The following is a 67,881-nucleotide window of genomic DNA, read 5'->3' as shown; positions in this document are numbered from 1 at the left end:
CCATAATAACCAAAATAACATCAGAGATAAAGTGCAAATCATAAAACTAGAGCGTATAGTTCATAAAAAGAATGAACAGCTCGAAGAATTAAATAGGAAAACCCAAGTATGTGAAGCCAATCTGTCAGAGAAGGAAAATCACATAACCCAGCTAGAGTCGAAAATCAAAAACCATGAAGAGAAGATAAACGAATTGAATGAAAAATTATCTGAGATCACCCTATATAACGAAACATGTCAAATCCAAAGTGAATCGCGTATATTTCTCAGCTGCACTAAAATTCCATCAGTAAAAATGGTAACGCTTCCTGATTTTGAGCCCTTCCTAGCAGATTATGAAGATATTCCCTGTGCTGGTTCTGGCTGGATGGTTATACAGCGCCGTATCGATGGAAAACTCTCGTTTAAACAATATGAAAACCACTATCAAAACGGTTTTGGTGATCTAGGAGGAGAATTATGGCTAGGCCTCGAAAAAATGCACAGGTTGACTGCAAATCGTAGGTATGAACTATGCATCGAACTAGTCGATTTTGACGATGCTAGTGCCTTTGCACGATATGATCACTTTGTTGTTGGAAGCAAGGAAGAGAAGTATGCTCTGAAGTCCCTGGGTGAATACTCTGGAAATGCAGGCGATGCTTTGCGGAGTCATACAAATAAAGCTTTTTTATATTCAAGTGAATATTATTCATGGTGGTACGATACAGATTGGTAAGAAAAATATTTAAAAGGGTGTATCAAAAATCTTTAACCTTTTAGTGTGTTAGCTTATTCTTTAAGGATTTTTTGGATACGCTGGAATACCATTCTTACCTTATATACTAAAAAATGTTTACTTTTTCAGTAATTTGAATGGACAATACCGCAAGTCCCAAGTTATGGTGGGTATCGCCAGTGGAATATGGTGGGGTCGTTGGAATATGGGCAAACATATTTCGCTCAAATCGTGCAAAATGCTAATTAGGCCAAAATTCTGAAAGCGAGGAGAAGTGGCTGTGCTAACACGTGTTTTACTTTAACTTATTAGTTTTAAGTGCTACCAACGTAAGTTCTTGTGTTCCGTTAAAAATCTTGAAAACATTTTGTAATGGATTAAAGCTGTTTAGCCATAAGATTATATTTTTAAGATCGCCATGAATTAATATTCAAATAAAAATAAGGAATAAAGTGATTTCAAAGTAAACATCAATAGTCTGGCAGCACTGTGGGCTTGATAGTTTTCCCATCTGGCAACGCCTACACAAACAGCTGTTTATTACTTCATCGGCGAGTTTTGTGTGGAATTTTTTTGAAAATGACTTCCCAGTTCTTAAGCCAACTGCATACGGCCGACAAACTGGCCGCCGAGCCGTGGCCCGAAGATGCCACCCTCTACCAGGTGAGAACGGTCACCAAGAAGTCCAGCTCCCTCAGTTTCAGTACTCCATTTCCAATTCCATCCCATCTCGATCCCAAAGCCCTATGAAGCGGAGCAAATCCTGCTGCCGGAGAACGCCAGTTGCCTGGCGGTGAAGGCTTACCTGAAGATGTGCAACCTGCCCTTTGGGATCCGTTCCTGCGCCAATGCGGAGCACATGTCTCCGGGCGGCAGGATGACCAAGTTGCCCTTCATCCGTGCTGGGGCATTCATCTTTGCGGAATTCGAACCGATTGTGAACTTTGTGGAGCAGAAGGACCTGGCCATTGGCAGCTGGCAGGATGAGGACGAGAAGGCCGATATGCGCACCTATGTGTCCCTGGTGGAGAACATCTTCACCATGGCGGAGCTGTACATCAGCTTCAAGAATGAGCGCGTGTACAAGGAGGTGACCGCTCCCAGGAACGGCGTCGTCTTTCCCTGGCCCCTCAACCACATGCAGAACTATGGAAAGCGGCGGAACGCTCTGCGTTTGCTTAAGGTCTACCAGTGGGACGACTTGGACATCGACAGCGTCATCGAGAAGGTGGCCAAGTGCTGCGAGACCCTCGAGTACAAGCTGAAAGAGTCGCCCGAAACGCCCTTCTTCTACGGCGATCAGCCCTGCGAACTGGATGCCATCGCCTTTGGACACCTCTTCAGCATCCTCACCACCACGCTGCCCAACATGGCGCTGGCACAGACGGTGCAAAAGTTCAAGCACCTGGTCGAGTTCTGTCGCTTCGTCGATGAGAAATACTTTCAGACCAGGTTCCTCTAAGCTTAGTTATTTATAGCTCTCGCACTAAAATGCTGGCATATTAAATCCCAAATTATAGTCGTAGTTCATCTTTTGTTTTGATGTGCTTAAAGAATTCTGTTAAAGCTGTTAATCAACCTGCTTTTATAAACAGCTACACGCATTTATGAATCGCCTTCGCTTAGGCTGAGAAAGCCGCAGCAATTTATTTTTGATTTTTAAAACATTGTTTTTTAAGCTAAACATGTATGTAGAAGGAGTAAAAATTAGACTCCCGGTCGAGCTGTCTTTTTTTTATTACGATTTTACGTTCAGATTTGGTGCCTGTAAAAATATTTATAATTATGCTGCCTTCAATGACAAATTGTACATGTCGCATTAGTGCTTAGATATGCTTTAATTTCTTTAATTTTTAGCTATGACTAACAATGACATTTTTCATAATTTACTTTCAGCAAATAATTTGAGGTCTCAAATTTCATTCTTGAAGGAATTGTGTAAATTAGTAATTATTATGTTAAATTCATCAAAATAAATTGTTTGTTGACGCTTGGTAAAATGTTGTACACATGTATCTTCGGTCTGGCCAAAAATATGTAATTTTTAAATGCCCTTTAAGTTAAATAAATTCTTCAATTGGGTCAGCTAAGTCCAGAGCTTGCTTATACCGAGCCTTATTTTACAAATGTAGGTTCTAACATTTTGTCAACTAAAGGTAATTCAATAGAACTAATTTGAGGGGTTTAATTAGATAGCTAGAAAGTAAAAAAATTTAGCAACTCATATTTTTGAAATAGGCAATAAAATAAAAATGCAAGATCAATTTAATAATTTTTTTGAAACTTTATTTTTTTTTGAACTATATTTTTAACGGTGCACGTGGAAAACTCAGGTCATTTATTTCTGAGAATGCATTTTTCGGTCTCATAACTCTGGTCACACTAGCGCTTGTTTACTTTTTGACGCAAAAATGTTGCAAAGATTCCCGACGCAGCCGACGGTGGAGAATCCCCGCTACGGCCAGCTGATCATTGGACCTCCTGGCTCCGGAAAGACCACCTATTGCGCCGAAGCCTTGAAGTTCTACCGCGAACTGGGCCGCCAGGTGGGCGTTGTGAATCTGGACCCGGCCAACGAAAACATGTCCTACGAGCCGGTGCTCAGTGTGATGGAGCTAATCACCGTGGAGGATTGCATGGAGCACCTGAAGCTGGGTCCCAACGGAGCTCTGATGCACTGCGCCGAATATCTGGCCGATCACCTGGAGGATTGGCTGCTGCCGGCACTGCGCAAGCTGGGCGCCACCCACAACTACTTCCTGTTCGACTGCCCCGGGCAAATTGAGCTCTATACTCATCACACCGCCATGGCCCGGGTTTTCGAACGTTTGGAGCGGGAGCGATACAGCCTGGTCACCGTCAACCTTATCGATTCGCACTACTGCTCGGAGCCTGCCAAATTCATAGCCACCCTGCTGATGGCGTTAAATACCATGCTACGAATGAGTCTGCCCCACGTGAATGTCCTGTCCAAGGCCGATCTACTAAGGAAGCACGAGGCCAAGCTGCACTTCAACGTGGACTACTACACGGACGTCCTGGACCTCAAGTATCTGCTGGATAAGCTGGACGATGATCCCACCATGCGCAAACACCGCAAGCTGAATGCAGCCATCTGCTCCATGGTGGAGGACTACGCCCTCGTTTCGTTCCAACTGCTGGATGTCTTCAGTACGGACAGCATGCTGCGCCTCCGCAATCACATCGACAAGGCCAACGGTTACGTCTACAAGGCGGGGGAGGAGCAGACGGTCAACTCACTGCTGGCCTGCGCCGTGGGGGCAGAAACGGAGGCTGCTCGCCAGCAGCGCGACATCCAGCCGTATGTGGAGTAGAAATACTGGAATTGGTTGAAAATAGCCTGTGATAACACTCCTTGTATTTGAAAGAAAAGACATTCGAGCGAAAGTACATGTGTCCAACATATTAAATCTGAAATTTTTAAACCAGTTTCGGGTAGAATTTATGTTGATGGAAGGACTAAGCCCGCAACCCCGCAGAAGTAAAACTATACTTTTCATTAAACAATTATGAAGATTTGAAAATCAATATAAGGATATGTTTTTAAAGGTTCTAGCACCCAGAGCCACCTGTTGATGAAATTCAAAGGTTATAAAACCACCAATAGATGTCGCTTAAGATATTTAATTGTGGTGTGTAAAATACATGTAAAATTGTAAAGAGGTGGACGGTGGAAACGCAGAGGAAGTGAAATATTTTTGGGCTTAAGTGGGGAGAAATAGAGAAATTTAATACAACTTCTGACAGGGATTAGAAAAATGTATTCTAATTTAAAATAAAATTTAGTTTGTCAAATTTTTTTAACTTATCCTAATTTGCCAGGTCTTGAACATTCAAGTTTTCTACTTTTAGCTTTATAGTAACAAACACTTAAGCACTGAAATTAATATTTAAGAGATCGGTTGGTTATGTTTTTATTTTAAGTGCTGAAAAGTAACTACACATGTATTTTGAAAATTAAGAAGTCCTGACTACATTTTTTTCTATGAAGCAAATAGGCATTTAACACGTTGATTAAACAGATGGCGAATATTCATTTGGACACCTTTCCACAAGTGCAGATCAATCCCTTAATGTCGTTTTGCAAACAAATGGGTCGACCTGCTTCAGGTTCAGCTTAAGTAGGGAAGAATATACATAGCTGTGGACCCTTTACTTTGATTTAACTAAAAGCCAAAGCCTCGTTAATATAAATAAAAATTAATTAAGTCCAAGGCGCGTTGTTTGGCGAGATAAGAGCTCGATCGACCGGTGAACATCTCGTGGCAAGCTGCAAAATGTGGCACGTGCACCGCAAAACGGGATCGATATAGAGTCCTATCCAGACCAGGTCGTGAGCACTCGGGGGGCAGTTTTACAGGCGAGTAGGGGTATAAAAAAAAACAGCACAGGTTGGTAAAATTAAAAACCAATTCATGAAATACCCTTTCAATCCCTTGAAATCATTTGATTGGACTTATAATAATTTGGTTATTGTAATTTAGTGAAGAAAAAAACGTTTTAGAGTTGAGGGAAATTATTTCCACCTTTATTTTTGGCACAAAGGAAAAATAGAACATTTTGAAAACTGTTCAGATTAAAAGCAGTTTGCTTGGGTTTCAGTAGGCCTAGCTTAGTACAAGTAGTATTGACGCCATTCTTTTAGACGAGAAAGTCTTTCTACGACCAATTTTAAGTCGGGAGTCGAGTTATAAAAATATTCAAAAATACCTGCTTCACTGGGCTTAGCTAAAGATGGTAGCTCGGCTCAAAACAAAGAGTATATGGAAACGGCGGCAAAAACGAAAACAGTTATTAAATGCAGCAGGCTCTTTTCAGATTGCAGCAGGCTGGCTGCCAATTCCCCAGTCCCCGAGTCCCCAAAAGCCCCGATTCCCTGACCGCAAGCCAAATTAAAATAAACGAAAGTGGTTTGGGCCCAGGACGAAGTGAGCCGAGCTTGGATTCGTTTTGGCTTTGGGATTTGTGTAAAGCAGCGGGTTGCGGTTTCGTATTTGGCACACGCTCTGCAGGATAATTCGTCCCGTTCACAAAAAAAAGCCATAAGTGCGATCCCCTGCGATGTAAGCGCGCCAAGCTTAACAGTTAAGCGACCTGGCCTGTAAGAGCGCTATTTTTGTTTGGTTTTGCTTTTCTGGCGGGCCCTGTCCTGGCAACGATTGCGGTCAAAAGAAGCGCGTCCTGAGCCCAAAAAGCAGGTGCACACCAGCAGCGGCAGTCGGGAAAAAATTCCAGCTAAGAGGAAAAAACAAAGGAGTCGCGGTACTGGACGGAGAAGACTGGGAGATGACCTGGACTAAAGTGGCGAAATAAATAAATAAATATATTTTTAAGCATTAAAAAGATTTGGAGTCTATGTAAATATAATATAGAATTCTTAAAAGACATTAAAAAGAGATTTTTGAAGAAAAAAAAAAATCTTGAATCCTTGAAGTATTTTTACTGAAGCACTTACGGACTTCTGAAAATCCATCAAAGGTTAATATGATTATGATATGATAAGGCAAAATGTTGAGGAATGCCATAAAGAAACTTTAGGATCGAAATATATAATTATTATTTTAGGTTCCTTTATAAAAAACACTTCCTCTTACAAAATACCCTCAACCATCATACCCCATTTACACCCTGGGATCCCCAATCCCTATTATTACACGGTATAAATGCCTAAAAAACAGCCAGAGTCAAGTGGGCATCTAGATACGAGCAGAATTCCTTCTAGGGAGAGTTGAACTCGGCGAAGGTAGCTCAATATTTGATTGATCTTTTTACATATTCCAGAGAGAGGGGGGGGGGATTGCCAGGCCCATGTGAAGGATAGGAAGTGAGCGGACCCATAACTCCGATCGTAGGTAGGCCGGCATTGCGATCCCGAGTATCCTGCGTATCCTGCGTCAGTTGTGCTGAAGCCACAGCAAGAGGAGTAAAAATGCCATATGCTGCACTTGAAGCGCAGGCAGCAACCAAATCATCAACTTAAGGTTAACGGTTGCCCCGCCGCATTGTCTTCATCCCCGAAACAAAAGCGGAACCAAATGCTCAATCTTGACCGGAACTGTAATTTGATCGAGCCCCGCGCACAGATATTAGAGACGATAAGATCTTCCATCTCGCAGCAGCAGCTTTTTCCTGTCGAAAATTATAAATTGACGTCCCGATTTTCCAATTCTATACGAACTAATGGTTTAACTAATATCCGGGATATAGCACAGAACTGTAGGAGTAATCTTAAAAATATAACGAATTTTTCTCTTTTAAAAACTCAATAAAAATCCCAGATAAGAATCCCACCTATGTCTCTAGGTATTAAGAAACAATGTATAGATAAGACATTATTAAATGAAATACAGAACCTTTAGTGCAACACCTTGTGACAACATGTTTGTAGCACCTTAAAAACTTAATAATAATACTAAAAAAAAAACTCTACTAGAACCAGATTCTTTGAAAAACGTCTCCGGGTTATTCACCCGATTCGAAAGATCTCCCAACAGTTGCACAACTTTGGGTCCTTTTTCGTTTTTTCCCTTGCTGTTGCTCTTTTTTTGCCATCCTGTACCTGAGTTCCCCCGAGTCGTCTTTAGGTTTTTGGATTTGGGATCGGGCGCGTGCCTGCTGTCGTCGTCGTCTTCGGCGGGTTTTGAGACCTGACTTTCAATGTATCTGTATCTGAATCGAGCACATGACGCTGCTCAGCTCTGTTTTCGCCTTTTGCTCTCTGTTTTTTGAGGTTTCTGGTTTAAACTGTAATTCAGGCCTCTGCTTATGCAAATATTTTGATCAGAAGCCGAGACGAGGACATTTGGAAATCAAAAGGATTGAAAACAAAGAGTAAACAAAGCTCAGTAGACGATCAGAAGAGGGACTACCGTTCTGAATTGTTAGAATATTTGTAGTAAATATTATATAAATCATACGGTTAGACGATATTAGGACAATATTTCTCTACAGGTCCTATGAAACAACAGACATGATCTTCACACATTATAAGTTTTCTTACAATTATGTTTTTTTGGAACTTAACAATACAATTTTTCCTAGCTTTTTAAGATTTTGAGTAAATTATTTTAGCCTGGGTTCTTAAACCTTTTCTAATTGTTGCTCAGCTGATTCGAGAAGCCAAACAAACTCATAAATCTCCTCCAACATAGCTGCTTTCCTGAAGTCTGCTACCACTTTTCATGTAAGACGCGTTGACACTTATGAATTGCTTGGCAATTTACGCGACAGAAACCGCCAAGACACCCACTACCAAAGCAACAACAACAGCAGAAAAAACATCTGCACTGAGAATAAAATCTGAGCACCAGCGGTTTGGTAAGAAATATTACCAAGAGATGACTGGATCTCTATTAATAACTGTAATTAGGATAATATGGAGATTACTAGCCATAAAATAAATATTTTATACATTTTAAAACCTACATATTAACCTTATAACTTTAAAACCCACTTTTAAGTTAACATGCGGATGAGAAAGTGGCCACAAAATAAATCTTTTTTAGCCATCTGTAAAGTTGCCAAGGTAGGGTGTTAGGATATGTGAGGAAGTTCAGAAACATCTTTATTTTGTTGTACAGGTAGCTTTACTCATTTTACTACTGTTTAATTTTCTTCAGTGTAAAACTAGCTCCACACGTAGCATTCGCGGACGACAATTTACACCAAGAAAGAACCCGAGAGCGATGATACTGGGATGCGGTTGGCGCCGACTTTTCGCCTTGAATGGATCGCTAAATCAAGCAATTATGAGGGCCTTTGTCGCAGGCACGAAAGTACCAAAGTACCACAGAGCAGTACCAAAACATATGCAAATCAGCCGACCAGTCAAGACGAACAGGCTAGAGGCTGCCGGAGATAAAGGGAAATCTGTTCAGGCCAGGGAATTGATTTTTCCAGCGCCCATAGCCATTCGACTGCCTGACTTACGCGACTGACTTGGACCTGGTCGAGATCGGGATTGGGAACGGGACCGGGACCGGGGCTAGTTTATCGGCCAACTGCCACGCCCCCCGCCGCGCCGCGCCCCCTTTGAGCCCTGCTACACTGCATATATGCAAAGCAACCGCCAAAGTCAAAGGAGAGTTTCGGGAGCTCGTTTTGGTGCCGCAAAGCATCCTCGGCTGCCGCAGTTGCTGCGACTGCGTAGAAACCGCACGCCACATTTCAATGATAAATGTTGCCCAGAGTCCAGTAACAGCGGCGGACTCACACTGGAAAAAATAATAGTGCAAGTTAAAAATCTGTTATTCTTGGAAATATCGGTTATACCAAAGAGAAATATGTACCTATTTATTCAAAACTGTGCACACACTAGAAAAAATATGAATATGAATACAAGGGTGGTCAAAAGTATTTTCACAAAAAAAAAGTTAAATATACTCATAATTTGAACTTACATCTTGTTAACTTTGGCATCAATGGAAAGGTAATTTAAATGCCGTTTGAATGATACAATACATTTCTTAACCCATTCAGTACTTATTGAAAAGGACGAATTTGTGTGAAAATGTCCTTTTTGAACTTTTTTCCTCGACTTAAAAACTTAAATTTTTTGATGCAAAAAGTTTCTTCAAACAAAAATAGTAATAACTGCAAAAAAAAATTTTCAAAAATCATTTTGCTTATATTTTTTAAGATTTTTTGAAAATGCTTAGAAACATGCATTTTAGCCATATTTTTCTCTTTTTCATACAAATTTTTTCCGACATTGTCACCTTTAAAAATTCATAAAAAATATAAGCAAAATGATTTTTGAAAAATTCTTTTTGCAGTTACTATTATTTTTGTTTGAAGAAACTTTTTGCATCAAAAAATTTAAGTTTTCAAGTCGAGGAAAAAAGTTCAAAAAGGACATTTTCACACAAATTCGTCCTTTTCAATAAGTACTGAATGGGTTAAGAAATGTATAGTATCATTCAAACGGCATTTAAATTACCTTTCCATTGATACCAAAATTAACAAGATGTAAGTTCAAATTATGAGTATATTTAACTTTTTTTTTGTGAAAATACTTTTGACCACCCTTGTATATTGTTCTTGTAAATATCATTAAAGAGATAGAAAATTATAAAAAAAATGGCATTACTTAAGAATGTTTTATAGCTCTATCTCTTAAAATATACTATTTTGCAAGCTGACGAAGGTAAGAATAATTAGGTGCAGATTTTCAAATAGAAGATAAATTATTATAAAAAAAATTTAATTCCTAAATGCAAATTATTACAACCAAAAATCTTAATCTTAATGCTTAGTCTTTAAAATTAAATGTATAGTTATAGTTATAGTTTTGCACAACAATCAATTTTTTCTGCTTTTCAACTTAAAGCCCTAAATAGATTTCTAAAACATTTTAGTGATCTGCATTCAACTTCAACATTACCTCAAGCTTTTCATGTGTATCTGATGTTGTTTTTTCAAAAACTTTTATATCCTAAATTTTTTTCAGTGCGAATGCAGTCTGATGCCAGGTTAACCAGCAGATTGCTGTTGGGCCGAGCGCTATTTTGGGTAAATTGTTTTATTGCAGTTCAATTGTTGGCCGGGCCTCAGCTCCTTTGGGTTGGTTTGCTGCCTGGGATCTTGTCAAGCGGCGCTCGTTGGAGGTCCCCGAAGCGAAACAGTAGCCGCAGTTAGCAGCAGTAAATTACCGTCTACCCGAAGGGCATTACAGCTTTATAAAGTCAGGTGACCAGAGCAATAAATTCAAGTTTAAATTTGCAAATAGCTAATCACTTAAATACATAAGAATCTAATTTAAGAGTTTGATTTATAATAGTCTGTGAAACAGTCATTGAATTGGCTTTCAATAACTCTCAATAGTTAACCTCTGGTTAAATTCGAACTCCATATAATCAGCTAGTACCGATTTCAGGGCATCCCGCCTTCTTCAGGAAACCAACCGATTCTCCTTCCGTTCTATCTGTTTGCATCTTTCGGCGCTGCAGATAGCCGTGGCTTCTCTCCCATATGTCTAACCGTAAGCGGAGATTATGGCATCATTTGGAGGTCTTGTGAAAAGTTAATAAATGGCTTATCTCCGCCGGAGACGACATGTGTTTGGCTTAATTGTGTCAGCGTGTGGGTTGCCGCTTGCATTTCGAAAGTCAGAGTCGGCTAACGCCAACCGATTCCTGAACTTTCGCACAGCCCGGCCCGAAATGGTCAAAATAGCCCAGTACCAATCCCAATCCCGATCCGAGGGGTAGGGAATTACATGCAGAGGTATCGTAAGTTAACCATTTGGCTGCTAATTACGACAAACGACAAACGGCGTTCAGCTGTCAGAGATTTGTGCGGGCGAGACCCCGGGTCGGTGCCTTATTTGTAGCCCGAAATCGTTGTTCGTGGCGCCAGCCCCTCGAAGGGGGTCGGGTTTTCCCAATCCTAACACAATCCTAACAAGCCACCGACATAGTCAGCGAGTGAGAACTCCCTGGCCCGATTTGTTTGGCCTCCTCCACTGCGTCACCAAATAAGGCAGCCCATTGGAATTCAATCTTAAGGCCATTAGCAATTAATATCAAATGAAATTGAAATAAATTTCATTTAGCCACCTAGCAGGCGGAACGAGGTCTCGGTCTCGGTCTGGGTCTGGATCTGGACCCATCCGCACATTACCATAGATTCGCAGTGGCTTTTCCAGCGGCACTCGCTGATTTTCATCATGCGAAAGGGGTCGGGTCTGCCCCCACTGCCATCCCATGTTGGTCAGTTGGGGCCAATGCAACGGCAACCTTTTGGCTCCGGGCTAATCGCCCATCGAGGCTCCTTTGGCCAGCGGCAGCAGCAACAATAATTTTATCAATTTTGTTTTATAATTGTGCGCAGACGCAGTGGAGGGACCAAAGTTGGCCAAAACAAAGGAAAACTAAGCAAAGCAAAGCAGAGCGGTGCTGTTAAATGGGACCAAGTTTTGTTTAAAAGGGATGTAAATAGTTTGAAAATTCGAGAACCTTACTAACTATGTAAAACCAATAATTCATAAAGTTAGATGTGGAATAAAACCGAACATAAGAACAAATACAAAAAAATAAAGGACAAAGGGACTGATTTATTTTTGGAAATTGAATTTAAATAGAGTTTTTTCTAGCTATATACTAAAAAAAAATAATAGGTCTGTCCCGAAAAAAGTCTAGATATAACAGCCCTGGGTAGAAACATTCATGATTATTAAAAATGTATAACTTTTAAAACGTTTGAAAGATTTTCAAACACACAAGCAAATTTAAGAAATAAGGGAATAAAAACATATTTTGAAGCTCTAAGACTTTTCCCAACATTTATAATCAATAATTTATAAGTACCATTAAAAACATCTAGATATGGTATATTCGGAATCTAGTTTTGAGTGTTTTTAAGAATTTAAAATAAGTAATTCTCACAATATTAAAAAACCATTGAAATCAAATTTTTCAATCAGTGAATAACAAATATTTAAATTACCCTAAAACTCATAACACTATTTTATAGAATAGATATTTTCAAAATATTTAAAGTTCCCAGCTCTGGTCACATCTGAGGTCTGACTAAGCTGGCCCGTTCCGACCCCTCCTTCTGTGGGCCAAAACAAACTACGCAGATTTCATTGTTAGCCTCGTTGGCAGCATGTAAATGTCCGTCTTTTGTTTTGCTGACTGTGGCCCAAGTGGCCAACAACTGTCTGGGCCCGGTCGGCTGTTGTGCCCGCCGCTGTTGTCTTAAATTAATACCAAATTGTCAACGCTGGCGAAAAGCAGCACAGCGCGCCAACGCCGCATGATAAGAGCCAGGAGCCAGAAGAGACCAGGCCAAGAGGAACTACTGGAGATCTGGGCATAGGGAACTGGCAACTGGTAGCTGGCCACTGAGAAACTGGGAAATGGGAGCCCGTTGACTGCACTGCATCTGCGCATGCGTCTGCGCTGTGGATTTCGCCTCTGTGCGCGGCGCGGCTTTCGCTCGTTTTGGCCGTTTGCTTGGCGGCTGGTCTAAGGTCTTCGATGGTCGTCAATTGATAGCCAGATTTGTGCAATTATCATTTTAATAATTGCCAACAATCTGCACGATATGAACCGGCGACAGCGACTCCTCCTGGTCGTGCTCATAACCAGTAGCCGGTCGGTCGGTGGCCACGGCCACTGTCGCCTCGCTGTGGGCATCGTTCCGGCCTCCATTTGTTGCCAAGACAATTATAATCCACATGGCCCGGCCAAATAATAATAAATTTATTACAGATTTCCGCCTGATTTGTTGTAAGGAATTTCCCTGGCCAGCAGCACCCACTGTGAGACAAATAGAGAATACTTAAATGGTCTCTTAGTGCTTTAAACGATGTCGGCAGATAGTACGATAAATCAGTAGAGATCGGCCAGCTGGAGCAGATGAGCTAAGGAATCTCAGTAGTTAAACAGCTCGGGAACTATTGGTATGTTAAGGAAATCAGTAATATTTTGTATGGCTTCTAATAATTTTGATTTAAGAAAACCCTAAGCAATCAAATTGATATAGAAAGAATATTAAGTCCATTAAGTAGTTCAAAGTATTCAAGCATTTTATTCTTATTTACAAATAAGAAAGAGTGGAAAACAAAATTAATTACATTTACAGGAATATTTAAGTTTAAATTATAAACCTTAACACAACGAAAACTACTTTCTTTTTAGAAACATTTAGTTAAGATCTTTATCTTTTTCTTAAAAGTTGATGATATTTTATGGTTAAAATAAAACATTATTTTTGAAAAAATATTTTTAAAAATATCATTAAAAAAATGTATTTAAAATTTAAGAAGTAGTACATGGATAGCTTAAAAATAGATTCAGAATAGGAGGATGACAAATTGTCAAGCAGAGATCAATCTTACAAACGAAAAATCATTCAGTCTGTTTAGCTTATGAAATATCCGTTGAAATTGCACTTTATCTAACCATTCACTAAGTCAACCCGACCATTCATCATGGGGGTTTTCATTCAGCCAATCCAACATCTATCTAACGGTCCGCACAACCCACACACCTCCGAAGTTGGCCAGAAGCAGAAACTCACCTCAGCTCACCTGGCTCACGCACACAGACGCGAACCCGTTCCGTGTAGGTGTTACCCGCCCTCTCGGCTTTCTTTTGGCCAATCAGCGGGCCGAGAGCCACGAGCCACGAGCCAAGTGCAAAGGTATTTCCGAGGCTCAGACTGTGGGATTTGCTCAAACACAGGGGCTCTCAGAGGGTGTCGTAAATAAAATGTCGCCCGAAACGAAAAACAGAGAATGGAAATTATTTACGACTCACGGGCTGCTTTACCTGTGATGCGTTGCACTCCAAAAAAATTCTGATCAGTACCCATGCTAAGAAAATCGCTCTTCAAATCCTAAACTGAAATTAAAATGTTGACCAACAAACAAGTTTTTAAGTTTTAGCCGATATTGAAGATTAAATTATTGGCATTAAAATTATAAAGGTTCTATAATGGGAAATTGTATATCCTAAAAATGTGTTTGAAAAATATTAAAAGGTCTGTCAAGTTTAAAGGAGGAGTTGAGCTTGTTTAAAAGTATTATATTATTATGTTTATGAATTCATATTCTTAATATAACAGCTTTTTTATGTAAGAGGAAGTTCAAAAAACGGCACCGTTATACCATTTTTACATAGGAATCTTCAGATTCTCTAGATCTCGAAACAATTACGAAATTAATTGAAATAATTGGTTATGCTACAAAAGTTTTAAAAAGAAAACACATTTTTTCTACTTAATAAAACATAAATAAACCTTTAACTTATTTACTTTCCAATAGGTGATACGATTTGCTTGAAAATATATATTTAGTGTTCAATTTTTGTTTTTCCCAGTGTATTGCATATCAAACTTTGATAGATGTGAGCGGCATACGGTGAATCCGTTACAAAGCGGCAGGGGATGAGCACGCGCCCTCAGTTCGCCGGGGAAAAAGAGAAAACGCCGCCAAGCGCAACGATGCCACCAACTTGACTTGGCCAGCCCTCATCGCGGTCGAAATTCCCCCATTTTGGCCCGCTTTGAGGCCGCGTGCCTCGTACCGCTTCGCTAGATGGGACAGGCAGAACCCGTGGCGGACTCGTGTCCTCTGGAATTTCGGTGTCGCCTCAACTCTGCACATGTCCTGTTCCCGGCAAGGAAATTGCGCCAAAAAATAGGGGAAGGGCAAGAATTGCTGACAAGCCCGAAGGAAGAGGATCGTTAAATGTGGAAGTGTGCGCCCGCCACTTATTCTTAGCCCGTTTTCTAGCCACTAGGCAGGTGTGGCCCGCGCCAAGGATAGACAAACTGGAATTGAGGCGGCCAAGACGAGGTGGCCAAGCGTGGCGAAGGACCAACTGGGGAGGAGGACCTCGAGCTGCCAAAGGATAAGCTCGGGAAAAGGTGCAGCGATCGGGAGTGGGAGAAAGTGGCAGGTGCTCGTCCTATCCGAGTGGTTTAATATGCACAATCAAACGATCCTTAATGCTTATGGTTTTGTAATTGCTTTTATGGGAAAATAAACCATTGGCCGACAAAAACGACTGAGTTCTGAATCGCATACACACATTTTTGTTCAGAAAATCTTTTTAATGGGTTTTGATATTTTTTAGAATGGTAATAAAAAACAATTTTGCCTTAAAAACACTTAACTAGGTCAAACATTTTTTGGAATAATAAATTCGTTTATAAAAAGTTTAGATAAGTAAAGATTAGGGCTTACCCATTTGAAAACACAAGAAACTATTATGATTGGGTACAAAATCTAACTTATGTGTAAAGCGCCAAGACCATTATGGAATTTAGTTTAGGAATCCATGAACTTATAAGCCATTTAAAGTTTTAAATTAGTTAAGTGATTTCATTTATGATGATATTATTTTATATATGAATTTTAAAGACAAGTATAACTGTTTGCTACAATTTGGTAAAAGTCGTTATCTTTATTTCGTTTGCCAACCAAATATATATTTATCGACCAAATTTAGGTGATTTATTTTTAACATTTTACACTTTTTTGGCAAAGGGAATTATGCTACGGAACTTAGGAAATAATTGTAAAAAGAACTCTATAATTTTGACAAATTAGGCAACTTGGGGTCAAGATATATCTGGGGATTTTGGTTTTTGTTATCTTGTGTATTTCTAAACGTCTAAAAAATTTGGCTAAAAGTTTAATAGATCTTGAATGAACTACCAATCCATTAAATAATATTAGGTTTCTATGTCTAATAGGCATTTCAATACGATTCCAATAAGCTAAGACTGACTATTATAACACATGAAATATAATTTACGTAATTCTGCGTTGTTTATTATTTATTAATAACCGTACTGTGTGAAATAAAATTTTAATTTTTAATCATAGTAAAATCTAAAAGCAATCTAAACATAATCTACGAACATTTTCTAGTCAAATGTTGGGCTGCCTCGACAGATGTTAGTTCTGTGGATTCATCCACCTAAATATTTGTGGGCTACCCCGCCCAGATCCCGCCCTCGTCCCTTCCTCTATCGGCGATCAGCAGTGAAATCCTCCGTCGATCCTCCGCTCTTCCTCGCTGCCCCTGCCCCAACCAAGTATTCCCAATATTTCCAAGCCAACAACAGTTGGTGGCAGCAACGGCAACGGCAAGAGCAATTGTAACAGTTACAGGGAAGCGGGAAAAGGACAACAAACGGCAGCCCGCCAAACTTTAACTGCATACCAATTAGTAGGGAAACGCGTGCTGCCGAGAGGAAAACCAGTAGTACTCGTGATCGAGGGGGGGGGGGGGGGGGGGGGAGAGAGAGGAGGGAGCGATCATATAGGGTTCCTAACTGTGCGTCTTGACCCCAGCAACTGCAACAGCCGCCAACTGCTGCCAAAGGTGAAAAACCAGTGTTGGTGGCAACACGGACACAAATACACCGAAGGGCTCTCGAGAGCCACCACCAAAGAGGCAACACCACTACCACCGAGGGACCGTTTTGATTCGACTTGGCTTGCTGCCGCACTCACACAGAGCCGCGGGAACCAACAACAAAAAAGAGAGCCCGATTCGTACCTTTTTTTCGGGCCAAGTCAAGTCGCTTCACCGTTGGCTCAATTTAGAACCGAGCCATCGACCAAAGATTCAGTCAGGTGCGAAGCACCGAGCGATACGGACGTGTTCGTCTCCAGAGAGCCAAGAATACCGCACGAGATTAGTATTACCCATCGAAGATCCGTTCGAATCGAAGATCAGTCCGCCCAAGAAAGTGAGATTTGTGCAGTGAAATACTGAAAATACTGATAGAAATCAGCCAAAGACTGTAAAATCAGCCCAGTGAGCAACCCAAAGTTAAGACCCGATTTCAAAATGAATCACCTATCGCCGCCGCCATCGCCGCACTCCCAGCAGCCGAGTCCCGCGGGATTGGGCTGCCATGGAGCGGCTCTGGACAAACAGTGGATGCAGCGGGCGTCCGCCTTCAACACTGTGATAGCGTCGGCCGCGGCCCAGAAACTCAATGGGAGAGGTGAGTTCCACGTCCTGAGATTTATCTGGACTTGCAGAAAAATAGATGGGGAAGTCAGGAGCCCAATAAAGGTTTAGTTGTCTTCTGAAAAATAAGCTATCAAGCCATAAAAATTAAATGTTTTGAAGTGATCTTGGACTCTCTATTCTATATGGATTTGTAGAAATATATTTGAGGAAGTCAGAAGGCTCAAAAAGTTCGGGTCTTTGGTCTAAAAAGCTTACGTGTAATCAAACTAAATGCTTTGAAGTGATCTTCCAATCTTAACTTATAAGTTATCACAATGATCTGTTGGTAAAGATATGGTTTGAATGTGACTCTTTGGAACATTATACATAGGATATCATTCAATTCCTAAAAAATACAATTGGTATCTTGTATTAATATTATAGTTTATTTCCTAAATCTTATGTTCAATTTAAAATAACTTGATATCAGGGCTTAGGAATTCGTTCTCTTGCCTTAAAAACACTGCTTTTGATCCCGATATAATAAAATCATTAGGAATAGCTCAAGTACTGATCAGTATACCAGAAATACTTTCCATTCCTAGCATCTAGTAACCAACTAACCTGGTTTCTTTACAATTCCCCCCGTAGATCTGCCCTTTTTGTACAATCCACTGCTCTACTCGAGTGCCCTGCTGTGGCCCCAGTTCCTTCTGTCCTCGGCCACCGCACTGGGCACGCCCCTGACCCCCATGACCCCAAAGTCACCCGCCTCCGTGGTGCTGGGTCAGCGGGATCGTGACTTTGCCCTGACACCCGAGAAGGAGCACGAGCTGCAGCTGAACAACAACAATGAGGTGGCCCAGCCGGAGGATCAGGAGCAGGACGAGGACATGCCCCTCAACCTGAGCACCAAGGAGCGCATCACAGCGGACCACGCCAGGCAGGATCAGTACCACAGCAGCAGCAACAACAGCAGCAGGAGCAGTTCGAGCAGCGAGGTGGAGCCACTGCATCCGCTGACCTCGCTGAATGTGACTCCGCCTCCCCTGAGGGCGGTGAACCTGAAGAGTTCGGGCACGCCACAGCAACAGCGCCAGCGATCGCAGGGTAACATCATCTGGTCACCGGCCTCCATGTGCGAGAGATCTGCGCGGCGGGAGCAGTTTGGCCTGAAGATGGAGGAGCAGGGCTACGAGGATGAGCATCAGGTGGACCCCATAGTGCGGAAGTTCAAGTACGAGCGCAGGACGGCTTCCATACAATCGCTCCAATCGCCCATCTCCTCGTTGTCCGCCCCGCCCTCCTCGAACTCCGTCCAGGATTTGGAATTCGAGGTGGCCCAGCAGCAGTTGTACGCCCATCGCAGCGCCTTCATGGCAGGATTGACGGGGAACAACTTGGAGCTACTCACCCAGCATCTCAAGCAGAAGAGCAGCGAGCAACCACAGCAGCAGCAACATCGCATCAAGGACGAGCAGCAGGACAGCCGATCGGCAGCCGCTCTCATGAATTTGGTGGCAGCCGCCGAATTTGGCTATATGCGTAATCAACACCAACAGCCGCAGCAGCAGCAACAGTTGCATCACCAGCAGCAACATCAGCAACATCAGCAGCAGCAGCAGCAACATCCTGACTCGACGGCCACAGATGTTGCGCGTCGCTCGTCCTCCTCGTCCTCTTACCAAGGTGAAAACGAGGAGAAGCGCAGCGGCAGGAATTTCCAGGTAAGCAGACTCAAAACAGGATATGCTCAGGGGGAAATGTTTAAAAAAAAAAGGAAAGGAAATCGAGGGCAAATCTCTGGATCCTGGTCTCCCCCACTCTAATGTTTTTATTACGTGTCCTTCAGGACCCCTTGATCTATAAACCCCAAGGCAAACCTTCTAAACTATAATACTTTCATTGCATAAGGTTGCGTGTCCTCGGCAATTCCCCCGTGTTAATTGTTTCATATTTTGTCCTCGAGTGTTTTAATTGTCACCGAGCCAAAACGAAACCCCCTTTCAATTTGGAAAAGTGGCACAGCAAATACTGTAATAAAATTGGTAATACAAACCCGTAGCGATAGAGCTCTATGGAAATTCAATTAAGTCCCATCGAAATCACGCAATTAGTTAATCAAATAATTTTGATTAGCGGCAGTGGGGGGGGGGTAGCAGGGACACCACGAAGATTTATGTACAAATTACAATCATAATTGTCATTTCGATATTGGTTTGCGCGGAGCAAAGAGGGCACACGACCCCGAGGAATTCGATACGACTTACCCTTATGCCTAACCCGATGTCATATTGCGTTTATATCCATCAACACCCGCCGCGAGTCCTTTTCTTCAACCTTTTTTTCACACATCCAAGGGTCAGTGAAATGCGATAGGTTCGCAGGACGGTCTGCAGGACTGCCATATGGCCAAAAGCCTGGAGAAGACAGTTGCCCGAGTCTTTGGCGCAGGCGCAGGCCTGTTGTTTTTTCCGCTGTTTTATGGATAAATTCGAATTTTTTCTGTAATTCGTGCCTTACATCTGTTCGCCGTAGGAGGCCCACCCGGCTGACTCAGACTTTGGGGTTTCTCCTGAGCTCTTTTCCCCCGACTTTTGCTTTTTTTTTCGAGCTTTGCCAACTTCCGTTCCGTTGTCGGAGCTAAGCAAATTGACATTATGGCTCAGGCTGGCGAAGGCAGCTTAACAATAGAGCAACTAATTGGGTCTGAGTCTAGCCAATATGTGTGGATATTGGTCCACTCGAATGCAATGCGCAAATAGAAAATCCCAAAAACAAGGTATCTCAAAAAAATAAATAAAAATCAATAAAAAACAGAGGGAGAAAGAAATTTTTAAAACCGACACTTGTGTCAATTTACAATTACGCGTAGACCAGGCTGGTTTTTATTTTTTCGAAAAAATTGTCTCACATTTTTTCCCCATTTTTGTGCTTAATAAATGTCGCCCACGTAGGCCGACGACGATTTGAGTTGTGTTATGTCAATGTTTGGTTACTTGCATGTTGCTGCAACTGGCAAACTGTTCAAACATTTAATCTGACAACCGAAGATGTTACAGCCAACGGATCCCCGGTCCCCATCCATCCAATCCGCGATCGATCCACTCCGCCCAGCTGTGTTTGGCCCACAAATATGGAGTAGAGCTGGCTAGAAAATGTGTTTCACTTGAGATTTAGCATTGGGCCGCGACAGACCGCCCCTTGCCCTGTTTACCAAGCTGTTTTCGATCCGAGAAATGCAAAAAAAAAATGGTATCTTATGTGGGCTAACCAAGTTTGGCTCTGGGTTTTCCATGGTTTGTCGTCACCTGTCTGACAAATATTTGAGCACTCACAAATCTAGTTTAATTCATGTTGCCACTGCGAATTTGGCTCAGATACACACAGCAGGCGAATGTGCTTAAATATAGAGTGTGGCAATTGTATTCAGATTTTTTTTTGGGGGTACTTTGCACAGGCTGTTCAAATATGGGGCATTCTGGATAGTCAAAAACCGTGACTCGTTCCGTTTGAATGTGGTGCTAATACCGTTTGTTCTATTTGTTTTTTTCCAGTGCAAACAGTGTGGCAAGAGCTTCAAGCGTTCATCCACCCTGTCCACGCATCTGCTAATCCACAGCGATACCCGGCCATATCCCTGCCAATATTGCGGCAAGAGGTTCCACCAAAAGTCGGACATGAAGAAGCACACCTATATACACACGGGTAAGTTGAATTCCGGGGAAATCAGAACTTTCCCCGGGGGAACTAGCCAAGTGTGTCAGTGCCACTGACTGACAAACAATCTAACCCCCTCGCAGGCAGATCCCTATCGCCTTTCAATTTGTCTAATTGCTGCAAAGCTGCCGCTTCTCGGCCACAATTAATAAACTTTGAACCGGCATTTGACTAATTGTGTTTATCGATTTCCCTGCGATTCCAGGCGAGAAGCCCCACAAGTGCACCGTCTGCCTGAAGGCCTTCAGCCAGAGCTCCAACCTGATCACGCACATGAGGAAGCACACGGGCTACAAGCCCTTCGGCTGCCTGCTCTGCGACCAGTCCTTCCAGCGGAAGGTGGATCTGCGCCGGCACCGGGAGAGTCGCCACGAGGAGGCGCCCCCTCTGGAGGACCTCAAGCCTTTGAAGATGGAGGTCAGTAGCAGCAGCTGCTGACCTCGGCTAGGACATCCCTGACATCCCGGTGATCCCAGTATTAGTCGATCAGGATCGATGCAACCGCAGCCGGAGGAGCAGATCACAGTTGGCCCTAAGTCTAAGTCGTTGCTATGAAGCCAAAGTTTGTTTTGTTTAGGCCTTCGCAAAGATTTACCTAATCATAAGTACTATTGTTAGATCCCCTTGACAACCCCCCTAGCTAAGATACTGCCGTAAGCCTGTACATAGTTATCCGAAAACAAGACTCTTCTTATAGCCGCTAAGCCCTAGCTTAATAACTAATTAAATTATTGCATTAACCCTTATTGATTTGGTTTAAACTTAACCCAAAATTGGCAGCTAAACGTACCAAAGAACAACCTCAAACAATTGAACTACCACTTGGCGACCATTTGTCTAAATTTAGTTTCCTAATTTATTTAAGTTTTTCGATGGCATGCCCAATTTATTTATACGATTTATGCGAATTTTTAGTTTATTCTTATTTTGTAATCTACCCAATGACTTTAATTGTAATTATATTTATTAAGACCCTATATGATTTTTTGGAAAATAAAGTTGAAAGCAAAAAGAGAACAAGAAAAAGTTACGTTTTCGTTAATGGATGGATGGTTGTAGAGGGATATTACAGAATGCTGTCTACAAAATATTATGGAAGAAAGAATGCTTGCTAAGGAATATCCTTAAATTAAAATAATAAAAGTGCAGCGTAACGTATGTACTTCAGATAAAGAAAGTCGGCGCATTTTGGTTTAGCTTTTTTGAAAAAAAAATGTTTTAAAGACCGATTTCTCAATGTCGTGTTAACTTTTGTCATTGAGTTCAATGTCTATTTTGTAAAATTAAAATTTCTCAATATCATATTGACCAAAAAATCTTAACTAGGGACAATGTTCAAGTTATAAAACGAATTTTAAAAAGAACATTTCGCTTAATCGTCTTTTTTAGTTTTGGCAGACCGAATTTCTCAATGAATCGTATGATAACAGAATATCTAAAGGTTACCGTTCGTAAGACTAACATTACATTGGGAACTCAAATTGTCTTTCCATGCAAGAAAGCTTCTTGTTAACTTTTTCTGACAGCAAACTAACTAGAACCTTAACATTACATTGAGAAATCGGCTCCAAGTGAAAATGTTAATGTGGGGTAAATATCTCATTACATCGATCATCCCCTCGAACGGCTGAGAAATTCCGCAACATCAAGGACACAGCCTCCTCCTTTGAAGTACCACATTTCGATACAAATTGTCCAAAGCGCTCCGGATATTTTTTGGGGGTTTGGTCGTAAACCTGATTTTATAGATGAATTCCTGCACGTACTCAATTGATGGGGAATAAGTTGCTCCTGTTTCGGGTGACGCGGTGATCTTTGATCTGTGCTCCATGCGGAATTCGGGGAATGCTCTTTGTAAGTCGCCGCGTTACAGCAGGTACTTCCCCTTGGTCACCCACCTCCCCTCCTTGGGGAAAACGCCAATAAGTGTTCGAAGTTCGAGCTAATTGCTGACGGAACAAAGTGAGAAATGGGGCTGGAGGGGATCGAGGACGGGGAGACGGGCTGCAATGGTCATTGAGGACTGCTGATCGCAATTTTCGGTAATCGAAATGTCCGAATGCATTTTGCGGCACTTTAAAACGCCCGAAATGAAGTTTGGCAGTTTACAAATCACCGACTTCCCTCATTATCGCCATTCATCGGGAGTCGCAATCAGAAATCGACGAAATCAGCGAACTGGGGCCACTTTCTGCGGCCAAACTTGATCGTCGCGCTGTTCTTTCGGCTTTGGCACGCCACAAATTGATCGAAATTGACAAAATATTGAACAAAAAACAAGGAAGGAGAGAGAGAAATATGCAGTTCAATTGTTGACGAAGAAAAATGCAGTTCAAGGACTTTTCGCCAAGTGCCGACAAAGCGAGGATCAAAAGCCAGAAGAATGTAGATGCAACTGGGGCTGATCATCGTACTATTAAAACAAGGAAGAACGCTATAGTCGAGTACCTCGACTATCAGATACCCGTTACTCAGCCAAAGGGACCAAAGGGAAATGGAGATATGCAAGCAGCAAAGCGAGATTTAAATGCGCCACCTACCGGCGGAAGACAGATTTAAGCATTGTGGGCGTTAGGGTAGGCGTGGCAAATTTTTTTTTGGATCAATCGATAGGTATTGACGAGACCAATACATTTCAGTTAAAATTTTTTATCTAGCATAAAAATTTTGAGCGCCACAGGCTTGGGCGGTTTGTGGGCGGTAGAGTGGGCGTGGCATATTCGCATAACAAACCTGCGCTGCGTACAAAGCTACGGAATCTAAATCTGAAATCCCAATACTCTATCTTTGATAGTTTCCGAGATGTCCGCGTTCATATTTACGATTTTTTGAAGTTTGTGGGCGGTTTGTGGGCGTCCAAGTGGGCGTGGCAAACTTTTTTTTGGGTCAATCGATAGGTATTGCTAAGAACAATTTATTTCAGTTTAAATTTTTACTCTAGCATCAAAACTGTAGAAGCCACAGTTTTGGGCGGTTTGTGGGCGTTAGAGTGGGCGTGGCACTCTACTGAAACAAACTTGCGCTGCGTAAGAAGCTCAGGAATCTGCTCGCCAAATCTCAATAGCCTAGCTCTCATAGTTTCCAAGATCTCAGCGTTCATCCGGACAGACAGACGGACAGACGGACAGACGGACAGACGGACAGACGGACAGACGGACAGACGGACATGGCTAGATCGACTCGGCTAGTGATCCTGATCAAGAATATATATACTTTATGGGGTCGGAAACGCTTCCTTCTGCCTGTTACATACTTTCCGACGAATCTAGTATACCCTTTTACTCTACGAGTAACGGGTATAATTACTTTTGCATAAGCTTGGCAGGTGGACTAAGGATAAGTTAAGGAATTGATCAAGGTCGAAAGTTATTTGAAATTCTTGGTGGACTTTTTGTTAAATACAAAATTTTTTAACCACTTTTGAAAAAACGCTAAAAATATGATATGTTTATTATCAGTTATAATAATACCATATATGGCTTTAGATCTATAGATCTATGGAATACATTTTACCGTAGATTTTAGGTTTAATCGCCTAGTAGCGTTAGGAATCCCAGGTTATAATAAGCCTTAGAGATTAGAAAGCTAAGACAGTTCTACAAATCTAAGTTAGACTCCAAAAAGAATAGTTTGCACTCTATAGTGCGCACCCGATAAGATCTAGATATAAGTTGAAAACAGATCTTGTTTATCCATTACAATAATGTTACAGATCTATATAAAGGATTTCAAGGTATGTCGAAGCGTTGGGAATTCTGGTTATTATTACTCTAAGAACTCTACAAATGTAAGTTAGACTCCAGAAAGTATAGCTTGCACTTTATAATACATACTCGATAAGATCCAGAGAGACGAGTCGCATGCGCTGGCTGGCATATGCTGGAGTTTCTCCGCAGTGCTGACTCTCGGTTTATTAACCCCTTTTTCCGCATAACACCTGAGCCCACATAATTTGTCATGCCGTTTGGAATTTATTCAACAGTCAGGCCAAGCCCCCATGGAAACAACGGAGTGCTACGAAAAAAGTGTGTGGCTATCGAAAAAGACTGGAAAGCTGCAACCCCAAAACGCAGACAATGGAAAACCCATGAGTGGGGGGAAAATGTGAAGAGGAAATTGATCTTAGAAGTGGCCCAAAGAGGCTATGGGACCCGAACCCGCAACATACCTAGGTCCTTACCCTTCCCCTCGCAGCCCATTTGGTTCCGTTTTCCGGCTACCCTTAGCTCTTTGGGTCTTTTGGTGCCGGGCAGGTGACTTTTGACTTTGGCTATTAATAAAAATAATAGTTGCGGCTAAAAAAAAAAAAAACACAAAATGAAAAAGGTGAAGAGCCCGGCCAAGAGCAAGGGCAAAAAAGATGTCTTAGGTCAGTTGCGTTGCAGGTGAAGTCGAGACCGAGAGCCAGGCTCACAATTAAAATTCGGAGGGGATGCAGTCGAAAAGGCACCTGTAACACACAGATAGAGGGAGACGGCAGGACTCGAGGATCGAGGATCGAGGATCGAGGATCGAGGAGGAGGAGCAGGAGCTGGGGCAGCGGCTCAACATTACATCGGCTCATTTATGTTTATGTCCTTTCGTTGTAAGCAGCCTGGCGCTGATTCCCGACTCCCTCCAGCGGCATTGAGCACCTGCTGCCGTTCCTGATGCTCATTCTCCTGCTCCTGCCCTGCTGGTCCTGCTGGTCCTGCTGCTGTTGCCGCTGGAATCGGAATCCTGGAACCTGTCGCACAATTATTGAGCCAGGACGAGACGAGACGCGTGCTCAAAGCCGGTTTGCGGCAAAAAGCCATATGCCAGGAGGCAAATTACAACGGCGACCTGCAACCAGTTGACATGGGCCACACGACACCGGCAACATTGGCAGCACTACAAGAAAAATCAGGCCGACAATCATTGTAATCGTATTATATAAATGGGACCTACAAAGGTTGTAACCTAATGACAAATGTTCGAAGAAATTCCAGCTGAAATTTAAATTGTATAGTTCCAAAAACTTTCCTAGCTTTGAGAACAGAATTTAGAACCAACTTTGGAGTAGACTTGGCAGCACTTGGAATACCTAAGAAAATAAAAAATAACTATCAAGAACAGCTTTATAAAACCAATTATATCATCTTATAATCTCTACAATATAAGATGCCCGTAGTGAAGTTATTTCTATGGTGCAAAAGTAGTGATCTATAATATGTTATTACATGATATTACAGGTTATAATTATAAATTTGTATAATTTTTAAAGAGTTTTAATAGCTCGATGAATAATAAAATCTACATCATGTAATTGTATATAAAGAAAAATGTTATTTATTTGTATTATGTTTAAATGTTTCCCTCATTTTGTAGTGATTTGAGTATTCTATTATTTTATTTCCAGTGCAGAACCATCAGCAGCACCTACAGCAGAAGCCAAAAGACACGGCAGTCGTAAAAATCTCTCCCCCAGACGGACAGACCGCAAAAAAAACATCCGAGATGCGAGACGTAGAGTCGGAGAGATCTGCATCTAATCTTGGCCCTCAGGGGAGTCACTACCGAGTGCGTTTTGGGCCACAAGCTGTCGCTTAAAATCCACAAGCGAAGGTGCAACAACAGTCGTAAGTGCGCCGCTGCACCTGTCACGTCCGATCGATATTACAAGATCGACTTGTCGGCCAGGCCAAAAGTGACCCAATTTCAGCAGGCCGTCTTCTTTGCCTTTGTCCCTTCCATTTTTCCCCTCTTAAAACTGATAAGTTATGATTGCTTCACGTTTGTTTGATTGAGCATTGTCACCTGGCTGGAAAGGCTGCTCAAAATTGATTGTTAGACGAACCAAGTCCTCAGGTTGGGGTGTTTGGGAATGGGCCTATACGATTTTAATGGACTCTCAAGGACAGGTGACTGCTGCATATGCTGTCATAAAAATATAGAATGTCCTCTCAATTGTAAAGTCATTTCGGGAGTCATATTTTGATTAGTTCTAGAGAGAGAGATATTGGTCTAAGGAAGGATGTGTTATTTTTAAAGTATTTCTATATCTCGAAGAGCAGGTGTCATTTAAGATTGGCTATAAGGAAGAACATAATATCATACTTCTGGGTACTTAATAACTGTGAAAATAATTATAAACTTTGTAGTACAATTTTTTTTTGTTAAATACAAAACTGTTCCAACCCTTTAAGGCTAAGCAAAGTAAGTAAAGTAAATAGGGTTAAGATACTGCTTATAAAGTATGGTGATATAAATTGTAAGGAGGACACACTTTACTTATCACACCCATAGAAAGTAAGATCTTAAATCCTTGTGTTCCCCAAGTTGAGATAGCATTGACCGGTCTTTAATAAGGTTAAGATACCGCTCATAAAGTATGTTTATATCTAGTATACGAAGGACTTTTTGTACCGCACCCATAGAAAATGCGATCCCAAATCCTTGTCCGCACCAAGTTGAGATTGCATTGGCCGGTCTTTAATCAGACTTGGCCAAGAGGCCGCATAGTGCTGCAGTTTGGCCAAGTTCGCTGGCCAAATCGGAAGCCAACAGAGTGCCGTGTCAACGACTACAGTCTGCAGGTTGCAGATTAGTCTCCAACCCCCCGGCAAAATCTTAAGCTGTTTCGATTTGAGTGCAGAGGACAAATCCAAGTCAGATATGCAAATCAACCCCTGGCCCAGAAGGCGAATTCTGAAATCTATTCGCCGAGCTTAATTGGCAAAAAGAGAAGGTAGGAAGACAATGGCCAATCCGCAGGGCTTAGCTAGAAGGGTTGCGAAGACGAGAGTCACAACAAAAGGTTAAGCTAAGCGCAAACAAGAGGGTAAGGCCCCAGCAATTAAAATGACAAAATCTAAACACGAAATTGGTACGGATTTTGTGAGAAAAGGTGCAAAGTCAAAAGGGGCAGGGGCGGGAGACACCGATCTCAAGGTGTTTTCGACTCCGAACCCAAAGAACACAGATTATAGACAGATTTTCGAGAGGCGGCAGCAGACGGAGGCAGGCAGACACACAATGGCCAACAAATTGCGGCCGAAGATGCAACATTTAGGGATCAGATCAGCAGGTTGAAAACGCGAGCCAGCCAAGTCATTATGGGAATTTAAGCGCACCTTTCGTTTTGTTTTCAGGACCGGGATTCGAAATCGAGTTTCAGTACGTATTCGTATTCGTATTCGGATTCGGGCGACAGGTGCTCGGCAGATAAGAGCAGAGGAAAACGGAGCACAGCGCATAGCGGTAGATGATTCGGATCGGCCTGGATCGTTATCCTGCTGCCGCCTTGGTCCTTCTGCTCCTGCTGCTGCTGCTGCTGTGCCAGATTCTGCCGACCAGGCCAGCAGGGGCTGGCCAAATTAATTCCTTGCCATATTTTATAATTCAACAGATGACACGAGCCAACCACCGGCGGCACGAGGGTCCGCTGCTTGATTGGCCGCTCGGTGGTTGGGCTGCTCTTAGCCCCTGGTTTGGGGTCTTCCCGGGGTCCCGATCCCGATTCCGATCCCGGTTCTTGGCACCACAAGCCACATGCCACGCTTCCAGGACCTCTGCTGAGCGGTTTTTGGATGGTACTACCCGAGGGTTGCATGTGCTATGTGGTTAGGGTTGCATTGAAACGAAATCTTGGGATATATTAGATCTTAAAATTAAAATTTAAGGAAGTAAGGCAATATTACTTATTTTTATTTTTGAATACTTATTTAGGTCTTTTTTAATTAGCTAAGTTTCCAGGGTTTTGAAAGTTATATTTTATAAGTAATAAGGTATAGTTCTTATTAAATTGTACTCCGAGCCATATAAGAATTAAAATCATTCCCGTTATGTTGAGCTTTGTAACTGATAAAATCTTATAAATGTTGCTCAAAACACTCAAAACCATCCTTATAATATCGTTGAGTAAATTGATTCAATAAGAAACCAAAAAAGAGTATTCACCTCTCGAAGTCGAGGAAATCTTCACCTCCTTTGTTTTTCGACCAAGGATTTTCGCTCAGCTTGAGGTTCTGCCGACTTTTCCCCTCTGGCACATTAGCTTAGTTTATTTGAAAGTGCAACAGTTTTTTGATAAAAACAGTTTGTTGAACCCTCGCCCAATTGGAGTGGGATCCCCTCAGGGAAGAGACGCCAACGACCTTTTGTCTATGCGATCTGCGGGAATAAAAACATTGCCAGGGGTTGCAACATCGCTCCTAACTGCATTTTGGCCAAAAAGAACAGTTACGAGTTACGGGCCCGGTAGCACTCCATGCTACAGGTGGAAATCGAGAGCTTGTCACACTAATTTCTCAGGGTTCGAGTTCATTTTGCGATTGGAATTGGGATTGGGTCGGTGGTTTCGTTTGTAGTCCGCTCCCTTGGCCGTTGCACTTTCACAGTTGCACTCCTGTCACTTTTCGTTGTTTAATTTGATGTCAGTTTGTGGACCTCTTGGACTCGTGGACCCTGGGACATAGGGACTTTGGACTGCCGGGGGTCCATTGCCCGACATGCTGGCCAACGCATAATTAGCCGATAGAGATAGCGACAGCAGAGAGGAGGCATTGAACCTGGCCAAAACCCAGCAGAGGATCATTAGAGAGCTGGATCGGCAGCAGGTTGAAGTTGAATGAACTAGCCCAGGCAGTTCGACGCTCAGGTGAAAGGATAATGACAGCAGGTAGGGACACTTGCGAAATGGACAGACCCAAACGTAATTCTCTTACGTCTAATACCCTTGGTGGTATTCCAGGGTGACTGTCATCAAGCGTCATAAATTCCCTTCAGAAAGCTGTTGCCGAAATGTAGGTTCTGGGTAATTCATGAAATCACAGATTGGGTTTTTGTTTTCAAATCTTTAAAAATCAGAAATCATACGAGAAATCACTTTTAAGATCAAGTTTTACGCAATTTTTTTTTAAAGGAAATAACGTTTTAAATACATACTAGATTTAATGGAAGTGAGAGATAATTTATGTATTATATTATTGTACATATAGGAGGAATATTTTTAGATATCCTTACCAATTAAATATTCTGTATACTAATATAATAACAATATATAACCCTTTCGGCTTTTGTTGATTCCTCTTTTCATTTTGTATTAATAAGATTAATGTAACAAAATGTAAGCTGTCAGAATTTAGAATTTCGTAGTAATTTTGGCTTTTATTCCATTTGGTTCCATTTGGCCTTCTTTAAATCCAATTTTACCACACACAAATACCACCACTATTATAGTATTATGTGCCCACCCCGTCGAATTTTTAATTTGACTAGTTAAAAAGTTACTCTCACATCAAAAAAAATCATAAAACGTTCTATTTTGTGGTGGTCTTGGTCATTATATTTTTTTAATAATTTTCCACTTACTTACCTGTGTTTTTATTCTCTACATAGCATTGCGATATGAACACTTTGGCGCTAGTTGATTTTACATCATACATCTTACATCTTACGTATGTAAACCTTGAACTGGTATATTTCTCGATTAGTTTAGTATATTCCCTTAATCCAAATCTGACCACACTGCAGGGTTGCCCTGGCGACAGCGTCACAATTTTCTCAATTTCAAACTCTAGCGGCAAAGCAACCCTGTTTTGGTGCAAATTACTGGCAGAAAACATTTAAAACGAACAAAAATTAAAATGGAAAACGAGATGCAGGGATTGTTTAGTGACCCGTCGCTGGAGCGCCACTTTACGGGCCACTCGGGCGGCATCACGCAGCTGCGCTTCAGTCCCGACGGCGCCCAGATCGCCACTTCTTCGACGGACGCCTCCGTGATCCTGTGGAACCTCAGCCAGGCCGCCCGCTGCATCCGCTTTGCCTCGCACTCGGCGGCGGTGAACGGGGTGGCATGGTCGCCCAAGGGCAACCTGGTGGCCTCCGCCGGACACGATCGCACGGTGAAGATCTGGGAGCCCAAGTTGCGCGGCGTTTCCGGGGAGTTTGTGGCCCACAGCAAGGCGGTGCGCAGCGTGGACTTCGATTCCACTGGACACCTGATGCTCACCGCCTCGGATGACAAGTCGGTCAAGATGTGGCGCGTGGTCAGGAGGCAGTTTGTTACCTCCTTTGCCCAGCAGAACAACTGGGTGCGCAGCGCCAAGTTCAGTCCCAATGGCAAACTGGTGGCCACCGCCAGCGATGACAAATCGGTGCGCATTTACGATGTGGACAGTGGCGAGTGCGTTCGCACCTTCGCCGAGGAACGAGCGGCTCCACGGCAACTGGCCTGGCATCCTTGGGGCAACATGTTGGCCGTGGCCCTCGGCTGCAACCGGATCAAGATATTCGACGTGGCCGGGAGCCAGCTGTTGCAGCTATACGTGGTGCACTCGGCGCCGGTCAACGATGTGGCCTTCCACCCCAGCGGACACTTTCTGCTCTCCGGCAGCGATGACCGCACCATCCGCATCCTGGACCTACTGGAGGGCAGACCCATCTATACATTAACCGGCCATACGGACGCGGTGAACGCGGTGGCCTTCAGTCGGGATGGAGATAAGTTTGCCACCGGCGGTAGTGATCGGCAGGTAAGATTGGGTTGCTTATTAAACATCGAGTTACTCCTTAATGTCCTCTTCGCCTTGCAGCTTCTGGTCTGGCAATCGAATCTGCACACCTACGACGCCTCCCAGTTCGAGGCCAAATCGGCCCTGGCCTCTTCCGGTTGCGACACCAGTGCCGTCTCCTCGAAACAGAGCCTAGCCAGTGGCACCTCCAAGTCCAATGACCTGAGTATTCGCATAGATCCGCGCCAATCGCAGGCCTACCAGCTGTCAGAGGAGAACTTCCAGGTGCTCGACAGTAAACACTCGAATCAGCCGCAGAACGCTCAGGAAAACATCCTGGGCCGTGGCATGGACTTCAAGCCGCAAAGCCCGCGCTTCTTCTAACTCAAATGATCAGTAGCCCTTGACGCACATAACTAGCCGAACTTTCCGCAGGTGCTGGACGTGTCCTTCGAATCTGGCTCGGAGTCGTGTTCCTGCTCCGCGCAGCTGGAGGAGATCACAAAGCTGTTGGCCTTGATCGATGAGCGTGTGCGGCGTTTAGAGGGGATATACTCTTTGTAGCTATATAAGCGCCTTAGTATAGTTTAACCTAATATAATTAATACAACTAATATAATTCGTTGTGCATTACGATGACCATAATTTAAAATTAATTAGTTTTGAGATATTCGCTATCCAAAGCGCCGTTCAAAGATATGATACCTATGTATTTGGTATAGGCGAGAGATATTGGTTGTTTTTGAGTAGCTATTGGTACACATGCTCATGATAATGGACTTTTTGAACGTGATATTAGTTGTGGTTAATAAGGTGGCAACACCTTATTTCAATCCCTGTCGGCTCAACACGCTTCATGAAATTGTTGTGTACTCAAACCTTTTTTTTTTAAAGTAATCTTTACTTAGCCATACAAAAGAAATCAAACCGATTTGTTTTCTACAAGCCCATGACGATTTTTAGCTAATTGAACTTTTATTTAAATTTTTTAGACGTCTTTTTAGAACTTTCACACATTCTTATTTTATTCGGACACGTTTTACTTTTCAACTATGAATATTAACGAGTTACAAAATATATTTTATATTTTTTAGGCCGCACGAATTTTTCCAATAATGGCGGAAAATAGCTTTATCGACCATAAGAACGATGGGCATGTCGCGGCCTAATTCAGTCATTTTGCCACCTGCTGTCAAGGTATATAAAAAAGGGAAAATGTCTCATTTCAACACAATCCAAAACAATCCAATCCCATAATGAACGCAGCGGTGTTTCTACTATTGGTCCTCGCTTGCATGGCAGGAATGGTCCTGTCCCTAAATCGGAGTAGTCCCGAAGTTATACAGGGCGAAAAAGATCGTAAGTTTTCAAAATGGGACTTCACAGTGCTTTTCTAATACCAGATTTTTCAGGCGCAAAATGGGAACGACTTAATTTAGGCCCTGCTTGGGGCGGAAGGGGCTAGATAATCCATTATTTTAAAAAAATAAATGTGTGTGCAATTACATAGCTGTGTGTTTTTTATATTATCAACATTTGTTCGACGTTCTATCAGTCGGCACAAGGCTGTTTTCTCAAGTGCCGGCTAACATTGGTCCTTGTTAAGGAGCGTCAATCCTTGAGCTCGGTCAAACAGGGGGCTCGATCTTCCTGTTAATTATTTTTTGTATTGTCTCCAAACTCGTAAAGTAAAATGGCATATTGGGGAAGTACTAAGTGCGCAGCTCCCACATTTTTGTAAGATTTTGTTTCAGCGTAAATTCAAATCAAACAAAAAAACCTCTTTACAAGTTTAAAATCTAGTGACGATCGCACCATCAACAAACAAAAGTTCTGATATCAACTTTTGTAACGAAAATTATTATACGATCTACTAAATAAATACACTTTAAATATACTTTCCCAAAAGCCGTAGAGTTCAAGTTTCTAAATGATTCCATGACCCTAAAATAGCGTTTGGATACGCGCATACAAAATTCAATGTTATCCAAAGATCAGGAATCTTAAGGGGTATACGGTTTAGAATTTTACCCAAAATTGATTAAAAAAATAATATAAAAAAAGTTGGGCCATAATTTTTAAACAAGCATGTAGCTTTAGAACTAAAGATTCTTATATTATGCTGTTTAACATCATGTACAAATTTCAACACATTTATATAAAGTTTGGATACGAAAAAAAAGTTAAGTTCCCAGGCAGTGTTATATGTTCTAAACTGCTGAATGTAGCCATTTTTGTTGATTAATATCTTTAAAACGTGACAGCAACGTGTCATATGTCAAAAGTTGAGGAATCTCAAGAGCTATACACTTTTAGAATTAATCAAAAATCATTAAAGCTGTTTTAGAGAAATAAAAAAAAAAATTTCTGAATAAAAAAACTTTTGCCCACAATTATACCCGTTACTCGTAGAGTAAAAGGGTATACTAGATTCGTTGGAAAGTATGTAACAGGCAGAAGGAAGGGTTTTCGACCCCATAAAGTATGTATGTATATTCTTGATCAGGATCACTAGCCGACTCGATCTAGCCATGTCCGTCTGTCTGGATGAACGCTAAGATCTCGGAATCTATGAGCTAGGCTATTGAGATTTGGCGTGCAGATTCCTGAGCTTCTTACGCAGCGCAAGTTTGTTTCAGCAGAGTGCCTCGCCCATTCTAACGCCCATAAACCGCCCAAAACTGTGGCTCCTGCAGTTTTAATACTAGAATAATAATTTTAACTGAAATGTATTCTTCTCATCAATACCTATGGATTGACTCAAAAAAAAGTGCCACGCCCACAAACCGCCCATAAACTTCAAAACATCGTAAATATGAACGCGGAAACTATCAAAGATAGAGAATTGGGATCTCAGATTTAGATTCCGTAGCCTTGTACGCAGCGCAAGTTTGTTACGCGAATATGCCACGCCCACTCTAACGCCCACAAACCGGTCAAGCCTGTGGCGCCCACAATTTTAATGCTAGATAAAAAATTTTAGCTAACATTTATTGTTCTCATCTCGTCATACCTATCGATTGATCCAAAAAAAAATTTGCCACGCCCACTCTAACGCCCATAACGCTTAAATCTCTCCACCGCCGGTAGGTGGCGCATTTCAATCTCGCTTTGCTGCTTGTATATCTCCATTTCCCTTTGGTCCCTTTAGCTGAGTAACGGGTATCTGATAGTCGAGGTACTCGACTGTAGCGTTCTTCCTTGTTTTTAAACTGTGGTATTAAGACAAATCTTGTTAGAAAGGCCCAAAAAGTATTTCGAAATACCTTTCTAACCACATATAGCACAAGCCTGCAGCCTTAAAAACTTTTTGTGACAAACTGACAAACAAAATAACATTTTCGTCTGCCAAAATCCTGTTTTGCGTTTAACTTTTGAACGGAGCATCGGAATAACATATGTATGAGGTGTCACTCGACGCGTTTTTAAGTAAAAATACAGCTAGACTAATGAACTTGTGCATTTATCTCCAAGGGCCCCAACTGATCAAATTTTCCAAATTTTCACTTTTACACGTTCACCGGTTTTACTCCCAAACCAATTGATTTTTTTAAGTCTTGGTATGCAATCCTTTCAGTTTTTGCGATACCTTTTCGATTATAGTAGATTTTTATTTCTTCGTGTATATAGTAGTCGCCTTCGCACACTCTCCTAGTGCTCTTCGTCATATGATACCTATTTGGTATAGGCGAGAGACTTTCAATCATTTATTGACATGCTCCAAAAACGATATTGAGTTGTTTTTGAGTAGCTATTGGAATATTTTCTGCGATTATAAAAGTACGTTTTCCACACATGCTCATGATATCAGACTTTTTGAATGTGATATTAGTTGTGGTTAGTAAGGTGGCAACACATTATTTCAATCCCTATCGGCTCAACACGCTTCCTGAAATTGTTTTGTACTCAAACCTTTTTTTTTGAACAAGTAATCTTTACTTAGCCATACAAAAGAAATCAAACCGATTTGTTTTCTACAGCCCATGACAATTTTTAGCTAATTGAACTTTTATTTAAATTTTTTAGACGTCTTATAACTTTCACACATTCTTATTTTATTCGGACACGTTCTACTTTTCCACTATGAATATTAACGAGTTACAAAATATATTTTATATTTTTAAGGCCGCACGAATTTTTCCAATAAATGCGGAAAAAAACTTCATCGACCATAAGAACGATGGGCATGTCGCGGCCTAATTCAGTCATTTAGGCCCTGCTGTCAAGGTATATAAAAAAGGGAAAATGTCTCATTTCAACACAATCCAAACCAATCCAATCCCATAATGAACGCAGCGGTGTTTCTACTATTGGTCCTGGCTTGCATGGCAGCAATGGTCCTCTCCCTAAATCGGAGTAGTCCCGAAATTATAAGGGGCTAGATAATCCATTATTTTACAAAAATAAATGTGTGTGCAATTACATAGCTGTGTGTTTTTTATATTATTAACATTTGTTTGACGTTCTATCAGTCGGCACAAGGCTGTTTTCTCAAGTGCCGGTTAACATTGGTCCTTGTTAAGGAGCGTCAATCCTTGAGCTCGGTCAAACCGGGGGCTCGACCTTCTTGTTAATTGTTTTTCGTATTGTCTCCAAATTTATATTCCTGATCTGCATGAACTCCGAGCTTTAGCACACTATAAAAGCTACTGAGTTGGGATTGCTGATTCTAGAGATTCCTGCGCAGCTCATACATTTTTGTAAGATTTGGTTTCAGCGTAAATTTAAAAAGATTTTATTGATCAATCAATATCTGTAGTCCATACACTTAAGTTCTTGTACCAAACGCAGAATTTTTTTTAAAGTTATGCGTACTGATCGATGACTTCTTAAAATTGATTAATGTGTTGTGGGCATGTTCTAAGCGTTCATTGATGAATAATTCCCTAAATATAACAATTGTCATCGTAATTTTTTCAACAAAATAAAAATCTTCAGAATACTAGGTAATTCATCAAGAGTTTACATCAGGCAATCACCGATCTTTTATCAACTTTATTATAGAGATAGAGAACACAATGTTTTGGCACAATGGTGGTGAATTTCTAGCCAGGTTCGCCACCCATTGAAAATACTCACCACTGGTGTTTTTGAGCACTCGTGCGAAGGGTCTCACTGTTCAAAAAATAAACAAATTCCGGCGGAGAAAGTGGCGATAAACAAAAGCGAGTATTCGAGACGTCAAGATGCGCGACTGGATGCCTGTGCTCTTCTGCGGACTGTCCGTGCCGCTCTCGCTGTTCATGTGGCTGGGGAACGTGGCGGTGTCGAAGATCTGGACGAGCGACTTCGAGGGTGAGCGGTGGGGTCCGGGTTTCGGGTCTCCAAGCGAGCACACCGGGGTTAACTAATGCCAAAAGGTTATCCAACAGAGTCCCGGGTGATTCCGCCGGTCCGCTGGCTCTTCTCCACACTGGCCCCCCTGGCCCTGATGACGGTGGCCCTGCGCAGGAGGAGCGTAAGCCGATCTGGCGCCGCACTGGGCATCCTGGTGGCCTTCATCCTGTCCATCGCCAGCCATCCGTTCTTCGCCAGCCTGGTGGTGTTCTTCTTCAGCTCCTCGCGGGCCACCAAGTTCCGGGCGCATATGAAACGCCGCTTCGAGAGCGATTTCCGCGAGGGCGAGGGCCAACGCAACTGGGTGCAGGTGCTCTGCAATGGCGGCATGGCCGCGCAGCTGGCGCTCCTCTACCTACTGGACTGCGGCAGTGGCGAGCGGGCGGTGGACTTCGCCCGGGAGTACCGCTCCAGCTGGCTGGGCGTGGCCGTGATGAGTGCCTTTGCCTGCTGCAACGGTGACACCTGGTCGAGTGAACTGGGTTCTGTGCTGTCGCAACGCGATCCCGTCTCCATCATCACCTGGCGACGGGTGCCGCGCGGCACCAATGGCGGTGTTTCGCTTGCGGGGATCGGGGTGAGTCTGCTCGGCGGACTGCTCGTTGGATTCGGCTACTTTGTCACCGTACGCTACACGGTGGAGGCCAAAATGCTGCTGATCAGCCCACCACAATGGCCCATCATCGCCTTTGGCGGCATCGCTGGACTTTTTGGCTCCCTGCTGGACTCCGTTTTGGGCGGCCTGCTGCAGTTCTCGGGCATCAATGAGGAGGGTAAAATTGTGGAGGCACCCGGCAAGGGAGTGCGCCACGTGAGCGGACTGCGCATCCTGGACAACCATAGTGTCAACCTGATCTCCAGCATCGTAACGGGCGTCACCATTCCCATCCTGGCCCAGAGATTCTGGCCCGTGCGCTGATTTCCTGTTTTTTTTTCTATTATAGTTAAGATCATCGCGGTATTCACTCGACCAATTCTAGGGATAAATTATTTGTTTCTACATCTGAAGAAGTGTGCCTCACAAGATCAAATCTATTGTTAAACATAATCGTCATTTTATGAAGCCTTTGAGTCGGCTGTTTAAAAATGTTCGCATACATAAGTTACCCATTTATCACTTTATCAGGTCCAGGGAATACCGCTCACATATATTTTTGTAAGGCTTCCAAGTCGCCAAGCGAACCAACCGACTTAATAGACAACGATTTGACCAAATGCAGCGAATGGCCAGGGCACATAGTTTATATTTTACACCAAGGTAGCTAACCATGTTCCTGTATGTATCACCGCGACTGTCCACCTAGATTATGTGTAAAAAAAAATTGATTAAACGCTAACCTTTTATTGTTATAAATTTAAAATTCCGGTGCGTGACTTTGAACATGTTTGGATCTCGTTATGTACATATATTCTCAGAACGTCATCGCATTTGTTTTCCATCTTTCTGAGAACCATGATTGCTTCCAGCTGGAATATTTTAGCAGACCAAACACGGTCTTGTTTGTGCAATGAGCAATTTTGATAATCAAAACAAATTAAATGTGGTTTATATGTATGAATGAAATGATGACAGTTTATCTGACAAATTCTTTTAATTCTGATAATTAGTGGTATAGAAAGATATCGGGTAAATGTGGTTACGTTTAACCTTAAATATTTAAAATTCTCAGTTAATTGTACTTCAATTTTTTTTCTTTTTAAGTATACCAACTTTACGTTTGTTGCCATGTTTAGAGGTTTACCCCTATATAATTACCCAAAACCATAAAGGTATTTGTAAAATATCAATTCGAATAATCCGGTTATATATTCGGGAGGATCTGTTCTTCAAAATCGTAACATGTTAATTTCCACTTCCCTGAAAACGATCCTGAAGCATGCTAACCTGCAAATATCCAAATGGATAGACAAAACCAGAGTTTGTGAACTAAAAGCCAAATGTAAAGTAAAATATAGTTCATAATTTGCAATTGTATTATTTATTTAATCTTTTTGAACTTTATTCGACCTTTTTAGCTTCTGCAGTTCGAGATTTCGGATGAAGTTTTGGGAGAGCGCGCGCAGGACGGCATCGTTGGAGGAACTTGGTGATCTGGAGGAGCTGACAGATTCACCCGGAGCAGCTGGCTTGGCGAATCCGATGGAGAACTTGATCATTAGGTCGCCAATGGGCGAGTTAACGAACTGGGAGCCCGTCGAGATGGTCTTGAAGACAATGCGGCGCTTGTGCTGGTAGACCTGCGGATCACTGGCCAGGCTGTTTCCCGGATGAGGATTTGCCTTCGAATGGCTACTGGAACCAATTATTGGCCTGTGACTGGTGGTGCTGGCATGTGGCGGTGGCTCAGTGGTGCTGGTTTGGTTCGATGGTCTGGCTGTGATCCTGGGCTGTGCAGTGCTCCTGGTCCTGGTGGTTCGTGGCTGAGCTGTGGTGGATGTGCTGCGTCGCCTGTGCGGTCTGCGCGTAGTGCTGCTTGGAAGGCTTGGTGCTTGATAGCTCGCCTCGTTCTGGTCCTCTTCCTCTGGAGAACTTGCCACGGCATCCGGTTTCTCTGGATCCAAGGCATAGCCCTGATCCGTTTGGTCCTCATCGTCCTCGTAGTCGTCCTGAAGATCGCCATCTCGATCTTCGCCGGAGAAGTACGGCGGTTGGTGGGGTGGCTGCTGGTCGCGGCGCTTCTGATTCTCCCGCTGCTCGTAGACAGGATCGTTGGGAGCCGACGAGGCTAGCACTTGCTCCATCTGCTTCTGGAGGATCTCGTAGAGCGGGGCATTTTGCTCTTCGTCCAGCACCTCAGCCGGCTCGCTGGGCACAAACTTATTGTTGATGTAGGCATTTCGTCCGTCCAGGTCCTCGTCCACAACCAGGACTGTGTTTTTGCGAGAGCGAGACTCCGTTTGCAAATGATCGGGCGGTGGATGGGTCACATCTTCGGTTGCCTCCGCTGCAGCAGCTCTAACGGTGAGTAGCACTAAGAAAGGTTGTCTTAATAATTCAAGGGAAAACTCTCTAATATCTCACCTCCACTCAACAGGATGAGTAGCTGAATCTTCCAGGTCCGGGTTTCGATACTTCTGGCTCCCATGGCAGTTGGTCAACTTCTGTGATATGTGACACAAGGCCCCCTGCTTTTATAGGCCCCTCAACTGCAACCTGCTGCATTGCCCATCCCACGCCCAATTAGTTTTTAGGTTTAGTGCCTGGCCCTGGATGATGGCCCTTTCAAGCTTCTGATATCAATCAGTTTATAGAACTTGTTTGGAGGGTCAATGCACTTGAAAGTAACTGCATCATCTCAAATGTCTTTCCAATTTAACTACAAAAAAAGGAATTTGCCTCTAAGAAAGTTGTTAAAAGGGTCTGATTGGAAGAGAAATAGAGTTTTTGTTAATTTGGAGTAGTTAAAACATAAATAATCATTTTGATCTTTTTGAAGATTACGTATTTTAAGGTAACTCTTAAAGTCAAATATAAAGTTTTAATTTGGAGTAGTTAAAAAATAAATAATCATTTTGATCTTTTTGAAGATTACGTATTTTAAGGAAACTTTTAAAGTCAAATATAAAGTTTAACCGAATCCCTAGGCAAAAAAATCACGTTCGAAAATAAAGTCCTCATATACCTTTCACGCAAAAATGTGTAAAAGTTTGATAAAGTGTTTCCGAACTTGTAAAGTGTACCCATATACTTTTGATGATGATTACACAGGAACACAAAACTGAACTGTGTAAAATATTCAGAAACTATTTCTTCTTTTCCATGATAATTGGGTCCTCGTGAGTAAAGTTCCTCTACAATTTTTGTGCCATCACCAAAAGGTTTCGTGGTATAGCTAAGAATACAAAAACTGAAATTGACATGTTTTAAATTTTACACGATATAAATGTAGATATTGCAACAAAAATAAAGGAGTTTTTGCTATAACAAATCCAATAAAATAGCCTTATCAAATCGATTTAAACCGAAATAAAATCATATAGTGGACAAAAAATATAATTTTTTCCATTTAAGATATGTTTTCAGGCGGTTTTACATTAAAAAAAATATGAAAAATTTGGAAATTTAAACTTTGACATCAAAATCCAAAGACTTGGTAATGGTTCAATATAGGGACTATTTTTTAGTAATGCCTTTTTGCATTAAGAGCGTGCTTCAGCGAAAAAATGTAGATAAGTCCAATTATATAGGCCATATAATACAAAATGTTGGCAAAAATCGTCATGGCACAAAAGTTTGTATGGTAAATTTACTTAGGAGGGCACAATTATCATGAAAAAGTAGAAATGGTTTTTGGAAATTGTTGGCTGTGTACCTTTGTTATCAGTCGATTTGTTCTATTACGGCGAGATAATGGCAACATTTAAAATTCGAGTTTTATATGTAGGCTACTATAAAGTTTAGAAATCATGTGTATCAAATCGCACGGTAAGGACATGTAAGCCTCGTATATATTGAGTTAGGGATGCTTATTAAGGTTCTAGCGGATAATCCCATCGCTAGATCAGTAAAACATCGTGAACTGTCATTAAATAAGGCAATTTTAAAAAATGTTATGTAAATCAAAATGCTTTTTTAATATTTAAAATTGTTTATTATAATAAATTAAATAAATACTTTTTATGAGATTTATATGGCTGTCCCCAGCTTAAGCTACATGGTACTTTAGTCTATTAATGTCCTGGCTTCTGGGTTGGGTCTGCTCTTTTAGGGGTGCGATCTCCAGTGGCTTGGGGGTGGGAGTGTCCTTCAGGGGCATGGGAGGCAGGGCGATGTCCTCGGTCGTCTTCGCAGGCTCCAAAACAGGAGTGGGTTTGGGAATGGCTACATGGATAGCAACGGGCACTGGAATCTGCGGAGTTTCCACGGGTTTCTGGAGAGTCAGAGTCGGGAGCTGCACCTCGTCCTTCTGCTTTTGGTCCTCCTTCTCCTCACTGCTTTCGCTGCTTTCCTTGTCCTTCTTCTTTTTCTCAGCCTTTTCCCGCTTCTTCTGCTCCTTCTCCAGCTTGCGTTTCTCCTCCTCCTGCTTCCTTTTCTCCTCCTCCAGTTTCAACTGCTCCACGATGGCTGCGTCCCGGAAGTACGGTGACGACCGAAACTTCTTGTCGGCATAGGCCGTCTCCTGGGGATACTTCTCCTGGCACTCGGAGTAGGCGAAATCGGACCAGAGGCCGTGGGATCGGCACTTGGCCACGCCCAGCTTGCATTTGTTGTAGAAGACGGCCACCTCGGAGGAGGTCCTGCCGCAGATGGGTTCGTAGAGCTCGTTGCAATCGTCGTCGCACAGATAGCCCTCGCTCAAGGACTGAGCGGCACTGTTGATGGCCGCCGAATTGGAGGTCTGGCAGTCCTTCTGGCCCGACTCACAGCTGAACCAGGCGATGGGAATGGCCAGGTACGGCGGACTCAAGCGCTTCTGACCATCTCCATTCTCCCCGGGCGCCGCATAGGTGCGCTTCACATAGTAACCATGCTCCTCGGTGGACACCTGAGTGCTTCCGGCCAGATCCGTAGAGCTGGACCACTTGGTCTTCGTCTTGGTCTTGTGGGGATCGGACTTTTCATGATGGTAATCGGAGCCCTTGTGCTTGCGACGTTTCGCATCCGCTGGTGTCGCCTCCAAAAGCAGCAGAGCTGCCACTGCTGAAAGGAAATAGATGGTTAACAGTTAATTATAGGATGCACAGAACTGGTCAGGCTGGCTATGGGGAGACTCACCTACGATGCAAACAACTTGGTATGGCCTCATATTGATCTGGTCAGCTGCTCGTCTCCACAACAACTGATCGCATCTTCTGGCGAGCGATGCTTAAGTACCAGTCTTCTTAGCCACTCGGCGGGGAATTCTTCGAGCGCCTACCGGTTTTCTTCGCACTTCAGCTCTCCCAGCGGCCGGTTCTTCTTCTCGGGGTTTGTTTACACTTCGCACCGTCTCGAGATCGGAACGAAAGTACGCCAAGTTTTTGGTACCACTCATATCTTATTTGGTGAAATTTTATGCAAGCTCATGTGGCCGTACCCTTCCCAGCGATAGCCATCTAGAATGTCTCGCAACTGGAACTGGTTGTGTATTTAACACCTTCGGTGCCCTCCATTCGACGCCCAGCCTCCCGAGCTCGGTGGCTTCTCGAGCCGGTTCTTCGAAATTGGGTCAATCTGGAAAGGTTCGGTGATCTGGTTGTTATTTTACGAGGTTCTTCTGGCCGAGATCGCCGGCAGCTGCACTCGCTCGCAGGAAATCCACGTCCAATCAAGCGTTGTTATTCTGCCGATCTCTGTTGATCTTTGATCTGTGTGAGAGATCACTTCCATCGATGGGAGCTGTGATCTTAATTAGAATGATCTTTTCAAATGAAGGATTTGAATTACTTACTTTACTTTCATCGCTTTATTACATACAAAGTCACTAATTGTAATCAAGAGGTAAATATAATAATCATGGTAAATATTTACCACATGGATCTTTATTTCTTTCCTGGCTATTCACCGAAGACCCACTCTTCAAAGATTGTAAATCACATAATATCTGTTGATCAACCCATAGACCCATCCATAATTGCATTTATTATTACCACCATCACTTTGATGACTCATTCAGCTCGTGATCACTTCTTGTTGATTTTGAAATGTAGTTCCATGGAAAAGTTTTCAAATTTCCCATTAGCATTAGAAAGTTAAGCGATCTGTGATGCACTGCCGTCTGGTTGGGGGCGATCCAATCGAAGACCAGACGCCAAGCGTGTCTAATTACATAACTAGGGCTTTGACCGAATCCCAAGAAACGGGGGACTAATTGATCTTGTAAGCAGTTTTGGATATCAGCCAAAGAGTCGAACTGGGTTCGCAAAAAGGCGTTAATCTCTCAGGCAAACAGATCCAAGCGAGACCGTCCGTGGACCGAAATCAACAGATTTATGAAAGAAGTCGCCAGAAAGTCAGTAAAATTTGAATATATGATTTCGGTTTCTTTGGGGTCTCTTGTAAGCCACCGCGTAAACAAAAGAAGTTCGTGGAAAAGAAAGAAACCAAATGAGATGGGTCGAGGTGGGAGGAAAGAAACCCAAGAAAGAGAGCTTGGGTGCAGTAAAAGCGGCTGGACAACGCTCCGGTTAGTCCGCTCCAGAGATCAGGGGCTCAAATCTCGCCGAGAGCGGAGCGTTTTGGGATCGCCTTGTTTGCTCGCATTTACTTTCATTTTTGGAGGGGCTATAAAAAGCGAAAGCAGAGCGCTGGATTTGCTCATAAAGACCGCAAAACTGCAAAAGTCCACTACGAAGCCAGCTGGAAACTAAGGATTACCACAATGGTTCGACCCATCTACCTGGCCCTCGGTGAGCTGAGTTAATCTCTAGGTCTTAAACTATTCTTACCTAATCTTTTTGATCTCGAAAACAGTTGCTCTGTTCGTATTGACCTGCTCTGTAAGTGCAGCTCCGTTGGGGGAGTCGGAGATCCACGATAGTTCCGAACTCTCAGTCTCCAAACTCGAGACGGAGGTCCAAGACTCGAGTGCTGGTAGTAGTGAGGATGAGGAGGAGACTGAGGCTCAAAAGGTGGAGGAGGAAACCAACGAGGATAATGATGATGAAGAGGATGACGACGACGACGATGATTCCTCGCTGATCCGTAGACGTCGCGGGGCAGAGACCACTGAGGAACCCTCGGAGGAGGAGACCGTCACCGAAATCCCCACCGAGAACCACAAGGTGGATACCACCACTGGGGCAGCTCCAACGCGCAAGCCTGTGCTCGTGCTCATCCGGGATGCCCTGAAGAAGGTCACCACCGATCTGCCCACCGCCCAGGTGGCCAACAATGCCCTGCAGTACTTCCAGCAGTTCGAGCACTTCATCCAACAGGCCATCGAGGAGGTGATCGGCGATGACGACGACGAGGAGGAGACCCCGGCTACTGTAATTCCCGAAACGGAGACCACTGTCGAGGATATCAAGAAGCCCGAGGTGGAGAATGCTCCAGAAAAGGTTCCAGAAGTCGAGGTCCCTGCTGAAGTCCCCGAAAAGGAGACTCAGGCCGTGGAACCCATCAAGATGGAGGAATCTACCTCTTCGACTTCAGCTCCCCTTGGCAATGCTGTCTAGTCCAGCTATGTATTAAGTTCCACAAATCATTTCTCAGATATTTATTGTCATTTATTTATTGTTAGCTATAAACTATATGCCATATTCTGAAACAAAAGGGTTTTATTGCATTGGATGGTACACTAGATCCTTGCGATCCTTCCTCTCCTTCATCGCGTAGATGTGACTCTTGAGCTGACTGCGATGACGATTGGTGGTTCGTCTCTTGGGCGAATCAATCTGCTGCAGCAGGCGATTGAAGTGTGAGTTGGGTGCCTTGGTGGAGGGACTCCTCCGGCTGGACCCAGATCCACTGGCCTTTCGCAGGTACAACTCCTGGTCGCCAATGGTCAGGGTGAGGGGCAGCTGGCCACCCGTGCTGATGTAAATGGGGATAGTTATGTAGATGGGTGAGCCGGCAGATTGGGGAGCTACCATGGGCAATTGGGGCTGTGATTGGACTTGGAGCTGTGACTCCTGCAGCGGCTGAGAAGAAAATAAACAAATGAATTATTAAAGTTGATACCTTTTCTGAAATATACTGTTAATTAGCAATTCAAAATTAAGTGTAATATATACATATACAAAAAGGAATTCGATCATAATTTTAAAATTATAAAAAGTATGATATCGAAAAGAATAAATATTCAACAATGGGTGATTTATAAACCCATAATTAAATAAAGAAGAAAGAAGTTAAATGGCAAAAACAGTGTGTAAGGAAAGTATGAAAGTTAGTTATGAAAGTTATGAAAATCGGATATTAACAAATTAGGTTTTCGGGGCATTAAAAGTGATTTAAAGTAGGATCTACTACAAGGATTGCTTACCTGTTCGACCTTTTTTGCCTGAGGCGACATCACCTTATGAAAATGAAAACAAATAGGTATATATGATTAGAAATGTATTTATTATTGATAAAGAAAACAAGAAAAATTAAGATGTTAGAATAAGACAATTAGCAATGCCTTAACATTTTACAAGGAATTGATCCAAAATACAATTCAATTCACCTCCTCATTTTCAAGATCCAGTGGCTGCTGCTTGAGGAAGTGCAGCGGGTTGGCGTCTTCACCCAGGTTGTTGAACTCATCCTCTGAAAGGGCAGGAAGACGATCGTTGTGAAAGTTGTCATCCGCCTCATCGATTTCGTGAGTCTGATCTGAGGACTTGGCAGTCGGGTGGCCTTCGGGATTGGGAGTCGGGGTGATGGTGCTAAAGGAGCTCGTTGAGGGCTCCGATGAGGTTGACTCCAGCAAGGACTTCACGTAGATGGCCTGCCGTTGTCTTTCGCTATCTTTCGACCCTGTGACATTCTGACCAGAGCACAAAATCAAGCAAAGCAGCAAAACTAAAAGGCCAAAGAGTTAAAAATAAAAATGTGATATCTCTTTTTTATAATATAGTGAAACCTAAAAACAACTGGAAGCTATGATCGTTTGATGTGATCTAAATAAAAGGTTTAAACTGCGATTTTCATGTGATATTTTATTTGATAAAATATTACAACCTAAAAACTACCGACTAACTTAAGATAATGCCCCATCCCAGCCTAAAAGCCCGTCCCATCGTGCGTGCTCCTTCTGATTTCCACAGATTACAGGGTCGTCTTCTTGCCGTTGAGGATCATCTCGGTGAGGCCGAGTTGTCGGAACTGCTGCAGGCGCTCCACTTGATGGCAGAGGCGTTTCTGGAACTGCACCTCCCGGCTGAGTTCCTTGAGTTCCTCCACACTGCTCATGGGACTGCAGCTGCCCATCCTCTTGGCGATCAGCTGGGAGGTTAGCACTATCTTGGCCTTCGAGAGCCGGAGATAGGAGAAATCCGCGCTGGATCGCTTCAGTTCCTGGCGATACAGGAAGAGTTGGTAGGGAAAGTTCACGGTGGCGGCATTGCGACGGAGTTTCTTCAGGGCCCGCTTCTTCTGTTTCTTCAGCGGATCGTGGGTCTTCACCTTGTGGGGTTTGTCGGAACGCTTTTTCTCCAATTTGCGACTGGACTTCTCCGATTTGCGGCTGGACTTGTACTGGTCAATCATGGTGTGTTGCATGTTCTACGTCTCTGGAGTGAATGATGCCTTGGCCAGTGGGTGGAGGTCCTTTTAAAGGACCTGATCGGCAGGTAGGTCCCGCGACCAGGTAGTTCCTGTAATTAGCGGGTGCCAGTCACGCGTTTGCATGTCCATGTCATAAACCAAAAACCGTCAACAGACACTTCATTCGGTTTTCCTAAGCCATCCGGGTCGCCGGGAATTTCCCCCCGGTTCGTTTATGGCTTTATGACTAGCCAGATATCCGCGTACCCGGCCTAATCCTCAATTATGGCAGCCAACTAAGCGCCGTACCGGCAGATCTTCGGGGTTTTGTGACGGTTTTCCAGCCAAGCCCAGCAGGGGATACCCGTACATCCTTCGCAGAAGTCGTGGATAGTTCTAGAGGGCCATTCGGTGGAAATCGGCGAGGAGGCTACTCTGTCCCCCTACAAATTTCTAGCTAACACTTGGTTTTCCTGGAGGCAAGAGCTGCCCCTATATCATTTCTCTTAGCACAGACACTTTATAGTTTTTTTTTCTATCCCCATTGATTTCTTGACACCTAACCCATTTCGTACACCACAACGCACCTCCGCAATTAAAGCTCCAAGATGTCTTCATGTTTCGTGCTTGAAAATAATACTGAAACCGCATTTGGCATGAGATCTCTATTTTATACCTGAGACGGCAAAGTTTTTGGTTCGAGAAATTTCACTTGAATGGGAACAATGCGAAGTTCTACCGGCAGAAATTTGCATATTAATTTCTCAATAGTCTGGCTCCACTTTTCTCTTTCTCTACGAACTATGCAAATTGAGCTTTGCCTGCTTTTGGCCCTACAAATTTAAGCGCCGATGTCGTCATTGATTGAGTCTCTTGTTAAAGATGGTCAGGGGCGTGGGGGAAATCGAATAAATAATGATGATGCGCCACTTTTTCGGTTTATTTTGCATGCATTTTATGAATTTCGATTCGAGAGAGATTCTTCCGCCTCAGTGGTCGACAGAAGTTTTGAGGTCTCTACATATCTTCATATAGCCCCGGCCTTTCAGCACAGAGAGAAATATTTAAACTGTATAGTTTTCAAGATTGAGAATTCTATATCACTTTTCAATGCAATAACTAGTTTTATCTTTTCACATAATCATCTTAAAAATTAGTAATTTGTTTATCTAATGTACAAACTATTATTATCAAAATACATACAAAAACATATATTTTTAAATAAAGTATTGAATCTAAAAACTTTTAAAATAAATATTTTACTAAATATTTAAGTATTATTTTATTTTTGTGGTTATATAAATCATAACTTTTGAGAATTTAGATAAATTACGTATAGTATATCTTCGACCTACGGAATAATGTTTAAATAGTTCGTTGTACTATGAAATATTATTAAAGTATTTCTTCTTTAGTTAAAATGTAAATCATAAATAAGTAAACATAGTATTCTAAAGAAGTTAACAAAGCTTGTGATATAACACTTTTGTTAATATTCCGCGACCAAATTAGGTCACTTTTCCTGTCAGTGTGGGGTCAGTCGGAATTAGCTCGGACTATTGGAAAGTCATCGATGGGTCGCTGCATCCATTTAAAGTTCAGTTTATTTATCTAGCAGCCAGACGGGGAGTCAGGGCATTTCCATTTGACTTGGCTCCGACTGCCTTGCATAACGTTTCCCTCAATGTCCTTCATCTTTTGCGGTTTGCGTTTGTCATTAGACAACGTCTAGACCGAAATCCAGTCAGCCAGTGCCAGGCATCGATCTGCGGCGATGGCCCCAAGAAGTTGGCTACACAATTTTGGCCATGGGGAAATGCTCGAAATTGGCAACGTTTTCCAAAGCAAACTGTCTCAAATTAATTTTGTTCGGTTAAACAGATCTGATACATAACGACTTTGGCAAAACGTTTACATCTTACGATAATTTTATTTCTTATTTATACTTTGTTTGTTTATGCTCACAAAATGATGATAAAAAACAGCTCATAAAAGACCCCAATTACCACACTTCAATACGACAATTGATATTATCGTACCACTTAGGCAAATCGAATATTTTATACTTTTCCGTAAATTGTATTTCCCTGATAGAGCATCAGTTAATTCTGCTTAACTGTTTTTGGTTTTTATGGCCGTCCCTTCAGCTGGGGCCGTTTTACGATCCGCCCCTTATAGATTTCCAATTATAAATGCAGAAAAAGTAAAGCCAAAGGAGGGAAAACTTTTTCATTGCATCCAATCGAACAAACGGCGCAATAATTTACCCATAGCCATTGTGTGTTTGCAATTTGTTAGCCATGAGGCCAATAAATTGGCCAAATATTCGCCATAAAGTGGATGGCAGAAGGAGCCATCAGCCAGGAGATAATATCCAGCAGGCAGCAAAACGAAGGAAAGGGATCCGCCAAAACCTATGCACTTCGTAATGAAATAAATGGACTTTCATGATGGACGGGCTACCAAATTAAATGATTTTTTTTCGCCGGTGGATGCATCTATTTTTTGTTCAACATGCTGAAATATAATAAAATACACACGACTAAACTCCTCTCGCGGAGTTATATTGTTTCATTTTATGTATTGCTCTTGTTTCGGTCTGTAAAATGCATTTCACATTTTATTGTGCACTCAATCAAAAATCCATTTCCGTTTGTTTCGAACCCACACGTCTGTTCCAGTCTGTCTGGGCGGAGTGTGGAGATTCCGGATCCAACGGCAGGTGGTTCGCGGGTTCCCGGATTGGCAGCCAAAAGTTTGATAATTGAGTTGGAGCCACGCGTTGAAGTTGTGCCCATCTCCGCCTATAGAGCCCGTTGCTACACCTTCAAAAAATCGTTAGAAATAACCATATTCCATAATGGAGATATTTTTACAAATTAAAAGCTTACAAACAAATAACAACCAGAAACAATTACATGGGGAATGGACAACTCATAGTTCTGAAAATAAAGCTGTAAAAAATCTTTCGAAACTTGAGTTTTCTCTCAAAAATATTTGGATAACAAGGAGTCTATAGAAAAAGACTTTGGGGCTGCTATAGATTTTTAATCAATTCTTCACCGATTGATGGCAGTTATCGATTAATTAAAGATTTATCCCGTATCCCTTTATAAAAACCTATAACATAAGTATGACAATATAAAACCAATATTTTTATATAACTAATATTTTAGCCATTAATACTGATTCGTTTTACTCAGTGTACCGCCCACCCCCTGCTTTTCCCAATCATCATCAGCTTTTAGCGAACCGGGGAGGAGGCCTCCTTTTGTATGCGCAGGACGAATGCCAGGGACTTCATTCGTGTTGCACGTGCCGCATGGCAATTCAATCGACTGTGGGGCAAGGAGTCAACTGGGCGACCAAATATCATCGGATGGATGGCTATCCTGACAGCCAGAGTTCCGCTCTTAAGCCCCGTACCCCGACCCCCCAACTCGACCTCTGCCCGCTGCAGTCAAAGTAATGCAATCCCATTGCAGGCGAATAGGGTAAATGGTTGGGGATCCTTGCGGAAGGACCTTTATTGTGTTTGTGCAGACCATATGATGGAGTCCTCGCCGGCAACTGACTTTGAAATGGTTAAACGATGGTCAAACGATGAATGAATTATCCGCCTAGCAAATGGGCCAGATGGATGTGTAATTTAAGCACTGATGTTTTTTCATCTGCCCTCTAAGTATCTCTAGTTTGCAATAATTGACAATAATGCTCGTAGAGAAATTGTGCAAAATTCTATGCACTTAACAAATCGTAGAACGAGAAAAATTTTCTTTATATGAGAACACGTCCTCCCACTTATTTGAGAAAAAACAGTTCTTGATATCAAGAAGAAACTGCTCTTGAGTTTGTTTTTTACTATAAAGGATACATAGAATTTTTAAGAGTATAGTAACGACTATACTTTTTAAAGGTTTCTTAACAAAAATTTTTTTTCGAAGCAGTTTAGCTTGAAACATTTTTTGCTGAAACTCAAAAAAAAATGCTTTTTGTATTCGGACAATTTTAAAGAGGGTCAAAGAATTTGCATTCGAGTATCTGACAAAAACTGAAGTGAAAAGAAAAAGAGACAGTTTATATCATATGCACGAAAAATTGTCGAGCAATAAAAACTAATCAAATAAATAAATAAATGAACAAAAGCTGGCACAGAGGCACCGGCAGAGCAAATAAAGTGACAAAATAAAGGAAAACAATTGCGAAATAAATGCCACAAACAATTGACAATAAACTACAGGACATACATATAAATGTGCCTGTGAGTGTTTGAGTGTATGACCTGATTCGCACACATACATAAATGCGTACACACACTCACATGTTTGCATGCGTCAAGGATAAAAATAAACTGAAAAGAAGCCAGAAGAAGAATGAGGCACAGAGAAATAATAAATAAACTACAGTCCATGTCATGTCAGCAAGGATAACAGAGGAGGAAGGACCAACAGAACTGACAAAATGAAATCGAGAAGAGGAACAAAACACACAAACACCCGGGCAGGAAGAGGAAGGGAAAAAGATAATAATAAATATGTAGAACAAGTGAAAATGGCCAAAAGTTCTACAGATGCGAGTAGTTAATTTGATGAGCTCTTTAAGTTGTCCAATTTGTTGGCATCCCGGCCAAAAGGAATTGAAATAGGCCCTGCAAACACGAACGAACACGCATTCACCCACTTTCTATGGAAGACATTTTTGGATAAAGATTAAGATAAGAAGTGGGTGGAAAACCACACCCGGGGAGTTCCCAAAACCAATAGAGCATTAAAAGTGCTGGTCTTGGGTTCTCAAAAGTGTGCAAAACCAACCACAGGCATACAGATTTTCCGATTATAAAAGGATGGTTAGACATTGTATTCAAGTTGGCTGAAACAGATTTCTGTATCACCTCCGGTAGCCATTTTCCGATTTTCGTGGTCGACCCATATTCCACTTTTAATTTAAATCCTATAAAATTAGTTATCAAACGTTTTTTTTATATTTTTTTTTTAATTTCCAATGACATTCAGAAAGGGACCCCAAAACGGAACTTCTAGATTCCATAACTTGAATTATTGGAAACCGATTTAGACGTGGGATACCTCTATGAGTTTGTAATTGAATTATTTAATAATCTGCATTCAAATTGTTCTTTTATAAGATGGTCCAGATTTTAGCCCATTTTCATGTCTGATTTTTTTGTATTTCCAATGACTTCCAGAATGGGACCCCAAAACTGAACTTTTAGATTCCATAACTTGAGTTATTCGAAACCGATTAGGACGTGGGATACCTCTATGAGTTTGTAATTGAATTATTTAATAATCTGCATTCAAATTGTTCTATTAAAAGATGGTCAATATTTTAGCCCATTTTCATGTCTGATTTTGTTGTATTTCCAATGACTTCCAGAATGGGACCCCAAAACTGAACTTCTAGATTCCATAACTTGACTTATTCGAAACCGATTAAGACGTGGAATACCTCTATGAGTTTGTAATTGAATTATTTAATAATTCAAATTGTTCTTTTGTAAGATGGTCCAAATTTTAGCCCATTTTCATGTCTGATTTTTTTGTAAATCCAATGACTTCCAGAATGGGGCCCCAAAACTGAACTTCTAGATTCCATAACTTGAGTTATTCGAAACCGATTAAGACGTGGGATACCTCTATGAGTTTGTAATTGAATTATTTAAAACCCTGCATTCAAATTGTTCTTTTATAAGATGGTCCAAATTTTAGCCCATTTTCATGTCTGATTTTGTTGTATTTCCAATGACTTCCAGAATGGGACCCCAAAACTGAACTTCTAGATTCCATAACTTGACTTATTCGAAACCGATTAAGACGTGGAATACCTCTATGAGTTTGTAATTGAATTATTTAATAATCTGCATTCAAATTGTTCTTTTGTAAGATGGTCCAAATTTTAGCCCATTTTTATGTCTGATTTTGTTGTATTTCCAATGACTTCCAGAATGGGACCCCAAAACTGAACTTCTAGATTCCATAACTTTACTTATTCGAAACCGATTAAGACGTGGAATACCTCTATGAGTTTGTAATTGAATTATTTAATAATCTGCATTCAAATTGTTCTTTTTTATGATGGTCCAAATTTTAGCCCATTTTCATGTCTGATTTTTTTGTATTTCCAATGATTTCCAGAATGGGACCCCAAAACTGAACTTCTAGATTCCATAGCTTGAGTTATTGGAAACCGATTAAGACGTGGGATACCTCTATGAGTTTGTAATTGAATTATTTAATAACCTGCATTCAAATTGTTCTTTTATAAGATGGTCCAAATTTTAGCCCATTTTCATGTCTGATTTTTTTTGTATTTCCAATGACTTCCAGAATGGGACCTCAAAACTGAAGTTCTAGATTTTATAACTTGAGTTATTCGAAACCGATTAAGTCATGGGATACCTCTATGAGTTTGTAATTGAATTATTTAATAATCTGCATTCAAATTGTTCTTTTATAAGATGGTCAAAATTTTAGCCCATTTTCATGTCTGATTTTTTTGTATTTCCAAAGACTTTCAGAAAGGGACCTCAAAACTGAACTTCTAGATTCCATAAATTGAGCAATTGGAAACCGATTAAGACGTGGGATACCTCTTTGAGTTTGTAATTGAATTATTTAATAATCTGCATTCAAATTGTTCTTTTATAAGATGGTCAATATTTTAGCCCATTTTCATGTCTGATTTTTCTGTATTTTCAATGACTTCCGGAATGGGACCCCAAAACTGAACTTCTAGATACCATAACTTGAGTTATTGGAAACCGATTTAGACGTGGGATACCTCTATGAGTTTTTAATTTAATTATTAAATAATCTGCATTCAAATTGTTTTTTATAATATGGTCAAAATTTTAGCCCATTTTCATGTCTGATTTTTCTGTATTTCCAATGGTTGCATAAGATATTTATTTTATTATTTATATGAATAAATATCGTTTAAACGAATAGTGAGATTCACGTGCCAACAGCTGGATAACCCCTGCCCCACTACTGGGGAGCGTACTACAGACCCCCCCCATCACTTCTTCGGCTGCCCATTAAATACCATATCTGCGCCAACAATCTGTTAAGTCCCTTTCAACATTGTTCAGGCAATTGCAATCTCATCGCCCCACCATTATGGAACCAGTCCACGCCCTGTGCCTCTAGCCGCAGCATCGAAGCCTCGCTTATTGGCCATAAATTTAACGTGCCCATGGTCTATTAACTCCGTCGGGATCTGGAGAAGGGTGCCTCTTAATTTAGCCACGTTTATCTGCTGGCAGTTGGGGCAGGAAATCTCTGTTCGCACAAATCAAAATATATAAACCCATGGCGCCCAGGCCAGGGCGCATCCGACTTTGGCGGCTTATCTATCGGCTATGGAAATTGAATTTCCCCTCGATGAGCAGCGAAGAACGGGGCCAAATTGGCAGTGTAGTCACATGTGCAGAAAGGATGCGTCCAGATAATTGCGCGATAACAGGCTAATTTTCAATTAGCGCCATTTTGATGAGTGCACATAAATTAGACGATTTCTTTCGCCCGATTTCGTTCGGTCTTCATTAATCGACAGCAACAAATTGCAAATGGATATTTTCGCTTGCTGCTCATTTCCGGTCGCCGATGGGACTGAAATGGGCCGGGGTGCCACAAACGTGACTAGTTTATTGATTTTGATCGGACTTTCACCGCTTCACTGGCGGTACATAAATTAATAATAACACCGAAGAGCAGCCAGTAACAATTTGCTTTGCTCTGCAAAAGCCTGCGAGAGCTCTCTATGGCCAACTAAAAGTCAAACACCACCCGCTGCTCCTCAATATACGTGTTGGCCATTTTGACGGCGTCGTCGTCGTCGAAGTTCGAACCTTTTGGCCATATAAAATTCCAATCATACTTGACCAAAAGCAAAACACTGGAGAATTTCCTACGCCAAAAGCACTGAGCGGCAGCAGGAAGAAAGGGAAACGGCATCGGCAGAAAGTTAAGTGAAGTGGGGCGTTTAAGCCAGAATGTGTGGCGAAAAGGGGTGAGGAGGGGGGGGGGGGGGTTTCCTGCTACTGGCAGCAGTCAGCAGAAATTTGTGCTACACTTTTGCCAATAACTTACCGCTGCTTAATGTTGCCCCTGCCTTTTTTCTGCCCTCCATGGGCAGGAGGGTTTTAAAACTTTTCGGCAAAGTTTGAAGATTTCCAATACAATAAAACCCTTGCAAAAAAATTTGAAAAAGGTTTTACCTTAAAAAAATCCTGTGAAAAGTCGACATGTTAGCATTTTCTTAAAGTAAAACCCCTAAAAATAGTCGAGTTTATTTTTGTATTTCAAAAGACATTTTAAATTTGTCTTTTAACCTTAATCAAATCAAATTACCTTATTATTAATAAGTGCAGTTTACAATACAAAAATACAAAACATAAAAAATATTGACATATTTAAAAATCGTAGCATTTAATAGTTGGGTTGCTCTTCTTTTTAACTGAGGTGTATAAAATGTGGGTTATGCTGTATTTTTTTACTTATATGTTATTTTGATTTATTTTTCTGAAAATTCTAAAAACATTAAATAACGCAAAAAATTTAAAAGAACTTTATGCCATCCATGCGTGGCTTTTCGGAAGGGCATCCCACCTTCAACTTGAAGGGGCCAGATTTTATTCCTTTACAATTTCCAGGTTACTTTCAAACTTCAGACCCCAGCTTGACTGCCAAATGGTTCTTCCTTTTCCACCTCCAGTTATTTGTGTTCTGGGGCTTATTGCCAGTGGGCAAAAGTGAACAATTTTCGACAGATTTTCGGAAAATAGTTGCCGACTGCATAAGGTGAATGCATCGCTCCCAGCGCTTCGTTTTTGCGGTTGGCCTTGTGGGAGCATTTGGCCCAAGTCCAAAGCCAGTCAGTCGGGCCAAAAAAAAAAGAGAGTAGAGTTAGAGAATTCCTTTTCACTTTTCAAACGATAACCTTTAAACATTTCCGAAGGACGAGGGAAATGCGGAGCAAGCGAGAAAGAGGAGTTCTCCTTGGAACAGGTAAGTTGTCGCAGCTTAATCGATTTGGAAAAAGTTGCCATGTCCTGTGAGCTACCCTTGCCATGCTACTTTATTTTTAACGCACCATTTGTTCTATCCCCGCCCCCGTCGACGCCCCTGGAAAATTGCAGAAAATGGAAAATCCGCTGGTCGACCCCCTCCGCATCCAATGATAAACTTTCGACACATTTTTCATTTATTTTCAACACCTTTGATTGATATATTGAACACTTGGCACCCAGCTCAAGCAACAGTCTTTGGGGTCCTGCCTTTGCCTCATGTTCCTCAGTTATCATTCACCCCTCTTTGTTGGGGTGATTGTATACTCCGCCAAAATGTGCACTTAAATTTCCATTTGCAATTATATAATGTGCTTTACTTATGTTAAGTGTCGTAATTATTTTTGAAAATTTATACGAGAATTAAAATTTATTGGGTGTTTCAATAATCTGGAATACTGTTTTTTTATAAATAGTTTCAAAATTTTTTTAAAATAGAAATAGATCAGTTGGTATGTTTTTTTTTAAATTTTAAATCATGTTTTCGGAAAAAAAATAAAAAAAACTAAGATAATGCGTTGTAAAATGTTAGTTCTTGGTTTAAAAATAAAAGTAAGCATTGGAAATCACCAGCCATGTGAAATGATTTAAAAAAATCAGATTTCTAGTATATTTTAGTATTAATAAAAACTTACTTAATTTTCAGTACTTAACATTGGTGTATCTATGTTTACCAAAATTTTTAAAACGTTAAAGAATCCCGGGAAATGTATGCTAAAAAAATTATTTTACTTAAAATCCTAAGTCTAGTAATCGCACTTTATTTACGACTATTTTGTAGAATTACAAATTATTTTTTTTTGTGTAAAAAGGTTTTTATATTTCAAACTTCAGGAACTGGATTTTCGGAGTGTATGACGGAAACTCGCGTCAGCTGGCAGACATTGTCCCGGGCTTTTCCAGCGGATGCTGGGGAGAGGCGGGGGTAAGAGGGCAGTCATGTCAAATGCTGTGACAAAGGTGAAATCTACCTCCCATTCGGGCAACCACCCAGCCACTCCCACCTTGCCCGGCTGAGCTGAGAGCTGGCTTACGGTTTAAATTGAAGTGCAGGACACACTTCCTTTGAGCACGCAGCATCCTGGAGGCAGTGCGTCAGTTCCTTGAGCATTTGATCTACCTCAATGTCGGTTGATAGATGGCTCCTGATCCGGCAGCAGAGAGCGCGATGGCCAGGGGAGTCCTCCATTTTATTTGATGCCCCATGGAATTCCGGTTTCCTTTGTCTCGCAGCTCAACCAAAGTGGCCTCCGAGCAATCTGCTTTGTGCACTAACTTGACAATAACTGGCCATAAATAAACAAATATCATTAAACTTAAGCAAGTGCCCGGTCTTCTGGCCGCCATTGAGGCCAATAGCAGTCGACCGGCAGCAGTCGACTGAACAAAACCAAAAGATATGCCAAACTATGGCCAAAGTGGCAACAAGGAGTCGAAGGAAACGATGGCGGATACCAGCGATGCGGGGCAACTTTTCATAAACATTATTAACAATTATTGTTGTTAGCTGAAGTTCCCTGGGTGGGTGGATGCTGGTTGCCAGGACTCGCCTCTGTCGCGTGCAGCTAACAAAGTCCTTCGGTGCCCTGCCTCCTGGCAAAAGTTATAAGCACGGCCAAAAGTTGATAAGAATGAGCCATAGACGTCGTAAGGCAGCCACTTTTGGCCTGAGCTTTCCCTGGAGTGGGGGGAAATCGGGTAGGGGCTGCGGGAGTTCTTAACACGGCCAAGCTTTGTGCATTTTTTATAAACTAACGCCCTAAAACGCGACGGAAAAGAGAACAGCAGCAGCAACAATAACGATGGGGTCTGAGCACCCCGTAGGCCATGTCTGGAGTTTGTCAGAGGTACTTGTAGGTGGGAGCGTGATTCGTGAGTAAGGGGTGAATTAATGGGTGCTCTTAAGGCTTAAAAATATTAGCATCGTTCAACTAAAGTTACATTTAATTCTAAGTAGCTGGGAATGCTTCAGCTGCACTTAACAGATCAAAACGCGATTTCTTTAGCATTACTTTAATATCCAAACGCGAATTCTTTAGCTTCACCTTGCAATTCAAAACGTGAATTCTTCAGCTTCTCCTTACAGTTCAAAGCGCGAATTTTTCAACTTCTCTTTACACATGACATCGCGAATTCTATAGCTTTTCTTCACACATTACAAAGCGAGTTCTTTAGATTCTGCTCTGCTTAGCCTCTCAAAAATTAATATAATAATAAAAAAAATTATAATAAATAAACTGCTTATTAGGCTTACTATATTCCATTTTTAAAAATTTTTCATTGTATAGCATGGATAACTTGACCTTAGATTTAATATCCTGCAGCCAAGGCTGCCATCTCTATTGAAAAGTTTATTGCAGGTTGCTACTTCCTGAGCTTGTTTATTGATGTTGCTTTTGCTGCTGCATCCACTTTTTTTCAGCACTAAGTAGACAGTTATTGTTGTTGCCGCTACTTGCACATACTTCAAATAGTCTTACAGAAGTTGCACACTATCTTGCTCTGCGGAAAGTTCATAAAGTTGCGACGAAAAACGCCCACAGGTTGGCCACGTTCAGCGCTCAACGTTCGCCATTGCTCATACGCCATGTTGCACGCAGGAGAATATAGGAGGGGAAACTTCTTTTTCGGCGAGTGAATGAAAGACTGAGCCAAGTCTCGCCCTCGTCTCGGGGTCCCAACAAAAGTTGAGAGCATTGCACGAAAGTTTAATTGAGAAAGTTAAGGAATTTCAATTAACTGTGGATATTTGTTATTTTTATTCCGGGGATGCCTGGCTCTCTGTCCTGGTCTCCTTGGCCCTCCGTTCTCGGCCAAGTCTGGGCTGTAGCATTTTTTTGGCCAAGTATTTTGTGTGTTGAGTCATGTGTGCTATTGGCTGGCAAGTTTTTCCCTCAATCCGGCTAGTTGTTTTTCGTGTTGCTTGCAGCATCGTGGCTTAATATCCCATTAAGTGGAGTCTATTAGCCAGCAGGCCCCAAACTCATTTACCAGGGCGAAACATGCACTTAAGGGAGGCCATGATTTAGCCCTGATTGTAGTCAGATATCTTTTATAATTTATACTTGTTCTTTGGCCAGCCTGGCCATTTGCCAGCCTTCCTCGGCTGACTCATTCGATCGATGCCAAATCAATCCGAGCGGCTTAGCCTTTAATCAGCCAACTGCAGACTTCTTTCGGCTGGCCCACTGTTAATCGCATTAATTGCACTTAATTGAAACTACAATCTGTTCCTGATGATGCTCTGCGCTCTGCTGGCTAAGATTTGTGGCCTTCGGACGGGGCCAATCAATCAATCAGCCAATCATTTGCAAATTGCCAGCGCCAAATGTTCGCATTTAACCTGGACTTTGGCCTGCTGATCTCGGTTGACAAGTCGTGTAAGTCGCTCGCCACCTGCTCTTGTTTAATTATTGTTCGCGCTGCCGTTGGCTTACCAATATAGCGTTAACCGCTAACGAGTTAAGTGCTTTGTACGTCCTCCGAGAGCCGACCGCAACCCACGGGGCTGGAGTGAAGCCCCCGGATCCGGGAAACGGCGGATCCGAGGGGTATTCGCCAGATGGGCGGTTCAAGGGTAAGCTGACATATCGTTGATGAGTTCTGTTGACCAAAGTCATTACATGGCGAATGTTGAATGATGAAAGGGCTCGCCCACCCCTCCGGAACCCATTGACCTGAATCCCAACGCCTCTGCTCTTTAAGTCGACTCTGTGGGCGGTTGTGTGTGGTTTGGCAAAGTGATCACGGGTGGTGCGATGCGGTGGGGGGAATTTAAATGCTGCGGTGGCTGCGGATAATGTGATTGAGGCCGATTGAGGCATTGGATAAGCAAATTAAGCCAAATCCCCGGGATTAGTTCGATGCTTTTGTCAAGAAAAAAGGGATTGAAAATGCTTACCCTTCTTATGGGGATAATTAACAGAAAATGCATTAGGGTATTATAATGATATCTATTTGGATTCAGTGTTTATTTTATTTAAAAATACTGATTATTATTAAAATATTTTCAAAAAATATTAAAAGATTAATGATAATGATAAAAAACTTTAAAAAATAATAATATAGTTAATATTCCCTGTATTTTACAAAAACAAAGTTATTTAAAATTTAAGTAACATTTGTAAAATATAATGCATTCAAGGCAATTAACACCCATTTAAAGAAATTAAGTAAAGATAGCAATTAGTTTATTATTGTATATACCCAGAAAAATAAAAAATTTGATCGATGCCAGCGTTTAGCAACACTTATATCGATTTATTCGACCTTGTCGTACTATTAAAGCCCATTAAGGCCATTTGGTTTGTGGTAAAGCTTGTTGATTCGGCCACGTTCTAATCCGAGCCTACACAGTGGCAACTGGGCAAATCTATAACCGATAACCGATTACCAAATGCCCATCCATGGGCAACCGCAAAATGAGCCCGATTTAAATGGCCACAAAATGCCCAACAACCAAAAAATGGCAGGCTAATAAATAAAATAAATATTACCGAAAATGTTTCAATTTAAGCACATTTCATTAAGTTTGTTTGTGTTTGCGTATGTTTTGTACTTTCGGTGAATGGCGAATGTGAAATGCCATTAAACAATTATTTACACGGCTTAGGCAACAATGGTCAAAATGAATTGCAACAAAGTGCAAATCTAAGCAAATAAATAATAAATATTTAATTCTATTTCAATTCATTAGCTAATGTAATTAGTGGACCACACCCACGCCACGTCGAAACTAATGTGGCAGCCCCATGTAATTGGATTAAACTCGTAGTCAAAAGGCCCCAGGATAATGCGGGGGATGCCGAAACACACCCGGGCTCACCTCACCTCACCTCACCTATTATTAAGCGCACACAAACAGGACAAAGTGATTCTGCAATCGGAATAATGCAAATATGACAAAACAAAGGCGAAACTTACTGAAAATAAGCGCAGTCGAGGGGAAGGGAAGTGGCCCACCTGCACGGCGGTTTAATTACATTTAAAAGGCTTGCTTGTGCGTCACACAGGGCGTATGCTTAATAAACCAGAACGCAGCAGCAGAGGAGCAGCACATTTTTGGCCATGAGGGCTGGGGAACTCAGTTGCTTGTTTGTCTGTTTGCGTGTTTTGCACATAATTCAATAAACAGAATAACGAGTGACGTGCCACAAAACTAATGAACTTAAAGAGCGACAAACAAACAATAACCAGTTTCGAGTGTCGTACTCTATATATTCAGCTGCATTCGTCACGTTCGCCAGCCTGTCTGTTTAATTAGGCAATTAAGCCAGAGGTGAAATTAATTTTATAGGAGGTGAGAGAACTGATTCAAATTTTCCTTTCTTTGGTGCAGTTCCTTTTGTCATAAGTCCTAATGGAAAGTCTCTTAAAGCTGATACTGCAACACACTAGCTGCCATCTTAAGTGCAACTCCAGCCGCAGGTCCCCCGGCACCCCCTGCACCAGGCGAGGGTTAAAGGAGAGGAGAGCTAACATGCAATCACGTTGACAGACTCTCTTAAGTAGAAAATGCTCGGGTGCAAAATGCAGCCGGAGAAAGAAAATAATCCCCAAGTCGGGGGAAAACGAGGGCAGAAGTCAGTGGGGATTTCTATAATAGCGATGGGAGCAGAGGTGTAAAATCGCAAGTCGAGAATAACTGCAAAGCTATGCTGGAAAAAGAAATAAAATAGGTTTTCTCAATGGGAGAAACATATTAAGATCTACAATGTTCTGGAGTGAGTAGTGTGACATGATGTGGTCCTTACTTTGGAAGATATATATTTTGTGATATTTTGCATCATTACACTTAAGAGGATAGGCTTTAAGTCTTTAAAAGTATCTCGAAAACCACCTAAAAATAATTGGGGAAAATGTTAAAAAATGATGCCATAAAACCATAGTTATTAAAAGGAGTAAATTAAATTATCCCTAAAATATATGAAAATGCCTTGAGTTTCTTTTTCAAGCATTTTTAATCACCATCTTTTCAAAACTTAGGATCCTGGGATACTAAAAGACTTTTCATCCGCTCTCATCTCCAAGTGAACAAATTAAATGTTCCTAAAACAATACGAAAATACTTCAAAATTTCCTTTTCAAGCATTTTTAATCGACATCTTTTCGAAAATGTTGATCTTAGGACCTTAGGAAGGACCTTTCTTGCGCTCTCATCTCCAAGTAAATAAATTCAATACTTCTAAAAGAATACGAAAATGCTTTGAATTTCCTTCTTAAGCATTTTTAATCAGTATCCTTTCGAAACTATAGATCCTAGGACCTTTTGAAGGACCTTTTCACGCTCTCATCTCCAAGAGTGACACACACCTGCTGCCAGACGAACACATATGAGTTGATCCCTGCTACTTAAGAAAAACTAAGTGAAGCATATAAGTAGCAACTAATTTTCAAGCTGATGTAACGGCAGACGTCGACGAGGACGACAAAGGACAAAGGACTCGAGCTGGAGTGTGTGTTTGTGTGTGTGTGTGGCATCCATTTTGGCTCTTATCAGCTGCTGCTTCTTGCTCCTTTCAACTCCGCCAGATGCGCTTAATTTGCGCTCATTGCTCGCCAATGCGTAAATGGAAGGAAACAAACGCTAGCGCTTGTGTTCGTTTCTTGGAAGCTGAAACAAAAATCGTTGCATACTTTCCGGGTAGAGCCGAATCACAAGGAGTGTGCCATCGAAACTTGCCCAAAACAATTTAAAATTGCCTCACGTATGTGTGTGAAATTGCAAGCGTATTGTGGGCGTGTCACCGCCCCCACTGCCACCATGGCCAATATATATGGCAGCTTATAAGTCAAGTGCACAGGCAGCACCAAACTGAGGGAATAAAGAAAAGGAAGCTCTACTTCGCAGCTCCAGAGTTGCCAGTTTAGCCAATTTGTAGCTTTTAATGGAGTTTTTATATCGTGGAATATTACAGAAGACGAGCTAAATAAAGTTAGAAATGAACTGGGGAAATATTTTTTTTATATAGATGGGTAGTTTTTAAAGTACCTACTCTGTGTTAGTAGATGAGAATACTGTATAAAATAATTTTAAATGCCTAAAATGATTTATAAGATAGAGGGAAATAGTTCTTTAAGGCCTGTTTGATTATCAATAACATAATAAATGTGTATTTTGGATCTTGAAGAATTGAATTTAAAGTACCAACTCTGTGTAAAATATATGAGAAAACTTTAAAAAATAATTTAAAATGCTTAAAATGATTTATAAGAAAAGAGGAAACTGTTCTTAAGGGCATGTTTGAATATCAATAACATAGTAAATGTTTAATTTGGATCTCGAAGAATTGATAATACATTTATGGGGATATTTCTTCCACCTAAAATTTGACCAACACTGGCCATACTTTCTTCTTTTCTCAACTGTTTACAGCAATTTTTGTTACAAAACTTTCGGCTAAGCAACTCGAAGCGAGAGTGTGGGCGTGTGGGCGTGGCAGGGGCGATGGCAATGCTGTGGCATTTTAAGTAAAATTTTATAGAGCATACCTTGCGGGTGCTTTTGCAGTTGCTAACGATGTGTGTGTGTCTAGATGGGCGGTAGATTCGAGGGGGCGTGGCAGGAAAGGTGTCGGAGAGCTGAGGAATGCTACTGATGACGTCGCTAGACGACGACGAATTAAGTGTTTCGTTATTGTTGCTGGATGGGTTGTGCAACGAAGCGTATTGCAGTTCTTGCTGTGTACACACAGCCAGGCGACAAATTGGTCGAACTAGTTAAAGTTTAAAATATAAACTAAAAATATATTGGAAGCCAAAAGGTCTTAGATTTTACACCCAAAGAATAGTATCCATCACTAAAATATTCTTTAAAAAATCATAGGTTTAATTTTATTTAGTTAGGGAAATGTTTTTTATATAGCAAGGAATTTTAAAATAGTATTAAATTCAATCAAAGTAAATATAAATTCTGCCTGCAGATAAAATAATTATACCCTGTTTCTTTACTTTCTACTGTTTGAATATGTCAAAGAAATAAAAAAAAATTATAACAATTGTTTTGACAACCAAAATAAGATATGAGATATTGGCTTAAGTGAATTTATTTTATCATGTCTCTCTAAGTTGCATTATAATAATACATTCGTAGAGAAGGTATTATATTTTTTCTTAGCGTATCTGAATTTCCCTTTTTTGTCGCCTGTCCGGCAATTGTCTGGCCGAGTCCAAGTGTCTAAGTGAGTTTGTCTGCCAGTCACTGTGAGTGCGTGCGACTCCTTTTGCTTTCCCAGCCCGAGTTCCTTTGGTCCTGCCGGCTTCAGCTCCAGCATTGCTGTTTCCTCTTTGGCTGAGGAAATGCATTATCCACTTAGGAGGCAAGAGGGAAAAAGTGCCTCGCTGGGTTAGCAGCTACTTAGCGCACCAGAAACAAAACCCACCGATGCCAGACAATCCCAGGCGGTGGATACGGCTCTGGGATGGATACTTCATTAAACTTGTGCTAATTCTCAACACCTTTGATTGTGTGTTCTTACCCACTCAAGGCATAAAAACCGATTGACACGCACACACAAAGCAATTGAAACTAGAACGATTGTCCATTGATGGAGTACAGAGTAAAAAAATGTTAAATTATTAACAATTCCATTATCCTAAAACTAATTACTGACTAATTAATATCATTATAAATTTGTATTTTATGTAAAAATATTTTAAGATAAATTATAAATCTGACACAAAATTCTGACCTTTTTTGATAGTATTTTCTACTGTGTACCCTATCTTTGGACAAACACTTCAACTCTAATGAGGCAACTTTAAGTGTGCTAAACTTTCACCTGGAGGGACCAAGTTTTGGCGTGTTCTGGTCTGGTCTGGTCGGTATATTGTGGGTGATGCGAGCCGTAAAGATAAGGCCCAAAACGCAGACAGGGGCGGAGACAGATTCGGATAGCGATATGCGGGGTGTGGGTGTGGGCAACCACTTTGGGAGTCACGTGCAGCTGCTTAGCATCCAACAAAGCAACCACCATCAAACCAACCACCAAGCCCAGACTTCGACTCCCCCATATTATCAATATGTGGAGTGGGCACGGAGATCCGCTCAATCTCAGTGATTGACATGCGGGTTCGCATGATACGCATCACATTTGGAGCCAGCATTTAAATGACAAACCAGAAATCACGGAATTAACTTTAATATGACGTTTGGGGAAACGAAATGGTTTTGATTCAAGACAGATTTAAAGGATTGAATGTGAAGCTATAGTGGGATGCTTGGAGCCGTCCGATAAAGGAAATATATTCTTCTTTATATTATATTTGACAAAGCAAAGCATATCTTAAAGATAAAGTTAAAGAAATTTTCCAAGTAAAATTATTTATTACAAAAAGTAAGTTGAAAGACATGTAGTTTGATAAACTTTTTAACGAAGAGGAGTTAATAAAATAAACTGTCATGTTATATTTATAAAATTCTTTTAATCAATTTATTATTGACAGGATCATTTTTGAAGACAAGCACTTATAATTGAAGCCGTTGTTACCATTTTGGACTATAAATACCATATGTGATGTCTGCTTTACGACTTCTTCGCACAAGTTTGTCCTGATCAAAGTTTCAGCTTCATCAGCCCAAAAGTAAGACGCATCCTTGCAGCTCACGCCGAAGGGAAAGCCTGGCTGCATTTTCCGCCACCCCTTCGAAAAAGTGCAATCAATGCCAGAAACAATGAGCGAACAAGATGAATCGTTGCGCTGACTTTTAGCAAAATTTAATTCAGCAAAGTTATGACAAAGTTTTCGTTCAGCGCCACCATGTTCAACTGTCAACGTTTGGCAACCCCCTTTCCGGTTTTCCACTTTCCACTTTCCCACTCTGCCCCCTTTTTCCGCTTTCCCGGCTTTTCCTCTTTTCCCAATGCAATGTCAGACAGAGAGCCGTGTCCTGCAGGAAGCTTTCTTGCTGAGCCGTTTGTGATATGCTGCTTAGCTCTCGAGGATTTGCCAAGCCGCTTTTGTGTTTGGAATATTTGAAAACGCGTTTTACTTTTTTATGTGCTCTGATTTCGCCTGTAAGGAGCAAAATCTTTTATTTTCCTTACTCTTGTTGTGTGTAATGCAAATGCCAAGGAGCTCAGCACGAGGGTCTCGCATTTCAAATGACTCATACACGCTGAAAATGAAAATACAACACTGTGAAATGGTTTCATATAGATGGGCAATATTTGGGTTTAAACCAACTATTTTTTAAACAGACCTACAAAATTATATCGAATGAATGGGTATTTAACACAAAATTAATAAGAGTTTGATGGAAAACTTCATAAATATTTCTTCGCGATGAAAGATTAAAAAGATTATATAGGACCCATATTGTAAAATTAAATGAGCAGCAGGAAGCTTTAAAATAATAGAAGTACAAAATTTATTTTTTTATTTTTTATAAGCCTTGCATTTTCCAGTATACCTCTAATATTTTTTTTTCAGTGTGGGTAGGGCAAGCATCTTAAAAGCTTCCGTACCGCCTTACATAGCATCGCCCGATTCGGATTACACACACATGACACCCAGACAATCAATAACCATTGACAGGCCACAAACGGCAACAACAAAAGTGTGTGGGGCGGGATATTTAGTTGTGAAATCCGTCAGCCCCATGAAAGAATGCGCCCGATTCCTTTTTATGGTTCCTCAAACTGCAAATCGTCGACGCAGACGATGACATCCATCGAAGCCATCTTATTTCGTTGGGGGGAACTTTCAACTTTCGTGGCTTTTTCATATGATTTGATTACATTTTCGTTTATTTTCCTAGGGTTTTCTCGTCGGCTGCACTAAGTTCAATTGACAATTGAAATACAATATTTTTATTTGTCCCGAGCAGACAGACGAAAATCCTTGCTGTCATAATAATATGAATATTATTTGCGTCTGGGCTTTTACTTCAAAACGATTTGATGTAATGGCTCGAAAATGTATGCCAGGGTATCGAATGATATTTGGGGATTATGGGCGATGATGGAATATGTGCGGATTTTTCAAAGTGCAGAATTTCGATTTGAAGTTTGTGCTCTTGTGACTTTAGTTAATGCAACTCAGCATTTTACAATATGGGGACATTATATTCTTTCAATTTTTCTATACTCACTTCAAAACATGATTGTGCATACTTGCTTTAAAGAATATTGCAGTTCTAGTAATTGTGTGTTTTTTAAACAATATTGCACCAACGATCAACCATTTGCCTTCCCATAATAAAATTCACTAACGGTTCCAGAGATGTTAGCCCTTAAAGCTCCGTTTCAGATTGCCAGTAACTCGATCTGCATTAAAGGAAGCTGGCAAGTTAAGTGCTTGCCAACGCCGCTTTTTTCCATCACCTCTTTTATCTGCCAACGCCCATCAAACTCTGCAATGAACTTTAGATTTTAATAAAGTGCTCACTTGCCAGTGCCCTTTCACCCTTCTGGGATACACGCGCTTTAATGATGAAAAAAAGGATAGTCTGGGCGCTAACTAACACTGAAAAGTGTATATCCTTTTGAGAGCGCGAAAGGAGGTGCAACAAAAAAGAATCAACTAAATGAATATGTGTTGCTTGCACTGGCAGCTTTGAAACTGCATGAATTAATGCCACAGAATATGGGGTGGTGGCGGAAGGGGGCTAACGGGGGCGTGGCAGGGGCAGGTTGCAACATCAAAAGCGACAGCGGGTCCGCCAACAGACCGAACCCAGCGACGTCATCATCATCCTCGTCATCGTCGTGGAGTGTTCCAATTAAACTCAACACGTCAAACAACAGAGGCGGACATCAAGTATACGCCACGTTGTGCTGCTGGTGGCATTGGCCATGCCGCTCGCCAGGATCTGGCTCTAACGATATACTCGTTAGTCACGCGGTTAAATTTCACATGGCGAGCGGAAGGCAACGCGGCGCATCTTTTTAGTTTTAAAGCTGAAACCGCCATAAAGCCGCAATTCGTGGGTACAGTAGATATCGTCAATAGGATATAATACAAAACATATTAGATTTACACAATTTTTT

The 67,881-nt window shown here is 41.7% G+C and overlaps 11 protein-coding genes across 16 annotated transcripts in view; 7 read left to right on the top strand and 4 right to left on the bottom strand.

Annotated features, from left to right (window-relative positions):
* The window catches only part of LOC119553688 (fibrinogen-like protein 1), a 1,804-nt gene extending 677 nt beyond the window's left edge, over nt 1-1,127 (top strand). The window contains exons 2-4 of one of the 2 annotated variants that reach the window (XR_005219781.1): nt 1-714; nt 848-1,047; nt 1,110-1,127. The exon at nt 1-714 is cut by the window's left edge and continues 353 nt beyond it. Coding sequence is in view for 1 of the 2 variants with exons in the window: in XM_037864241.1 (XP_037720169.1) it covers nt 1-714; nt 848-980 (847 nt within the window). In the remaining variant the exon portion in view is untranslated. Of the gene's footprint in view, nt 715-847 lie in introns of both variants that reach the window. The other variant, XM_037864241.1, reaches the window with a different exon arrangement.
* Nucleotides 1,128-1,207: 80 nt separating this feature from the next.
* Nucleotides 1,208-2,718, top strand: LOC119553690 (metaxin-2). 2 transcript variants are annotated; one of them, XM_037864245.1, is made up of 3 exons: nt 1,208-1,381; nt 1,461-2,170; nt 2,615-2,718. In XM_037864245.1, exons 1-3 carry the CDS (start codon nt 1,298-1,300, stop codon nt 2,619-2,621), a joined length of 801 nt encoding a protein of 266 aa, XP_037720173.1. In that variant the 5' UTR covers nt 1,208-1,297; the 3' UTR covers nt 2,622-2,718. The 2 variants fall into 2 exon arrangements, with proteins under 2 accessions (XP_037720173.1, XP_037720171.1); XM_037864243.1 differs by having other exon boundaries at nt 1,209-1,381; nt 1,461-2,718.
* Nucleotides 2,719-3,068: 350 nt separating this feature from the next.
* Nucleotides 3,069-4,164, top strand: LOC119553689 (GPN-loop GTPase 2). The gene has a single exon (XM_037864242.1). It carries the CDS (start codon nt 3,130-3,132, stop codon nt 4,051-4,053), a length of 924 nt encoding a protein of 307 aa, XP_037720170.1. The 5' UTR covers nt 3,069-3,129; the 3' UTR covers nt 4,054-4,164.
* Nucleotides 4,165-16,898: 12,734 nt separating this feature from the next.
* LOC119553930 (zinc finger protein sens) lies at nt 16,899-21,849 on the top strand. Its single transcript, XM_037864618.1, has 4 exons — nt 16,899-17,212; nt 17,812-18,887; nt 20,718-20,868; nt 21,086-21,849. Exons 1-4 carry the CDS (start codon nt 17,053-17,055, stop codon nt 21,316-21,318), a joined length of 1,620 nt encoding a protein of 539 aa, XP_037720546.1. The 5' UTR covers nt 16,899-17,052; the 3' UTR covers nt 21,319-21,849.
* Nucleotides 21,850-30,396: 8,547 nt separating this feature from the next.
* On the top strand, nt 30,397-32,010 carry LOC119555107 (POC1 centriolar protein homolog). The gene is made up of 2 exons (XM_037866331.1): nt 30,397-31,379; nt 31,440-32,010. Exons 1-2 carry the CDS (start codon nt 30,489-30,491, stop codon nt 31,740-31,742), a joined length of 1,194 nt encoding a protein of 397 aa, XP_037722259.1. The 5' UTR covers nt 30,397-30,488; the 3' UTR covers nt 31,743-32,010.
* Nucleotides 32,011-36,309: 4,299 nt separating this feature from the next.
* On the top strand, nt 36,310-38,272 carry LOC119554285 (transmembrane protein 19). Of its 2 annotated transcripts, none has more exons than XM_037865140.1 (2): nt 36,310-36,653; nt 36,719-38,272. In XM_037865140.1, the coding sequence occupies exons 1-2, from the start codon at nt 36,545-36,547 to the stop codon at nt 37,612-37,614; spliced, it is 1,005 nt and encodes a 334-aa protein (XP_037721068.1). In that variant the 5' UTR covers nt 36,310-36,544; the 3' UTR covers nt 37,615-38,272. The 2 variants fall into 2 exon arrangements, with proteins under 2 accessions (XP_037721068.1, XP_037721069.1); XM_037865141.1 differs by having other exon boundaries at nt 36,318-36,653; nt 36,731-38,272.
* Nucleotides 38,273-38,655: 383 nt separating this feature from the next.
* LOC119554282 lies at nt 38,656-40,481 on the bottom strand. 3 transcript variants are annotated; one of them, XM_037865138.1, is made up of 3 exons: nt 40,377-40,481; nt 39,718-40,012; nt 38,656-39,667 (listed from the first exon to the last, which is right to left on the bottom strand). In XM_037865138.1, exons 2-3 carry the CDS (start codon nt 39,779-39,781, stop codon nt 38,679-38,681), a joined length of 1,053 nt encoding a protein of 350 aa, XP_037721066.1. In that variant the 5' UTR covers nt 39,782-40,012; nt 40,377-40,481; the 3' UTR covers nt 38,656-38,678. The 3 variants fall into 3 exon arrangements, with proteins under 3 accessions (XP_037721066.1, XP_037721065.1, XP_037721064.1); XM_037865137.1 differs by having other exon boundaries at nt 40,319-40,414; XM_037865136.1 differs by lacking the exon at nt 40,377-40,481 and having other exon boundaries at nt 39,718-40,264.
* A 782-nt stretch (nt 40,482-41,263) lies between these two features.
* LOC119554284 (MAP7 domain-containing protein 2) lies at nt 41,264-42,470 on the bottom strand. The gene is made up of 2 exons (XM_037865139.1): nt 42,412-42,470; nt 41,264-42,336 (listed from the first exon to the last, which is right to left on the bottom strand). Exons 1-2 carry the CDS (start codon nt 42,440-42,442, stop codon nt 41,342-41,344), a joined length of 1,026 nt encoding a protein of 341 aa, XP_037721067.1. The 5' UTR covers nt 42,443-42,470; the 3' UTR covers nt 41,264-41,341.
* A 1,481-nt stretch (nt 42,471-43,951) lies between these two features.
* Nucleotides 43,952-44,884, top strand: LOC119554248 (histone chaperone RTT106). Its single transcript, XM_037865085.1, has 2 exons — nt 43,952-44,024; nt 44,089-44,884. Exons 1-2 carry the CDS (start codon nt 43,997-43,999, stop codon nt 44,790-44,792), a joined length of 732 nt encoding a protein of 243 aa, XP_037721013.1. The 5' UTR covers nt 43,952-43,996; the 3' UTR covers nt 44,793-44,884.
* A 10-nt stretch (nt 44,885-44,894) lies between these two features.
* LOC119555495 lies at nt 44,895-47,424 on the bottom strand. Its single transcript, XM_037866908.1, has 3 exons — nt 47,394-47,424; nt 45,785-46,122; nt 44,895-45,257 (listed from the first exon to the last, which is right to left on the bottom strand). Exons 1-3 carry the CDS (start codon nt 47,422-47,424, stop codon nt 44,895-44,897), a joined length of 732 nt encoding a protein of 243 aa, XP_037722836.1.
* Nucleotides 46,369-46,809, bottom strand: LOC119554719. The gene has a single exon (XM_037865733.1). The coding sequence runs from the start codon at nt 46,807-46,809 to the stop codon at nt 46,369-46,371; it is 441 nt and encodes a 146-aa protein (XP_037721661.1).
* Nucleotides 47,425-67,881: the final 20,457 nt, after the last annotated feature.

Source organism: Drosophila subpulchrella, chromosome 3L, assembly GCF_014743375.2.
Source record: "Drosophila subpulchrella strain 33 F10 #4 breed RU33 chromosome 3L, RU_Dsub_v1.1 Primary Assembly, whole genome shotgun sequence".
NCBI classification, from domain to species: Eukaryota; Metazoa; Arthropoda; class Insecta; order Diptera; family Drosophilidae; genus Drosophila; species Drosophila subpulchrella.
This window is presented reverse-complemented; position numbering and strand designations above follow the sequence as displayed.

Coding starts and splice junctions, on each gene's coding strand:
- LOC119553689 (XM_037864242.1), top strand. CDS start 3,130: ATGTTGCAAAGATTCCCGACGCAGCCGACGGTGGAGAATCCCCGCTAC.
- LOC119554248 (XM_037865085.1), top strand. CDS start 43,997: ATGGTTCGACCCATCTACCTGGCCCTCG. Junction 44,025..44,088: donor ACCCATCTACCTGGCCCTCG/GTGAGCTGAGTT, acceptor TCTCGAAAACAG/TTGCTCTGTTCGTATTGACC.
- LOC119554282 (XM_037865138.1), bottom strand. CDS start 39,781: ATGGGAGCCAGAAGTATCGAAACCCGGACCTGGAAGATTCAGCTACTC. Junction 39,668..39,717: donor ACTCATCCTGTTGAGTGGAG/GTGAGATATTAG, acceptor AACCTTTCTTAG/TGCTACTCACCGTTAGAGCT.
- LOC119555107 (XM_037866331.1), top strand. CDS start 30,489: ATGGAAAACGAGATGCAGGGATTGTTTAGTGACCCGTCGCTGGAGCGC. Junction 31,380..31,439: donor CCGGCGGTAGTGATCGGCAG/GTAAGATTGGGT, acceptor TTCGCCTTGCAG/CTTCTGGTCTGGCAATCGAA.
- LOC119555495 (XM_037866908.1), bottom strand. CDS start 47,424: ATGAAGACATCTTGGAGCTTTAATTGCGGAG. Junction 46,123..47,393: donor TTGGAGCTTTAATTGCGGAG/GTGCGTTGTGGT, acceptor TTGGCCTTTTAG/TTTTGCTGCTTTGCTTGATT. Junction 45,258..45,784: donor TGGATCTTGAAAATGAGGAG/GTGAATTGAATT, acceptor TTTTCTTCTCAG/CCGCTGCAGGAGTCACAGCT.
- LOC119554285 (XM_037865140.1), top strand. CDS start 36,545: ATGCGCGACTGGATGCCTGTGCTCTTCTGCGGACTGTCCGTGCCGCTC. Junction 36,654..36,718: donor CTGGACGAGCGACTTCGAGG/GTGAGCGGTGGG, acceptor TAATGCCAAAAG/GTTATCCAACAGAGTCCCGG.
- LOC119554719 (XM_037865733.1), bottom strand. CDS start 46,809: ATGATTGACCAGTACAAGTCCAGCCGCAAATCGGAGAAGTCCAGTCGC.
- LOC119553930 (XM_037864618.1), top strand. CDS start 17,053: ATGAATCACCTATCGCCGCCGCCATCGCCGCACTCCCAGCAGCCGAGT. Junction 17,213..17,811: donor CCAGAAACTCAATGGGAGAG/GTGAGTTCCACG, acceptor TTCCCCCCGTAG/ATCTGCCCTTTTTGTACAAT. Junction 18,888..20,717: donor GCAGCGGCAGGAATTTCCAG/GTAAGCAGACTC, acceptor GTTTTTTTCCAG/TGCAAACAGTGTGGCAAGAG.
- LOC119554284 (XM_037865139.1), bottom strand. CDS start 42,442: ATGAGGCCATACCAAGTTGTTTGCATCGTAG. Junction 42,337..42,411: donor CCAAGTTGTTTGCATCGTAG/GTGAGTCTCCCC, acceptor ATTTCCTTTCAG/CAGTGGCAGCTCTGCTGCTT.
- LOC119553690 (XM_037864243.1), top strand. CDS start 1,298: ATGACTTCCCAGTTCTTAAGCCAACTGCATACGGCCGACAAACTGGCC. Junction 1,382..1,460: donor AAGATGCCACCCTCTACCAG/GTGAGAACGGTC, acceptor TCGATCCCAAAG/CCCTATGAAGCGGAGCAAAT.